The sequence below is a fragment of the Acomys minous genome (genome assembly GCF_964271855.1).
Source record: "Acomys minous genome assembly, chromosome: 4".
Taxonomy (NCBI): Eukaryota; Metazoa; Chordata; class Mammalia; order Rodentia; family Muridae; genus Acomys; species Acomys minous.
In genome coordinates this window covers 68652682-68709991 of record NC_140486.1, presented here as the reverse complement: position 1 = coordinate 68709991, position 57310 = coordinate 68652682, and the positions used below count along the sequence as shown (strand labels likewise).

The following is a 57310-nucleotide window of genomic DNA, read 5'->3' as shown; positions in this document are numbered from 1 at the left end:
AAAATATCAAAACAAAGAGTTGCTATGCTCATGGTATTTCCTCTCAGCAATAAAACACTAAGACAGGCAGTGAATTGGCAGAGGGTTAGGAGTAAAATAGACTATAGTATTTAGCTAAGGAAGAAACCAATAATGAATATAGGAATTCTACCTAAACAAGAGAAACGGAGCCGGGCATGGTGGTGCACACCTTTAATCCCAGCACTCTGGAGGCAGAGGCAGGCGGATCGCTGTGAGTTCAAGGCCAGCCTGGTCTACAAAGTGAGTCCAGGTCAGCCAAGGCTACACAGAGAAACCCTGTCTCGAAAAACCAAAAAAAAAAAAAAAAAAAAAAAACCAAACAAACAACAACAACAACAACAAGAAACCGAGAGAAACGGCTTTGGGGACTTTAAAAAAATGCTCCCAGGTAGTCATCTTCCCAGAGAGACACATCAGCCCCATGATGTCATCTGCTCATGGACTATGTAATCCAAGTCTGTAACCGAGAATGGAAGGTTGGCCATATAATTCTAGCAGACATCGAAAATAGATCAGAATGAGGAAAACTCTCAGCATGAACAATTAATTCCTGACTATTCATACTACAAATGTAGACAGAAACGGAAATCGAAAGGTAGATCTAATACTAACAGGGTACTGAGAGAAAACTGCATGCTTGACTTCCAAATGCTTCACTTTCCGCTTTTTCATCTGAATTTGTTGGTATCCCTTAAATGCATTTCAGTGAAATGACTAAATGATGTATTCCTGTAATGTGCTCAATATTTAGTGAAACTAAGATGATAGAATTTAAAAAGCACTTTTAATCTCCCTAAAATCCTGTACATGCAAGTGTCATCCATACCTATGTGTTTGCATGGGGGGGGGTTCCTTAATACTTAGTTTCGTAATTATTAGAACATCTGTAGTACAGAAGTTGCTGCTCTTTTAAGCCTCTGGCTCCCATAAGTTTTTAGAATGTACTGAGAAGTCAGAGCCCAAGTTTGTTAGTTAGTAACTGGGCTTGGACCAGAACCCCACAGGTAGTGCCTCTCTCACAATATTTCCGCTCAGCCTTCATCCCATTGGAAGAGTCAATGTGAGTGATGTCTTCCACAGATTTCAAGGCTATACAAAGAACAGCATCCATCTTATGCACACTCATTATTCTAGTCAGAACAAACCACTTTCCCCAATTCTCTGTAAAACTTTGTTTTCAATAATCCAGAAATCAAGTCAATTCTAGCAAAGCCTATCTGGGCCATTTTCATCTTTTCTTCTGTTATCAAACATTGAGTGAAGGATGAACTAAATCAGTTAAATGTTGAGATTTAGTGATTCAGAAAAGTGTTTGTTAAGACAGGTATGGTGGGTCATGCTTACAGTATCAGCACTCAGGAAGCTGAGGCAGGAGAATTGCCATAAATTTATGGCCAGCCTCAACTATGTATGTTCCCAGGTAGCCAGGACTGCAGTGTGCATACAAAACCAAGAATTTCTTTCTAAGAAAATATATGTGTGAGTCACTGTCCCCGTCCTTAGTGAATAGCTATTCTTTTTCTAGAGAGGGCTGTTATCTAATGCCTGTTAAATGGTCTCCATGTAAACGGGACAGCAGACGGAATTCTGAACCCAAAGAGGACTACTTCCCCTATGCTGACATGATGTGAACACAGACAGCCAACTGGAGGTCAGGAGCCATGTGGAGTCAATGTGTTTGACCGGTTGAGTTTAAGGCGGAGAGATTACCGTGAGCGTCCTGGTGGGTCCTCATGTAGGGGATGGAAAAAAAGGCTGAAGAATCCGAGATCGGAAAGAGAAAGACTTGAGGGCCGTGTTACTGGTACCTTTGCCTCAGCCTATTTCGGATATCTAACCTCTAATACTTTAAAGCAATGTATCAATATGTGTTGTTTAGACCACAAACATTATGATAGTGGGTGGGATATCACTAGAGATCCAGGCATGATGGCACATCCTTTAAGTCTGGCAATTAGGAACCTGATGCAAGAAGACTGAGTTCAAAACCAACCCGGGCTACAGAGAACGACTGTGTCCCAAAAACACTAACAAAAAGAAGCAACAGAAAACTAATTAAATGTTATTTTCCAATATAACATCTGTGAACAAATTAAAGAATGTTTAGTAAAATATTTATGTTGTTTATATACTGCCCTGATACTAAAGCTACCAGTTATGTTGATATGTTTTCTTTTAAGTGGTATAAAGCAGCTGTAGATGGTTTGCCTTGCTTACATGAAGCTCTGAGTCCAATTCCTACTATGAGCAGCAGAGACAGAAAATGACTACTGAAGGAGAAGATGTTTTTCACAGAGTGAGACAAAAAGTAAGATGGAACCCAAACGTGATAATTACACTAAATATAAGTAGTCCAAACATTTTAATTATAAGATGCAAACTGGGAGGAGCACATCCTATGGTGAAGGTAGAACTCCATCTCAGAAACTCTGGCTCTCCATGAAAAGCTGGGGGCAAGTCAGCCCTTTTTTAGAAGTTCAAAATTAGCCAAAGCCTTGCAAAGACTTGTGCTCAAGACAATAGCTAAATGCAAACTTTGTGGCTTTCAATTTGCTGCATTCTCATCACATATCCAAGGCTCTGTGGCATTCCTGAACATCATAGCTAATGACCATAAAAGCCCTATACGTTGCACAGACCTACTGACTGGAGAGGGCAGAAAAGCTCGGAATTTACACACTGAGCCCAAATCTTCCACCCCAGAGATCTGTGACTATTTGGCCTGAGAGACCATGACCGGGAAAAGCTACATTCACCAGACATCTTTATTTGGCCTAAGAGTATACTCAGTAGAAAATCCTTTTTGGAAATATTTTTGTGAAATATAGTAAGTATCAATTTTATAATAGCACATCTTGGTGAGATGAAGTTAGCATCCAGCTTTAAAAAAAAAAAAGCTGATCAAAAAAGTTAAGGTGAGGAGCTAGAGAGACGGCTCAGCGGTTAAGAGCACTGCCTGCTCTTCCAGAGGTCCTGAGTTCAATTCCCAGCACCCACATGGCAGCTCACAACTGTCTGTGTCTCCAAGATCTGACATCATCACACACACACATACCTGCAGGCAAAACACCAATGCAGATAAACTTAATTAAATAAAAATTAATTAATTATAAATAAACTTACTTTTTAAAAAGTGAAAGTGAACAGTGAGGGAATGAGTTGCACATAAGAGCCTTGCTTCACAAGGCTGTCGGGAGAATATAAGTGACACAGAAACAGAGGGGAGGGGGGAAACCAACAAATGAAGGTGGGAGAAGGTGGTGTGGGTAAGAACAAAGTGTAATAATACATACGTATGAGGGTAGCACAGTGAAAGCCATTACTTTGTATAGTAACTAAAAATGTTTTGTTTTTTTTTAAAGTCAGCTGAGCAAGACGTCTCAGCAGGGGAAGGTTCTCAGCACCAAGCCGGCATCTGAGTGGGGTCGGCAGGGCTCACACTGGGGAAGGAGGGAGCTGACTCGCACTAGGTGTTCTCTGGCCTCCACATTGGTTCTACCACCAAACTGTTAAGGGAATAAACACTTCCTAAAGAGTCATGTTCCTAGAGACCTGGAAACCGAGGTTCATATATATATATATACACACACACACATGCCCAGTAAGACCCGTAAAAACCCTAATCTTTCACTTTTGTTACAACTTGAGAGCTTGCATACAGGAAGTAGTTAAAGCAGACAGAGCTTTAATCTCAGGAACACTGAAATGATGCTGGGGGGGGGGCTGAGTTAAGTGGGAGGCAGGGGGGAGAGAGCGAGAGAGAGAGGGAGAGAGAGGCATTTCAAAAACTATCCCATGGATTAGCTGGTAAGTAAATTAATCAAGCAGAGGGTCAGATAGCTACATATAAATGTACATGCAAAACAATTGCCTCCAAGAAAGTGACAAAAAAATGACAATAAACCACATGGAGGGAAAAACTGGATTCCCACAGCTTCCAAAATATATAATTAAAAATGTACATTATCAACATAATCAACATTTATCAACATAAAATTTCAGACAGAGAAATGGAGAAGCATAGCCCATACCCAGGGATGGAGGTGGCTGACAAACGGTCCCTGACAAACAGCCAGATGATTCACTTATTATACAAAGGCTTCCGATCCCTCATTGTCAGTATCTCCAGTTAACTAAAGGAAACCATGCTTGAGAAGTTAGGGGGAAAGCCAGGCATGGAACACATGCCTGTAAGCCCAGTACTCAGGAGCTGAGTCCAGATCATGAGTTCAACACCAGTCTGAGCTAGAATGGAAGGCCATGTATAAAACAAAGGAAGAATAAAATTGTGTATATAAATGCAAAATAAGTTTAATACTAGATACATTGGTATAGAATTCAAACTTAAGATTATTCTTCACACACATCATATTTATTTCTACTCTTGTACCTATACAACTCAATTATAATATAAAGTTTACTTCAAATACTTTGAAAGTGCCATTGCAGGCTGTTTAGGACAAGTAACTTAAAAAAGTTAATTTTTAGTTGATCAAATCATGGTCATATCAATTACTAGTCTATTTTTATCACAATAATTACATCCTAGGTGTAATAGATAGATATGATTCTATAGAAAGATAAAGTAAAATAGTTAGATAAGGTCTTCAAAAAACCTCAGAGACCCACAGAGTATGGCATTTAAAAATGTTTTTATTATTTTAAAGATTCTTTGACAACAAGACACATTAACTCCTGGCAATATCCAGCCTACCTCAAAGATGATGATGAGCTTCAAAGAACCTCCTTATGGAGATGGCTTCAAATGTGGCAAACTAGCCACTGGGCAAAATGTCCTTGTTTCTACCGCAGAAGAATTCTGCCTAAAAATGGGCAAGCTTGGATGCAGGCAGAGTCGATGGACAAACTCTGCCAAGACAGGGTTAGCAAGTCCTCAATAGTTCCTGCCTCACAATTATGTCTGTCAGATATATTGGTCCAAAAGGTTGAAGATGATGTTCCAACATTATAGAGAGTGTTTAGGCAGCAAACTGTCTCTATCATCTTCTCATTTGAGAAGCTACTAACCTGCACTCCTGGCATACTCAGGTAATCAGGTTTATTCCTTCTCAAGTCTCTGATGGTGTTGAAGACCAGGTAGCTTAGTTTTACAATTAAGCTTAGTTGTTTAGGGTTTACGATGTTTTTAGGTCTAGACAGATGTTTTAAGTTGATAATGATGAGATATGATAGATATTGATTTACATTCAGAATTTTTTTTTTGTTTTTTTGAGGCAGAGTTTCTCTGCATAATTGGCCTGGCTTTCTTGGACTGGCTTTGTAGGCCAGCTTGGTGGTGCACACCACCCAGCATGCAGAGGCAGAGGCAGGCAGATCTCTGTGAGTTCAAGGCCAGTCTGGTCTACAAAGTAAGTCTAGGATAGCCAGGGCTACAAAGAGAAAACCTGTCTCAAAAAAAAAAACAAACAATCAAACAAACAAACAAAAAAACAACAAGCAGTTTTAATTTAATCACCAAGCTACCTCTCCAGCCCCCTGTTATCCGTTTTGTTCTGTTTTGTTTTATTTTGTTTTGTTGGTTTTTTTTTTTTTTGGACAGGATTTCTCTGTGTAGCCTTGACTATCCTGGACTCACTTCTATAGCACCCACATCTGGTGTGTGAAAGCCACCAGATGTGGGTACTGGGAACCAAAATTAAGTCTTCTGCAAAAGCAGTACGCACTCTTAACCACTGAGCTATCTTTTTAGCCCCCTTTATATTGAAAAATAATAGAGTCGGCTGGAGAGATATCTGTAGGAATAAGGTTACTGTGTAGTTTAAATTCTGATTTCTGTCTTGATGTTGTATAAACACTGCTCCACAATTGTTCCCTGATATGTCAATAAAGCAACTTACAGCCAATTGAAGAGCAGGGGAGAGAATAGGGCTGGACTTCCTGTCAGCCAGGGGAGGAGGAGTTAGGAGAAGAAGCAGGGGATTAGGCCATGGGTAGAGGTCCAAGGAAGATCAGGAGGAAAAACTGGAGTCAAGGAAAGCTACAAAGTGCAAGTGTCACAGGAATGTTTGCTGGGAGTAAGACAAAATAGCTTGGAGGGCTAAGAACAGAGTTAAACTGCTCGGATTGTGTTGTGAAGCCTTGTATTATAAAAGAGTCTCAATTATTTGTGTGATAGCCAGGTTAAGAAATAAGCTAAGAGAAATAAACACAATTTTATAAAAATAACTTCAACAGTCCTCTCAGAGGGAAAGAACACTGGATGCTCTTCCAGAGGATGTAGATTTGATTCACAGAACCCACAGACTGGTTCACAATTTTCTGTAATTCTAATTCCAGAAAAATCTGATATCCTCTTCTGGACTCCATGGGCACAAGGCATACACATGATGTAGGCAAAACATCCATAAATATAAAATAAAAAATAGAAATAAAAAACATAAAATAAAATAAATATTAATAAACTTTTAAGAAAGTTGACATACTTTAATCCCAGCACTTGGGGAGGGAGAGGCAGGTGGATTTCTGTGAGTTCGAGGCCAGCCTAGTCTATAAAGGGAGTCCAGGACAACCAAGGCCACACAGAGAGACCCTGTATTGAAAAAGCAAAAGCCAAAAAAGAAAGAAAAAAAGGTGACATATATGCATAGTCTATTAATTTGGAAGAATTACCATTTAGAGTGTGTGTGTGCACTTATGCATATGTACATGTATGTATGCTGTGGTTCACATGTGTAGGCTAGAAGACAGCTCACAGGAGTTGGTTCTTTCCTCTCACCATGTAGATCTAGTGGATCAAACTCAGTTGTGTCAGGTTTGGCAGCCAGCAGCTCCTTTACCCACTGAGCCGCCTAGCTGCCTGAGTCTACCCCATTATAGTTGATTAAAATCTGTATCTCTCAAAATAAGAAATGAAGGGAGAAGAATGTCAAAGAAGAATTCTATATCCAGCAAAAGTATCCTCCAAAAATAAAAATAAAGGAGAAATGTAAAGCTGGGGAGACAGTTCATTTGCTAAAGTGCTTATTACACAAGCCTGAGGACGTTGAGCCTGGGTACCTAACACCCACATAAAAACCAGGGACATGGCAGTGAGTATCTTTAATTCCAGGGCTAGAACGGCAGGAACAGGCAGATCCACAGAGGTCACTGGCCAGCTAAGCTAGTCAAATTTCTGCACCGTAGGTTCAATGAGACACCATCTCCAAAAATAAGTTGGAGAATAATTGAGAATAACACAACCAATGTCAACCTCTGCCCCCTCACACATGTGCACACACACCTACTTACACACACACACACAGATAATGAAGGAAAAATTAAGATATTCCCTACAAACAATTGAAAAATTTTCACTAGAATAACTGACCTACCAAAAAATACTAAAGAAAAACCTTCTCAGCAAGGTCTCAGGTAGCCCCGGTTGGTCTGGAACTCACAAAGACAGCCCTTATCTTCCTGGCTCATCCTCCAAGCACTTGTCTTACAGCTGTGTACCAGCACACCCTGTTCTGAAGGGAAGCCTTGACGCTAATGTGATACTATCCTAGAAAATGAGTTAAGCCCATAAAAGAAAGGTGTTTTTAGTGGTAAAGGTAACCGCATAGTAAACATGACAAAAGCAACATATATACGCTTTTGTTACAAATCTATCATATTAAAACACAACTACAAGTTATGGTTTTGGAGCTAATAATACATGCTGACAGAATCTGGGTGTCAAAAAATAACACCATGAGCGAGAAAGGGGCGCGCACAGAAGTAAAAAAAAAAAACCTGCTTGATTTAAATTAAGGTATTAAACCAAAACAGGTTGCTTCAGGTATTAATTATAATCCCCATAAATTAAACGATAGTTTCTGAGGCACCGTCTCAGTGTAGCCTGTCTGATCTGGGACTTGGTATGTAGGCCAGGCTAAGCTTGAATTGACAGAGCTATACCTGCCTCTGCCTCCTGAGTGCTGGGACTGAAGATGTGCTAAGAAAATTTGTTTTTAATTGGTAAAGAGATAATATGCTAAAAAATTTCTCTGTCCACTTAGACAATTGTAACATAATACCATAGATTACATTGCTTTAAGAATATAAATTTATGGGGGCTGGAGAGTTGGCTCAGTGGTTAAGAGCACCGTCTGTTCTTCCAAAGGTCCCAGGTTCAATTCCCAGCACCCACATAGCAGCTCACAACTGTCTGTAACTCCAAGATCTGACACCCTCACACCAATGCACATAAATTTAAAAATTAAATAAAAATTTAAAAAAAAGAATATAAATTTATTTCTCCATTATAGAGGTTGGTAAGTTAGAATACTTTGCTTTACAGCACTTGCCTGGAAGCTGCTTTATTGGCATATCAGGGGACAACTGGGGAGCAGTGTTTATATAACACTGAGACAGAAGAATCTCAGAACAAGGATTGCAATCAGATTGAGCAGCCTGGGGCCAGGGAGGGGGGCAGTGGTGGTAAATTACTTAATAACTTTTGCCTACAGTATTAATGCAGGTTAGTGGGCAGATGTAGTCCGTTTTTGTAACAGAATACTAGTTAGCAGTAAAAAGGGAGCAGCACATTACTTTAGTCAATAAAATGCATAAATCTCACTAAGAATTCATAACAGAAAGGGGTATATTCTGTTGATTGCATCTGTGTAAAAATTGACATAAGGAAAAATAAGTTAAGCCAGACACATAATAGACCACTGACTAAAGCGAGGATGTGTGAGGACAGCTACACAGAAGCACAAGAGGTCTTCGGGAAACGAAGGGCATTCCCTATTTCCTTCATTGTGGTCATGGCTCCATAGGCGGGTGCATATCAGACTATATTTAAATGTTGGCTGAAGCCCTTCCTGGAAAAATGGAAGTATTGGAATTCTTTGTGTGTGTGTGTGTGTTTTGTTTGATTGGTTTTGGTTTTTTGAGACAGGGTTTCTCTGTGTAGCCTTGGCTGTCCTGGACTCCCTTTGTAAACCAGGCTGGTCTCGTACTCACAAAGATCCACCTGCCTCTGCCTCCCGAGTGCTGGGATTAAAGGCATGCGCCACCACACCCAGTAGTGTTGGAATTCTTGTTGGTAATGCATTGAGTGTCTAAAGGTCTGTGGGAGCCATTCATTCAGGAATCTGGTCTTCCCCTCACCTAGTCTTCTTGAGGTTTCCTCTGTATTACTTTGGGGGGCTCTCCTGGGCCAGCTGGTTTTGCATCAGGATGACAAACTGTATGAGACAATAAGCTTGTAAAGAGAAAGGCGCACTGTGGCCCAGTCTGCAGACTAGGATCCCTGCGCTGGTCCACAGTCACTAAGCCTGCTCCTTTTGGGACTATGGAAAGTTCATGAGATGAATGTATGAGACTTACGATGGGGCATAGGATGAGACTGGGCTGTATCTCAGTGGCACAGCACTTGCCTCGCACGCACAAAGCTATATATGTTTAATCTCCAGCACCATAAAAGTAAATACACTAAGTAAATAAGTCATCTTGGCACTAATGTGTGGGTGATTGGTTTTTATTTTTTCTTCTTCTTTTCAATTCTTATTGTTAACTCTTCTATGACATGCGGTTTTTTCCTAAAAATTTTAAAAGATTGACAATGATAAAAACAAAAGAGTAGATTTTATTATGTATGGTATTAATATATTTTTCCTAAATATTAAGTTTGATTCTTCTGTTAATTTTGAAATATTCCAAACGAAGCACCCTTATGTAACATTCTTATTTATTGTGTAAGTCTTCTGCCTGGCATCCCAAATATATATGTAAGTAGACGTTTTAACACATCTAGTCAAATCTTTCAGTGTCTCTATACTTTATCTGTTTGTACTTTCATAAAGGTTTTTTATTTTTACTATCACCTCCCTATATCTGCCTTCTGGTCAGTGTTGACCACTTTTGCATTATTTTCTTTATCCTTGTGCACCACTTTAACATCCAATCATGGAGCTCTTGCTCCACTTAATGTATTTTTCACTTCTATACCTCTAGTCTGGAAACTTAACCTTGTCTTTAATCCCTTGGTCATGAGCATCTTACATTTAAAAGGTGTGCATCTCATAGCTCCATAACTGAGATCTAGTAAAGAGTATCCTAAAATGCATTGCCAGTTTCTATGACAACTGCTCTTCTTACTGTTTGGGTGCACCATTTCTTTGGCTACTTATTGTCTTGATTTTTGATCAAGCACAAGACATCACCTATGAAAAATCCTGCACATATCCAAGCTGCTCCTTGCTTCTGGCAGGTACCTCGTCACTCGGAGCACTATACTCCCAGGCTTCAAAGCTGCAGTACTTACTTTGCCATCTTAAATCATTTTGAATATCTTAAGAAGTACTTTTAAAATGTGCCATATCTATTAATATTTAAAGATTAGAAAGTTAAGATACTTTAGTTACTAACTCATGAAAAATTATTTTACCTGCTCACATAATTAACATATTTCTATAAACAATTATTTCATTTTTAAGTTGTATTATTTTTTAATGATGATTAGATGTCTCTGTGTGTATGCGCATGTGAACATGGGTGCCTGTGGAGGCCAGAGGTGTTGGGTCCCTTGGATCTGCAGTTGAGACACTTGTAGGTAGCCCTATGTGGGTGCTGGGTCCTTAGCAAGAGCAGTGTGTGTCTTAACCCCTGCGCAATCTCTCCAACCTCAAAACCATCACTTTAGTGAGAAGAGTGGCACGGCCTTTCCTTTTTCCCACCTGCTATCTCTCCCAGTGCCTAGGACTGGACTCAGACCTTACCCACAGGAGGAAATTATTTACCACTGGGTCTCTTTTAATGCCTGGCTTTAAATCTATGTGTAAACCTATTTACATATAGAGTCTCATATCTGCTTCTACATTTAACCTTTCACAATATGAGATTCTGATTGAATATATAACTAAAATATTCTTATAACAATGTTAGTAAGCACAGGAGTACCTGAAGTCTTTTTTGAACACTTCATAACAATAATTCAGTGATTTCATATTAGATATTCGTTGGTAGTAAACTAAAACTCAGGAAATTATTTCCTACAGATTAGCTGACATCCATACTCTAAGATAGTATCAATAAACATTTAGTACTTTGTTATGTTAAAGTCCCTCAGTGTGTCTGTTTGACTGTTACTTTTACTTAATATACTTTTCTATCAAATGTTATTTAATATAAAATACTAGCACATATAAAAAAACATGCCTATCTTGAAAATATACTACATCAAAAATCATACCTATAGCAAGGTATACTAGTGCACACTTGCAAGTCCAGCACTTGAGAGGCAGAGGCCAGCCTAGTCTGTGTAGCATGTTCTAGAGCAGCCAGGGCTACATAGCAAGTCCCCGTCTCGAAAATCAAACAACCAACAACTAATCTCATTATCACTCTCTTTCCCTCTGATGGTTTTTTTGAGACAGGATTTCCCTGTGTAGCCGCCTTTGGCTGACCTGGAACTCACTCTGAGGTGCAGGCTGGCCTTGAACTCACAGCGATCTGCCTGCCTCTGCCTCTGGAGTGCTGGGATTAAAGGCGTGCGCCACCACGCCAACGCGGCTTCTCATTATCACTCTTATCATAAAAGTCTTTGGTTACTGAGAACTTACAAGTTCATAATGGTAAGTAAAAGTCTTAAAAAATCCGAACGTTTGCCTAGAACTCTGAATTTTGTCTTTGGAATAAATTCTGTTACTTACTGTTTTTCATGAAGCGATGGGCTCACTTTGTTCCTGTTCCAACGTCCGCCTAGCACAGTCTGCCAGGCATTCTTTCCGCTACAAAGTGAGTGTTCCAGGAGAACAGAAGCTTGTCCATTCAACTGAGGGGTCTACACGGTGCCTTGCTCATCTCAAACCAATAGGATTCATTTGAAGGTAGCAAGACTGCTTTCTGTGGGCTTCCTGCTGCGTCACTTTGAACAGTAAGATAGTTAATTCAGTAGTCAAAGATACAACGAATAATCTGATTATTGAGTGACATAAATTTAAGCTCTTTTCTCATGAATGCTGGGTGGTAAGGAATACTGCGTGTATTAGTCCAAGTGTTGCTACTGTCTTGATTTACACCAAGGGCTCAGCAGCATCACTATTAATATACATATCCATGCAACCAAATGATAAATATTGAGTTAGTGGGGCTGGAGAGATGAGTCAGCGGTCAAGAGTCCTGGGAATCTTCCTGCAGAGGAGCCAGGTTTGGTCTCCCTCACAGATATGGTGCTCAGTGATCCATAACTTCAGTTTCAGGGAATCTAATGTCCTCTTTTGACCTCTTCATGCATGTGGTGCACAGACATACACACAGAAAGAACACTCATGCATATAAAATAAATATATATAATATATATGAATATCTTTATTAGTCTAGTATATGTTTGTCAATGTAAAAAAAAACCTTGGAAGTTACCTAGGTACCTCCAAGGATCACCAAGTTTCAATTTGATAACCATGGTTTTCTTCCACTTATAGGTTGAAATAATTTAAATCTTGCTCTCTGCAAGAAAATTTCTCTTTGTAGGTCTGAAAACTATTTATTTGGCTATCTAAAAGGCTTGTTAATTACAATTCCTTGGGTTTAAAAAATAAAACAGGGCTGGGTACAGTGGCGCTCACCTGTAATCCCAGCACTCGGGGAGACATAGGCATGCAGATCTCTGATAGTTTGAGGTCAGCCTGGTCTACAAAGCGAGTCCAGGATAGACAAGGCTACACAGAGAAACCCTGTCTCGGAAAACAATAACAGCAACAAAACAAAACATGCAAACAAACAAACAAACAAAACAGGAATTCCAATGACAATGCATTTTACCAACTATAGGACATCTTGGACCATTTGGATAGGTAAAACATTTTAAGATTTACCTGTGCGTCAATGGGGTGTGTGTGTGTGTGTGTGTGTGTGTGTGTGTGTGTGTGTGTGTGTGTGTGTGTGTGTGTGTGTGTGTGTGTGTGTGTGTGTGTACACAGGCAGGAGGGTGCACTAGCTCCCCAGGACATGGAGTAACAGGGAGCTGTGAGATGCTTGGTGATGTGCAGAGCGGTAGCCAGCGCTCTGAACTACAGCACCACCTCTCCAGCTTCTAATTTTTATTCTCGATTTCAATGACCTCTTCCTCCCTATGTCCACATGAGAGTTCTCTGTCTTCCCTACAAGTGAGCCGCACAGGTACAAGAGGCAAGCCAGTCTTACAGTTGACTCTGATTTAAAAAGGAGCAGGGGAGCCTTGTAGACCTTGTAGAGACCAAACCCATGCCATTTTGTGTTCAGGGCTTGAGAACTTGATCCCATCCCCCGGAGTTTCCAAGGAGAGCCACAAACATCCAGCGAGCAACCATTCCTGGGAGCTACCAAATCAGACTGGGGCCAACCAATCAGAGCTACAGGTCACAGTGACCAGAACAAATGGAAAAACTCCCCCTGCGGTCTGCCCCTAGCCGCCAGCCAATCAGCTTACAGGGCAACTTTCCTGTAACCTAACCTATCATGTAACAAGACTTAGAAACGGCTTGGAAGCTCCCCCGACCCCCACCCCAGGTCGTTTCCTTTAAAAACCCGTTCCCCTTGCACTAGGGACTGCCATCTTCCCTCCTCACGAAGGGGGGCTGACAGTCCAGGCTCTGAGCTTGACTAATAAACAAAACCCTGTGTGATTTGCATCTGGCTGATTCCTGGTAGTCTTTGGGGTGTTTCACGACTTGGGCATTACAACCTGACCCAGTCTCCTTGCATCTTTCAAAGTTAAACAACTAAAATAAGCAAAATAAGTTAAGGCTTGTGGAATGTACAGTGCATATCAGTGGCACAGGCTTCGTTATAATTTACCTGCTTGTTTCTCCTGTTCATTTTATTTGGGGGCCAGGGATGTGGCTTAGTGGTAAAGGATAAGGACCTGAGTTTGGGTCCCCAATGCCCATGTAAAGCCAGATGTGGTAGCCCAATCTGTCAGGCCAGGACTTCTATCCTAAGATGGGAGGCAGAGACAGGAGAATCCCAAAAATCTATGACCAGCTATGCTGATGAGGGCAGCAGTAACTAAGACCTTATCCAAAACGGCAGGAAATTCAAGGACTGCCAGCCTACATTGTCTTTTTTCCTCCATATGCATGCAATGCCGTGGCACATACTCACATACAACATGCACATTTACACAACACACACACACACACACACACACACACACACACACACATACTCTTGCACACATGAACTAGCAAGCATGCATGTACATATGCACCAACTATTTTTTATTTTTAAGGCAATGGATCATTGTGTTTTGGTGATTCACATCAGACATGTCAGGCATATTTGTAGAGGAAGGCATGTACCACAGAAGAACACAAAACAGAGGCCAAATGTGTACCATAACACCAAGACAGGTCTAAATTTCTCTACTATCTTTCAAGGTCCACTTTAGTTTTGTTGTTTGTTTGTTTGTTTTTGAGATAGGGTTTCTCTTATAGTCTTGGCTGTCCTGGACTCACTTTGTAGACCTGACTAGTATCCAACTCACAGAGATCCACCTGCCTCTGCCTCCCAAGTGCTGGGATTACAGGCATATACATCCATGCCTGGCTTATTTTTGTTTGCTTGTTTTTCTTGTTGTTGTTGTTGTTTGGTTTGGTTTGGTTTTTCAAGACAGAGCTTCTCTGTAGCCTTGGCTGTCTTGGAACTCACTCTGTAGACCAGGCTGGCCTCGAACTCATAGAGAGCTGGGCCTGCCTCTGCCCCCCAGCTGCTGGGATTAAAGGCGTGTGCCCCACCTCCTAGCAAAGAGGCTTTTGTTAAGTTGACACATCTTTTCACTCTTCTCCATACAATTCCAAACATGAAGTTGCCTTTTCTGACTTTTTTGAGGCAGGATCACTTGAGGCTCAGGTTATATGAAGCCCTTTGTAGGTCATCTTGAGATCCTGATCTTTTGGCCTCCAATTCCTAAGCTTCATGCCTGCTTAAATATACCCTTTAAAGAGGTATAAATTGGTTCTTGTTAGTTTTCCTCTTTCAGATTTCTCTTTTAAAAAGTATCAACTTGCTGGGTCTGGTGGCACAGGACTTTGATATCAGCACTTAGGAGGCAGAGGCAGAGGCAGGTGAATCTCTGTGAGTTCGAGGCCAGCCTGGTCTATAGAGCGATTTCCATCACACACACACACACACACACACACACACACACACCTGTTTCAAAAAACCAAATAAATAAAAAGCTATCAACTTTACTTAACTCAATGATAAATAATAATAGTTAACATTTTAAAGAGCTTCCTCTGTACAGATAGTCATAAGGGATTAATCTACTGATTAATATGTTTATTGCAACAACTTGTGAAGTGGTATTATAAGTAGTTTAATAAGTATTTTAAGAGCTTATTTTATATGTAGGAATATTAAGTGTTAACATATATGTGCATAAATATATTTACATAAAGGTATCAAATTCTTAAGATGGAGTTTGTTGAAGTTGGATGTACTAAAAAAAAATTTTTTTTTTTTTTGAAACAAGGTCTTTCTACACAGCTGCTCACTATCCTGGAACTTAAAATATAAACTAGACTGGCCTCAAACTCACAAAACCCACCTGCCTCTGATTGTAGAGGAATTTTAATTCAGAATATGGCTGCTCTGGCAAGAGGTCATCACACACAAAGACCTACTAGGTCTGTGTGATCTGGCACATGCCTTTAGTCGCAGGAGACAGAGGCAAGCAGATCTCTGAGTTCAAGGCTTTGTATAGAGCAAGTTTCCCATAAAGAAAATCTTGGGTCCAGGTGTGGTGGTACACGCCTTAATCCCAGCACTTAGGAGACAGAGGATGCAGATCTCTGAGCTGTGTCCAGGCAGCTCGGTTGAGAGTGAGCGTTAGAACTGCTGCAGCCAGATTAAGTTTATAGCGGTTCAGTTTGTGGAATTCAGAGGCAGTTTTACAGAGAGGGGTTGAAGAGAGAGCAAGGTAGACACAGGTGATGACAGAATGAGCCAGAGAATGAGAAGGAGCCAGAAGATGAGACTGGTTGCTAGTTAGTTTGAGGCCAAGCAGAGCAATTCATCGAGAAACTGAGAGAGAGAAGCCAATTGGAATCAGACAGCTTGTAGAGGAGTTTGAGGCAGAACAGCTGAGTTGATGAGCCAGCTAGAGCTCAGAAAGAACAAGAAAAGCTGAGCTTATTCAGCAGTAAGCCTCAGAGGCTGAAAGGATTCTAGGCCTAGATTATATTGGTTGGAGCCTAGAAGCTTCCATGACTAGGCCTAGGTTAGAGCTGGAGGCAGTAAACCTCCAAGAGCATGCAAAGAAAATTTGCTTTAATATCTGACTCCTGGAAGCTGGGATTAAAGATGTGCACCACTATTCCTGCTCATTCATTCTTAATATTTCTGAAATGCATCCTCCAAGATGTTCTACTATTTACAAAATGATTTTAAGTCAAAGCTAGAGATCGGGCTAGAGAGACGGCTCAGTGGTTGAAGCAATAGTTGCTCTTATAGAGGACTTGAATTTGGTTCCCAGAACCCATGATCAGGAGCCTCCGTATCCAGTGGCCTGACACCCTATTCTTGCTTTTAGAAGACTGTATTCATGCATATACACACCCCCCCAGTCTGATCTCACAATGCACATAACTAAAAGCAAATTTTTCTTTAATGTATAGACATTCTGTATGCTCATTTTTTTGTTTTTTGTTTTTGTTTTTTGGTTTTTTTTTGAGACAGGGTTTCTCTGGCTCGTCCTGGTTTGGATGTCCTAGATTTGCTTTGTAGACCAGGCTGGCCTGGAATTCACAGATATCTACCTGCCTCTGCCTCCCTGAGTGCTGGGACCACAGGCATGCACCCACCACACCTGGCCTATATAGTGGGGTTTTTTTTATGGTTGGTTTTTGTTTTGTTTTGTTTTTTGGTTGGTTGGTTGGTTTTGTTTTTCTTTTGGTTTTTTTTTGTGTGTGTATGTGTGAAACAGGGTTTTTTTTTGTGTGTAACAGCCCTGGCTGTCCTGGACTCTCTTTGTAGACCAAGCTGGCCTCGAACTCATAGAGATCCACCTGCTTCTGCCTCCTAAGTGCTGGGATTAAAGGCATGAGCCACCATGCCTGACTTAAAAGTTGCCTTTTTTTTTTCTTTTTCTATTTTTCCAAGACAGGGTTTCTCTGTGTAATAGCCATGGCTGTCCTGGAACTCACAGCATCCACCTGCCTCTGGCTCCTAAGTGCTGGACTAAAGGCATGCACCACCAGGCCCGGCCACATGTATACTGATGTTAACCCCTGGCCTTTGCATTGTTCTGTAATTGCCCAGGTTATACCACGTGGCTGATATAAGGGAGCACCTAGATTGTTCTCTAACTTCCTGTGCATCTATATTTATTCTTTAAAATAAAAAGTCACAAAACGGGGCCGGAGAGATGGCTCACAGGTTAAGAGCACTGACTGTTCTTAGGGAGGACCTGAGTTCAATTCCCAGCAACCACATGATAGCTAACAACCATGTATAATAGGATCTGATGCCCTCTTCTGGCCTGCTGGCTCACATGCAGGCAGAATACTATATTAAATAATATAACTATTTTTAAAAATATATTACAAAACATTTACCTTCCTGTATATAAACTTTTTCAGAGAAAATGATAGAGACAGAGCACAGACTCATGTTTGTCAAAGGTGGTAGAAGCAGGGTGGTGGCAGGGGGCCAGTTAGGTGCGTTTTGCAAAGCTCTATGAGCTATAATGATGTCAGATTCTGGTTTTGCTAATGTACTGTAGATATGTAAGCCACTGCCATCAGACTGCACCAGGGAGAAGAGGCCCTCTCTCCCTGATTTTGAGACTTCCTGTGCATGTAAGAGTATAATAAATTTTTAAAAAGGAAAGTGAGTATTTACTAAGAAAAATCAAACACTTATCAAAAACATCGTCTAGCAAATGCTGGCTTGTCATGACCCGGTGAAATAAATGCATAGAGAAAATAATTTTGGTCAAGAATGCCCCTCCCCCAAGTAGATCAAACATTTTTTACCAGTGACTAATATGGAAGAAAAGGGTTGGGGGGGGGCAAGGGATGAATACAATTAGTTTTCAGAAATCAACTAAAATCTAGGCTTTTGGATGGAGAGAAATGAGTCCTGTCTCCCCCCCACCCCACCCCCTTGCCCCTTGTTGAGGTCGATTTCATCAACTTTAAGATTCTTCCCAATGGAAAATGGTATCTAATAAAAAATACATGGCAAGTAATAATAGCTAAATGTACCTGCCTGTTAGTGCCCATCTGGAGCCATTTTAAGTTATTACACCTATAAGCACGTTTTAACCTCAGAACACATTGCTGCAGGTTTTTAAATATTCCCATCTTACTGATGAGGACAAAAGACTTGTACCATAAGCAGTGATGTTGCAACAGGTTATATATAACATTTGTTTCACCTCAATTTCAGACATTTAAATCATATATTTGCGCTCTTATTTTTTTATTTAATTAAAACAGTATTATCTCAATGTTGCCATTAGTATTAATTTGATGGCGTGTTTTCTTGAGTCAAGGTCTTATTTGTCCAACAGTTCTACTTTGTTTACAAAGCTGAGGAAAGGGGGAAGGAACAATAACACTTGGAAAAATGTTTTGGTTTTGTTGTTTTATTTTGTTTTGTTTTGCCAACCTGGGGAACTAAGTAAGATTGTCTCAAATTTTAAAGAGCTAGGAATGTATCTCAAGGATATAGAACACCTGTCCCAGTGTGTGTAAGATGCTAGATTCAAAGTCTACCACCAACACAAAATTTCACTTGTTTTGTTTTGTTCTAAGAACAGGTTTTTCCGTGTAGCTCTGGCTACCCTGGAACTCACTCTGTACTCCAGGATGGCCTCGTTGACGAGCACATAGGTAGGTCCATTTTTCCTATCCCTCAGGCCAGGCAAGCAGGAGACAGCCAAAGGCCCTCAGACCCTCCAGGACTTCCGGAGGCGGTTGGAGTTCATGAGTGATCACTTCCGGCCGTTCGCTCGCGGAGGCCTGGGGTCTCCAGCTTCACCCGAGGCAGCTTCTGAGGCGTGGTAGAACCTCAAAGGCCTTCGTGATGGCTTCTCGGTACGACAGGGCAATCACCGTCTTCTCCCCGGATGGACACCTTTTCCAAGTGGAGTATGCCCAGGAAGCAGTGAAGAAAGGCTCAACTGCGGTAAGCTGCTCCCCAGGCTGCAGCTGCTCCAGCCCAGGCCCCCAAAGCGCTGCCCCTGCTGTGAGAGCTACTTCCTTTACTAGAGACTGGGCTTCAGGGTGGCGGTGGGTGGAGGTTACAGAGTATGGCTGGTAAAGAGTTCAGCCTTTTCTCTTCAGCACCTGCCGTTGTTTAACAACCGTTACAGACATTGTAAAAGTATGTCGCGTGTTTGAGGTAACTGATGAAACACCTAAGGTCTTTCTACCACAGTGCTCGTGGCCCTCGGGAATCCACTGACCCATGGTAAGGTTAATAGTTTAATAGTTCTTTCATTCTCGAAGCTATTGTTTAATAATGATAAGAATTGAAGCCCGGGCAGTCCCCACCCCACAGTTAGAAATGCTAATCCAAATGGCTTCATTAAAAGTAATTGTCTCAAATTTCATCCTCAGAAGTTGGCACCGTTTCACAGGTCCCGATCCCCAAGAATTCTCACTTTTGTACTGCAGTGTGGTGTGTGTGTGTGTGTGTGTGTGTGTGTGTGTGTGTGTGTGTGTGTGTGTGTGTTTAAGTAATACTGGAAATTTCATGAGACTTACGAATCCACATTTCCTTAAAACTTTTAAATACTCAGGGCAGCTATTATACTGTTGCTAAATTTTAACTGCATTCAATAATCATAGTAATTTATGAAATATTTAAAGGACAAAAGTGCCACACTGAAAGATCTAACGCCCCCAGGCTTCTGCGCCCTAGTCTATGAATACAGGATATGATTTTTTTTAAAAAAACCTCTCAAATTTCATGAGTATGTTTATGTGTTTTGGAAATTGAGACTAGCTATGAAAATACACTGAACATCTCAGTCTACAAGTGTCTACTTGCATTTCTATGCCAACTTGCTATAGAAAGAAGTCAATTCACTGTTACTATAAATCTAATAAATCTATCAAATGTGGAATGATGAAAATAATTACAGAGAAGATAATTTAAAAGTATTTTTCACTTAACTGAGCCCACTAGTTAAGCTATGTTAGAATTGTAAGTTTAAGCAAAGTGTGGTGTTGTTTAAACCAAAAGGGTACCATTTTGATAAAAACAAAACGTTATATAGTCCCCAGCATAGTGTGTAGCATATGGTTAGAAAATAATGCCCAAGTTTTAGAGCCTAAAATAAAGGGAGTAATGGGAGAAGATGGGGGTGTAATAAGAAGCCACGTCGGCTCATTTAAAATGTTTTAAGAATGCTGTAGAACTGATTGATGGTTCCTTTGTAATGAGCTGTAAAAGGGTAAGGATATAAAACACCTATAGTGGGCATTGTTAAAGATACATTGGAAGGATGAGGCTCTTACCTCAGGGTTCAGAAATTATAATTTGCATCTTTTTATGAAGTTATTCATTGTGTTTCCTTGAGGGTGCTATGAGCTTTTACACAGAATAAAGTTATGCTGCATTTGTTTATTAAAATAGGCTGTTAAATATTATGTCTATAAACTCTAGCTATGATAAGTTACAAGCAAGCCTGGCTGACCAGCTTTGACCACTGTGCAGACATTATATCTCTTAGTAATATAAAAATCATATGGGCCATAATTGGAGAGCACAGGTGCTGCTCCTGCTTGGTAATTACCTGACAGCGCAAAATGGAGTCAGAAGGCTGGCTTCTTGTTGGTTCAGTTTCCTTTTCTATAAAGGCAAAATATGTTTGAACAGCATTTTGGAAAAGTGCCACAGTCTTAGGAGAATGGGTGAATCACAGCATTATCGTAAAAAGTTAAGATTTATTTCCACTCCTCGTCTTAACCTTTCCCTGACCCCAGACTCTTCCTGGGGCTGGGGCTGTGTATTTTAGCTTATCAAATCTCAGCTCTGCAGTCAGACTTGCAGTCTTTCTTAGTCACCATCTACTTTTTCAGTTAAGGGGTAGATTCTTGATATCACTAATAAATGCTTCTGCCTCTGTACAGGGAATAAGGAAAAACATTTTCTTTTTGCTTTTTTCTTTCTCCTGTTTTCAAGACAAGGTTTCTCTGTGTAACCCTGGCTTCCCTGGAACTCCCTCCATAGACCAAGAGATTCCCCTGCCTCTGCCCCCTAGTGCTGGGATTAAAGGCGTACGTCACAGCCGCCTGCATTTGATTTTTCTTCACTGTTGGTTTGTGTCTTCTGTTGGAAATCACCCCAGGGCCATACCTGTGCTATGCATGTCTCTCCTCCTGAGCAGTATTCCCAGTCCCTCCTTGTGCTTTAAGAATTTCCATCTGAGGCTGAGAAATGGCTCAATGGTAAAATGATTGCTGGGCAAGCATGGGGACTGAAGGTCAGCCTTCAGAACCTGTGTTCAGATAAAAGGCAGAGTGGTGCCACATGGGGTTTTTTGTTGTTTTTGTTGTTTTTTTGAGACAGGGTTTCTCTGTAGCCTTAGCTGCCCTGGACTCACTTTGTAGACCAGGCTGGCCTCACACTCACAGCGATTGGCCTGTCTCTGCCTCCCGAGGGCTGGGATTACAGGCACACTCACTATTACAGTGAGAATATGCTTACTCTTGAAGGACCCTGAAAGGCTTTTGGTGTGCCTGTTGTCACCTTTTTAGGTTATTGCCATTTTCTTCTCAAAACAGACCATACGTATCCACTCTGCTCTTGGCTGTGGGACTCAGGCCTGCAAATCCACCTAGAGACAGTGGGAACTTTTCTTCTCTTGGGAAGCTGATGGGATATGCGGCCCAAGATGCTGGTGAAGGTTTGTTTCCATGGAGATGATGCCTGTCTGCTTCAGAACAAAGGGCAGATGTTATGCGCAGGGCAAATGTTACAGTTCTTGGATCCTGATGTCCTGGGTTTCTGCTGCCCTAGTTCGCTTAGTGAGAAACTGCTCCTATCTATACAAATTAGGAAGTAAGAGAAGGGTGATGAGACACATCCCTTCCTCCGTTCTTCCTCTCTCCCTCCCTCCCTCCCTCCCGCTCCTCCTTCCCTTCTTCCCTTCCTCTTTCCTTCCTGCATCCTTTCCAGAGTTCTCTGGCTACATGAGCATCGGGATTGCATGAAATCATAACTAGCATCTTAAAAACCAGTTGCACATCTGCGATAATAGTATCAATAAAAGCTGTCGCTGGAAAAAAATGCTGCTGCTAGTGTTTGCTAGGGTTGGAACAAAAATGGAAACAAAAGCAGATTCCAGAGAAATGGTTCATGATTGTCTCTTTCGTGATGGCCAGGGAAATGCAAGGTGGTGCCTCCGTTTCTGAGTTCAGCTGCAGTTTTCTTGAAGAGGGTGAACATGGATTTTGAGTGAGACTATAGCCAACTTGGTGAGATTGAGGTCATTCTGAAATTGCCTCTGTTTCTCACCTTCTAGTGCTCATGCTGTGCTTGATGGCGTCTTGGATGAAGGATGTAATGGTTTACTTTAACGAGTGAAATAGAAGGGATGGGATGCCATGCTGGATATTAACTAACGTAGAGATGAGTCCTCTTGCTCATCTTTGCTTGCCCTCTCTTGCTTTCTGCAGCTCATCTAGTGGAGCCCGTTTGCCATGCTGTGCTTGGCCCCACACAGAGGCCTGTGTTGCAGAACTCGGAGGAGGAGCTGTTCAAAATACAGTACAAAGGATGGTGGCAGTGAGTGGGAGGATTGTGAGTTCGAGGCCAGCCTAGGCTCCATAGCCAGGCCTGTATCAAGAAACAAAATCTAGTATACAACCAGTATACATATTTATTTTTTTATTTATTACCTATACAGTGCTCTGCCTGCTTGTACATCTACAGGCCAGAAGAGGGCATCAGATCACATTATAAATGGTTGTGAGCCACCATGTGGTTGCTGGGAATTGAACTCAGGACCTTTGGAAGAACATACAGTGCTCTTAACCTCTGAGCCATCTCTCCAGCCCCCAACCAGTATACATATTTAAAGCTGGCAAGATTGCTCTTGGCTGGAGATCATAGCAATTTTGAAGTATATTCTTTCTTTCCTATTCTTAAATCCTCTGTTGAAAGTTGGGTTAAACAAATACTTCTGTTTGAAAGGAGTCTGTGGCCTAGTCTGGTCTGAAGCTTGTAGCATCCTTCTGCCTCAGCTTCCTGATGTTGGTTCTGCAGGTGGGAGCCAGATAGAATACCTGGAGCTGAGCCTTGAATTCTGCGGAACCTACCTTGCTGAGACTCCAGTGGACAGGGAGCAAGAATAGTAACTAGGGTTCTGGGGATAACACTGGGCTTTTAGAAGTATGAAAAGCAAAAATTTGGGATTAGTAAGTGGAGTCATCTTTTAAGATTTTACTTAAGAGAACTTTAATATATTGGCAAGGAAAAGCCTGTAGATAAATTTGAGGTTTATGTAAGTGTATTTTCAAATTTTTCTTTTGTAATATTTTCAATGTACAAAATATAAAAGGTCATACAATATTCTGTATGCTCATTGCCCATTTTCAACAGTTATAAACATTTTATCATTTTTTTCTTTTTTCCTTCAGTCGAGGGCATGCTCTACCAGTGAAGCACATCCCACACCCTTTTCATCTTTACATCAACTTCCCCCTCTGTACAGTGGAGCGGCTGGGTTTGTTGGTGGTGGTGATGGTGGGGCATGTGTGTATGTGTGTCTGCGCATGCGCATGTCGTGTGTTAACTGTGGGTCAAACTGAGAGAGTATACCTGTTCCCAGTCACTAAGCTGTGTCCTCTAGCAAAAGAGCTCTTCATCATCATCATCATCATTGTCCTGCTCCGCTCCACCCATCCCCATCTCCAGGCACAGACTCAGGATCCCAAACTGCCCTTGAACTTTCTATGTAGCTGAAGATGACCTTGAAATTACGATTATCTTGCCTTTACCTTCCTAGTGCTGGGATCATAGATTGGTGCCACTATGTATATAAGTTTATATGAAATTTTATTGCTCCTGTATATTCACACTTGCACAGTTATGGAACTGAACACTTCCAGTTTCACAAAGATGCCTCATGTAACCACTGTCTTAGTCCCTGCCCCTCCCCTAACGCACAGTCTAGTCTTGTCTTTCTTACTTACTAGGTAGTGGCCCAGCTGTGCCCACGCTCTAACGCTATGTACCCAGGGACATAGTGCTGTGTCACTGCTCGAGGGGCCGGCACAGGAGGAACAGGAGGCTACACAGGAAGATGTTCCAAAACAGGAAAGGGTTACATAAACGATGTCATACAGTGTGCAGCTTGCGAGCCATCCTGGCTTTCCATGTGTTGCTGTTTTACCACTAGTGTCCCTGGTTGAGAGCCACTGCCCAGCTCTCCTGCTGATGAGCACTTGTCCCGTGTGGGCTCTGCAGGTGCTGTGAGGGAGGGCATTCTGGGTATTCTTACTCATCTTTGTGTGAGTGTCGATTTTTGTTTTTCTGATATAAATCCCCAAGTATGTAATTTCTGGTTTATAAGGTAATCACATGGGTGAGTCTAAGAAGATTCCAGATGGTTTCACAGAGTACCTATGTCATTTTACATTCGGACTAGCAATGTATATATAGGCAATCCAATTTCTCTGTATTCTAGCCAGCATTTGGTGGTTTTACTGTTTTGCTGCTAAGTGTGTAGCAGTACTTCACTGTTGGAAGAACCCTGCTGTTTGAGGGTGCGGTCCTCTCGGTCTGTGTAGCCACTCTGAGCTCAGTGCTAGGTGCAGGACTCCCTCTCCCCAGCAGGGCCTCCGGCTCTCTGTCTGGAGAGTGTCTTTAGACAATGATACTCCTAGCCACATTTGAAATATGGCCCTTGACACAGCTCCCCGCTGGCTGCCCCTCCCTGCGCCTATAGGATAATGAAGTACTGTGTTCCCGTTCATATGATAGAGCATGCTGCCAACTGCAAAATGAGCATCCTAAAAGTGCCTGGTTCCAGCCAATTATGAACACCTGTCCTGGAACCCAACCACCCACCCACTCCCCAAGGACGTACAGCCTTTGTTCTGCCTGAGTAAAGTTGAACTGGCTCCTGAAGTGGCTCCTGGAGTGTTTGATCTCCGAGGAACTTCCAGCCTTCCAGGCCCTGCAGCTTGTCTTCTGCTCCTCTTGCCTCAGAGGGCTGGTGGCCATCATCCCCCGGGGAAGAGGAGATCCGCAGCAGTCTTAACTGACCAATTACATTAAGCATTAATATCAACGCATTTGCTTTATTTGCCATTGGTGTGTCATCTTTGGTGAGATGTATCTTTTTTTAACTGTTAAATTTGAACATTCTTTATATGTCTTAGGTACTAGTCCATTTCCAGATGTGGTTTGCAAACACTTCCTCCCACTCTGACGCTTGTATCTTCATCAGCTTTTTATATGTTTTATAGCATAAATTATACTATGCCATGTTTATTGTGAGGATGAGTGTTTTTGTCTTTCCTTGTGTCAGCATAAGCAATTAAAATCTTTATCTTGTTTGTTTGTTTGTTTTTCAAGACAGGGTTTCTGTCCCTGAGTGCTGGGATTATAGGCATGTGTCACCACACCCACAATATTCTTATTTATAAAATGTATTAGTTTATAGTTACATTTGTTTTGTTTTGCTTTTTGTTTTTCAAGACAGAATGTCTCTGTGCAGTCCTGACTTGACTGTCTTTGTAACTCACTCTGTAGACCAGGCTGGCCTCAGCAGAGATCTGCCTGACTCTGCTTCCAGAGTGCTGGGATGCCCAGTTGATGAGAGTTAAAATTTTTAAATGCTTTTTTTTTTTTTTTTACATTTCTATAAATTTCTTTTGATTTTTTCTTAGATTTCTCTTCTTTTTTAAACTCTTGATATTGCTATCAATTTTATTGTTTTCTTCTTAACTATTAGGTCTACTTATTGCTTTTTTTAGATTTTCAGCTACCTTAAATATTTGTCTTTCTTTCTTCTTCTTTTTTTTAAAAATTTTTTTGGTCCTTTTTAGTTTTTTGAGACAATATCATGTAACCCAAACAGACTTCTAGTTCATTATGTAGCCAAGGATGACCTTGAACATCTGACCTTGTTTCTTCCACCTCTCAAGTGCTGAGGTTCTATGAATGTGTCACCACATCCAGTTTTATTTATTTTTATTTTTTGTTATTTGTTTTTTAGCCAAATAAAGTTACAAATTTTTTCCTTTTTTTTTTTTTTTTTTTTTTTTTTTGGTTTTTTTGAGACAGGGTTTTCTTTGTATAGCCTTGCCTGTCGTGGACTTGCTCTGAGTTCTGGGATTAAAGGCATGTGTACCACGCTCTAAATATATATTTTGTTTGTTTGTTCATTTTGTTTTGTTGAGACAAGGTTTCTCTGTCTAGCAGAGCCCTGGCTGACCTGGACTCTGTAGACCAGCCTGGCCTTGAATTCACAGAGATCTGCTTGCCTCTCTGCCTCCCAAGTGCTGGGATTAAAGGCATGTGCCACCACGACCTGGCTTCTAAACATATTTTTGACCACTTGAAAAGTACTTTAATGTTAATACATTCATTTTTTAATATTGTTTAGATAGTTTGTATTGGGGCTTAAGATTTTTTTACATTTTAAAATATTTTATTTTTTATTATGTGTTTATTTGTGTATCTAAGTGTGTGTTTGTACATGTGAGTACAGTTATTTATTTGTTTACTTGGTGTGTGTGCACTCACATGTGCATGTGTACTGTGGCACTTGTGTGATGTGATCAGAGTACAACTTGACTCTTCTTGCAGAGAATCTGGGTTTAGTTCGTAGCACCCACCATATTTTTAAATACTTTATTTTTAAGTGTATGGGTACTTTGCTTATGTATGTCTGTGTTCAGTGCTCTTAGAAGCTAATAGATGGCATTGGAACCCAGAGGACAGCCAGGGCTATTACACAGAGAAACTCTGTCTCAGAACAAAACAAAACTAACAAACAAACAACATGTCCAATCACTTTTCTATTCCAAAGTCCCAAAATGTTCCATATTTCTCCAGGCAAAAACATGCTCAGGCCTATCAGAGCAATACCCCGTCCCTCGTAGCAGCGTCTGTCGTAGGGTTTCTGTGAAGGGACGCTGTGAGCACAGCAACTCTTAACTTAGAAGTTCAGAGGTTTAGTCCATCATTGTCATGGTGGGAAGCATGGCAGTGCACAAGCAGACATGGTGCTGGAGAGGGAGCTGAGAATTCTGTGTCTTGATCAGCAGGAAGAGAGGGGGCGGGGTGGAAGAGTGCATGCCGCTGGGCCTGGCTTGAGCTTCTGAAACCTCAGAACCCACCCTCAGGAACACACTTCCTCCAACAAAGCCACACCAATCCAACAGCATGGCCTAATCCTTTCAAATAATGCCACTCCCTGTGTGCCTATGAGGGCCATTTTCATTCAAACGACAACACTATGGGACACTAAAAACATGAGACAACCTCCCCACTTCATATTATAATCAAATTAATATATAAAAGAAAAAAGAATATTTGGAAACTGCAAGAGGGAAATACCAAGTCACATACAAAAGCAAACCTATCACAATACCAAATTTTTTAACAGAAACTTTAAAGACCATGAGTTCTTAGAATGATATATTTCAAGTTCTGAAAGACAAGTTACCAACCCAGACTACAATACTACAATATGCAGCAAAGCTATTGGTCATGAATAAAGGAGAAAGAAAAAAAAAGGCTAAAGGAATTTATGACTGTTATACTAGCTCCAAATGGGGTTCTTGATGGAATCCTTTTTACTTAAAAATGAAATATATCTATGAGGCTAAAGGAAAGACTAAACCACACAAGAATACAACAAAAGCAAGTAATAAGGAAACACCCAAAACATTGAGAAAATATGACTCTGGAATTAGCACATTTCAATAATAAGTCAATATTAGTGGTCTAAATACCGCAGCGGAAAGACACAAACAAGAAGATTAAAGCTAAGATTGTCCTCAGCCACGACCCAGCATGGACACCATGAGACTTTGCCTCAGTTTTGTTTTGTTTTTTAGTGAAGAAACAGAGTGTATTATTTACTTTTCTGTTGATTTATAAAATACTATGTCCAAGGCAAGTTATGGAGGAAAGTGTTTATTTTAGCTTACAGTTCCAGAAAAGTAAGAGTCCATCAAGGTAGGGGGAAACCAGCAAACGGCAGGCATGGGAGCAGGATCTGAGAGTACAGATCTTTAAACCATAAGCATGAAGCAGGGAGGCTGGACTAGATGTGGAGCCAGGCTACAAACTCTCAAAGCTGACCTCCAGTGTCGAGCTTCCCCAGCAAGGGTGCGCCTTCTAAACCTCCCCAGAGAGCGCTACCCACTGGAGACTTGGTGTTCAAATACCCAAGCCATTGGGGAGCCTTCCTCACTCAATTCATAGAATGGGATGAGGTATGGAGAATATGTTCAAAATACAGTAAATATTTGTGTGCAAATGTCCAAATTAAAAAAGACATGCCAGTGGAATTCAGTGACTTAATTATTAGTGACTTAATATTCTATTAAATTAGGAAATCCTAAATGTAGTTGTATATGACTTACCAAAATTAAGTCATGATGGTGTGGTGCGTGCGTGTGTGTGTGTGTGTGTGTGTGTGTGTGTGTGTGTGTGTGTGTGTGTATGTGTGTGTTAGTTAACCAGATCTATAATGAAACCAGATTGAATTAGTAATGAAAATTCTCTTAACTAAGAAATAGTTGAGGCCTAGATCTCTATTCATTGCTGAATTCTAAACCATTAAAGACAAATTAACGTCATTGTTTCTCAGACTGTTCCATAAATTATAAAAGAAAGGAATGCTTCCAAACTCTATTTACAAAGCCAATATTATTCTGATACTAAATAAGATAAAGAGATCTCACAAAGGAAAATTAGAGATCAATCTCTCTGATAAAGATAGGTACAAAATATCTTTATAAAATACTTGCAGACTATTCAAGAATATGTCAGAAGTTTAGTCATCATAATCACATTGACTTACTCAGGAGGTTCTGGGATGGTTCACATGAACAAAGCAATAAATGTACTCCTATCCAAGTACTAACCGGGAATGACTCTGCTTAGCTTCTGAGTCAGATGATTTGGGGCACATTCACTGTGAACTGTGAGCTAACCAGCCTGTTAAGACATGCTTACTAATGCAATAGTGGCACAAGTGTCATGGGAGTAACCAGCTGTATTCTGATTGAATTTACTGCCTGCTCCACAAGATGAAGCCTATAGATGGCACTGTTATCTGGGCCAAGAATCTGTAACTAGTTAGGTCAGAGATCCTATGGGAGAACCTGCTGCTGTTAGTTTGTTAAATGAACATATTATTAAAAACAAACTCCTAGTGGCTTTTATTGTTTTATCCAGAGATTAATGCATCTTTCAGCACCAAAAGGCAAAGCTTTTTTTGGTAGTTCATAGTGATTAACAAAGAAACCCACAACTGGCCAAGGGGTAGAGAATTAGATACTGGAGTGCTCAGCCCCAAATAGGACTTCTATATCACCTTCCCAAGGCTTAGCAACCATTGTAGAAGAGGTGGGGGGAAGATTGTAAGAGCCAGAGGTGTTTGACGACTTCAAATAAACAATGTTTCATGGAAGTAAGGAAGTTATACATATGAACTCAACAGTGGTTATGGCAGCATGCACAAAACCTATGTAAGCTCAAGCCATACAAAATCCTAGCATGGAGAGGGGAGGCGAGCACAAAATCCCATGCCTAGCTAAGTGGTGATTGGCCATTGGTAGCTTCTGGGAAAGGTAGAGTGGGCTTTCTTTAAGGATGTGGGCCCTGATAGGTCAACACTGCTTTGCGGTGGGGGTGATTAGACACCCAAGAGCATATGAGCAAACTGGACTCAACTGGATTAAAAACAGAAGACACAAAACTGGGTGGGTAGGGAAGCTGGGTCTTGGAGGAGTTGTAGGAGAGGTGATGATCAAAATACTTTATTTGAAGTCCTCAAAGAATAAGTACAAATTGAGCAAAAAAAAAAAAAAAAAAAAAAAAAAGACTCAAGCACAAAAATCACATGATTGTTTTTTGGCAGATACAGAAAAAGCTTTTGACAAAAATCTATCTTTTTGCAATAAAAGCCCTAAAGAGACTAGCAATAGAGGGCACATATTTGTGGCAAATCTGGAGCCAGAAGCATATTAAGTGGGGATGATTCAAATCAGGAGCAAGACTAACTTATCTAGTATAAGTCAGTACCCTACTTCAAGACTTAGTGTGGTAAGATAAGAGGATGAAATAGAGGAAGCAAACAGGAAAAGAAGTCAGAGTATCCTTATTTGCTCCCGATTCAAAGGTATAGTCCATCCGGGTGGGAAGGTCACAGTGGCAGGAGCTTGAGGCAGTTGGGCTCATTGTATCTACGTTCAAGAGGCAGCGAGCAGGCCTGCAGGATGATTCCGCAGGTAAAGGTTCTTGCTGCCAAGCCTGACACCCTGAGTCCAAACCCCAGCAACCAAGTGGTCCTGGGAGAAATCTGAATTGCAAATGGTGTCCTCTGAATTAGACACCCACCACTTCACCTAGGCTGGCCGGCAAGGCAGCAGTCCGCCGGGGGCGTTAGACACTCATGGACAACGCCAGGCATTTTATGTGGTGGTGTCTTCGTTCTCACGTAGCGACATGCTCACCCAAAGAGCATCTCCCGGCCCCTGCCTTCTAGCCTACCTTATCCACACTGCTTCTTCCGCAAAAAGGAATATGCTTGGATTACCAGCATCTTCTTTCATGCTCCCCAAAGTTGTGATGTATTTAAGTATCATTTTCATGCACCACTGATTGTATTTTCTTTGTAATTTCTACCTATTTGTCCTACTGGCCTTGAAACTGGGGACTAGGCATCCAGTCAGCCAGTACCTGCACATCCCATTTCCTAGATGACCCCTTTTTTGTTTTATTAATTGTTTAAGAGAAATCTTTTACTATTTGTCATGTGTTAGAATAATTAGCCAGTTTTAACTATAAATTTACTTTTTAAAAATGTCTTTGCAGGTTGGAATTCGAGGAACTAATATAGTTGTGCTTGGAGTAGAAAAAAAGTCAGTGGCCAAGCTTCAAGACGAAAGAACTGTAAGGAAAATTTGTGCCCTTGATGACCATGTCTGCATGGCTTTTGCAGGTATGGACAGATTCCCAGTGGTATATATGGTATTTTACTGTGGTAGAGCGGGGTAACACAATTGTCCCATTGCCATAGTTTTATTTCATTTACACATCATATGTAGTTATGCCCTATTTCTTCTTAAATATAAATTGTCACCTATATATTTAAAAGGCCACAGCTCTATGAACTGATTTTTTAAAAAACAATGACCTTTGATGATAAAGCATAAATGTTAAAGATGGATTTCTCCTTACTTATAGTTTATAGAACTTATCATTTATAGAATTTAAAAGATTCTATTTATTTATATGTATAGTGTATGTGTACGTGTGTGGGCATTGCAGGTGCCTGCAGAGGCCAGAAGAGGGTGTCAGGTACCCTGCAGCTGGAGTTGTGAGCTGCCTGACCATGGATGCAGGTAACTGACCTTGGAGCTGTGCAGGAGGAGGCTGCCCTCTTAATTAATGAGTCATCTCTGCAACCCCAGTTTGAGAGGCGTGAAGGGAGGGATAGACCTGTGTGTGCTACGCTACAGCCATGCTGCCTCAACTTCTTAAACTGTGGGTTGTAACCCAACTAAAAGTGAGGTTGGGAAAAAGTGACAATACTAAAAGGTTTCAGAATGCACAACCAAAAATTCAAAATTTAACATATAAATCAGCTAGCTGCCTTTGGAAGTGCTCACCTTTGATGCATGGAGCAACTCTGCAGACTTGGCTGTGAATGCACCACATGTGAACATGTGCATTTTGCACTGTGCATGCCACCATTTATCCTTGAAGCACCTGAGCTCACACACACACACAAGTGCACACACACACACATACATGTACATGCATGTATATAAAGTATATAAAGAGTTGCAGTGTTTTTTACCTATTTGCAAAGCATCTTCCTCTGTGGTAGCATTATGGCTTCTTTATGGGAAACAAAGGCAATATTGTTTACTACCATTCCTCAAAATATATCAAATCAGTGTACCATTGAATTATATTAAAATATATATATTTATTACATATAAATATATATAAGATATAAAATAAAAATTATATTAAAAGTTGTTTGAAATGTTGACTTGAGTTCCTTAAAAACAAAAAACAAAAAACCATTCAATGAATTTGGTTTATACATTTGGTGGTTTAGGTAAGAATAGCCCCAATTGGCTCATATAGTTGAATACTTGGTCATCAGGGAGTGGTACTACCTGAGGATTAGGAGGTATGGCTTTGTTGGAAGAAATGTGTCACTGGGGGTGGCCTCAGGGGCCTCTCTCTTCCTGCTGCCTGGGATCTAAACGCTCAGCTACTGCTCCAGCACCTGTCTGCCTGCATGCTGCTAGACTTCATGATAACAAGTGACCAGACCTCTGAACCTGTAAGTAAGCCCCCAGTGTAAATACTCTTTTACAAGAGTTGCCATGGTCATGGTGTCTCTTTCTAGCAATAGAATACTAAGATACTACAGAATTTCCAGTTATTTCTGAAATTTAAATATATGTCTGTCGAACCAGGCATGGTAATGCACGCCTTTAATCCCAGCACTCAGGAGGCAGAGGCAGGTGGATCTTTGTGAGTTCGAGGCCAGCCTGGTCTACAAAGTGAGTCCAGGACAGCCAAGGCTACACAGAGAAACCCTGTCTCAAATATATATATCTATCTGTCTGTCATTTTGTTCTATTATTTATGTGAAGTTGCATTCTCAGCATTGAGGGTTATAAAATCAAAGTATTCATCAACTAGGAAAAAGGCTGAAGTCCCTCAGTGGCTGACTGTATCAATTATTTAGCCAAAATTTAATTGTGTGAAAATAAACAAAAAAGCTGTTTCAGTAGTATGCAAATTTGCTTTCTTTTAATGATACACATATTTATACCAAGAACTTATTGTCAGAAAATGTTTGGTTTATGTACTTGTTTTATATATCTGTACATCTGGGTCATGTAAAAGTTTCCCTGGTAAAAAGGGGAAAAGTTTCAAGAAGCCCTAGGCCAGGCCCACACCTGACCATTGAGCTATCCTCATCCCAGAAACTGGGTGTGGGTGTGGGTGAGGGCGGGGTGTACATAGAGCTGTGTGGGGGCGTGCCTGGGTTGTACATGTACATGTCTTTGCATGCATGTGGAAGCTACATGTTGATGTTAAATATCTTCCTTTGTTGCTTTTCTACCATATGTTTTACCAGCACCAGGAAGCAGGGACATCTCTGTGCTCCAGGACAGCCTGGTCTACCTAGTGAGTTCCAGAACAACCAGGCTCTGGGGCTCAGCTGGGTTCTGCTTCCTCCAGCGCTGGGTACAGAGATGACAGCCTGTGCCTGGCTTCTTTATGGGTGCAGGGGAGCTAACTCAGATCCTGGTGCTTAGGCTGCAGGTACTTTGCAGCTGAACCATTTCCTGTCCTGGAGTATTTTATAAGTCTTCTAAATAAAGAGTCACAAAAAGGTTTGAAGAAACACAGAGAAGTCTTTTGCATTTTCCCAGTTTCCCTCACTGATGCCATCTTTAAGACCATTTGCATACGTCAATACAAAACTGCTGAGATTTCAGCAGCCTTACATACATTGCTTTACATGTGCCTGTGATGTCCAGTAGGGGTGTAGTGTATGAACGCACCACCCTTGTTAACAGCTTGCTTAGTTTTTAAAAACGATTTATTTAACTTTATTTTATGTGCATTGGTTGGTTGGAACTGAAATTACACACAGTTCCCAGCTGCCATGTGGTTGCTGGGAATTGAACCTGGGTCCTTTGGAAGAGCAGATAGTTCTCTTAACCACTGAGCTATCTCTCCAGCTCCCTTTGCTTAGTTTTTAATTGTGTTTTTTAAATGGGGATTTTATATTGACACTTAAAATGCTCATTTGACAAAGAAGAACCTTTATCCTACTATGCCTTGTAATTGTCACAAAGCGATTCTTGACAAATCTAAAAGATTGAAATTGTATTTAGCACCGTTTCTGCTTAAAAAGGAATGAAATAAATCAATAGCTGAAGGCAAACGTAAAATGTACAAATGTATATCAACTAAACAATGTATTTCTAAATTGCCATGAATAAAAGTAAATAAATAGCCACCTTAGGTGAAATTAGTAAACATCTTGAGAGAAATAAAAATGAGCACCAATGGCATCAAAATTTATGGGATGTAGTTAAAAAGAGTGCTAAGAGGAAAGTGAAGTAAACACTTAAGGTATCTTTTCTTTTTCTTTCTTTTTTTTTGGTTTTGGTTTTTTAAGATAGGATTTCTCTGTTTAGCTTTGCCTGTCCTAGACTCAATTTATAGGCCAGGCTGGCCTCAAACAGCAATCCGCCTGACTCTGCCTCCCTGAGTGCTGGGATTAAAGGTGTGTGCAACCACACCCGGCTCTTAAGGAATCTTTTTGTCAGCAGCAACTCTGCCCTGAAAGCATGGAACAGAAGAACTTCAAAGCCACCATCACACCTGAGATAAACAGAACAGAAAGATAATAGACAACTAAGACAAAAAGTGATTTTGAAAAGGTGAAGAAAATTTAAAAACTAGGTATATCAACCAAGTAAAACTATTGCTTTCCTGATTAAAATGAGAAATGGAGGCAGGAGTTCCACCTGCACAGAAATACAAAGGATTTAAGAGACTATGCGTGCGCTTATGTGCCGACAACAGTCCTTGAAGCACACCGATTACCTGGTCGCTCATAAGACACAGAGCTTCCAGGTGTCTGACAATGTGACCCCTCCCACACTCCCAGGAGTGAGCAGTGACGGGAGAACTGATGACATCAATCACACACAGAATGCGTTTGTGTCATTCGGTACTCTTCCTAGGTTAAAAAGAAACACCACAAATTAAGCTATATGTGAAAAAACTCACAGCTGATGCATTTTGCACAGGTGATGCAAACCTCACCTTTGCAGTCAGGAACAGACAAGGACACCTGCTTTGTCACTGCTGTTCAATATAGTAATGTGTGTTCAATCCAGAGTAATTAGTCAAGGAAAAGAAAGAAACCACATCCCAACTGTAAAGGGAGAAATGGAAGTAATCCCTGATCACAGGTACCATAATCACAAATGCCCTACAGACTCTACGAAGACTTGTTAGACACGCTGAGTTGCAATGGTATCTGGAGTGAGATGGCAGATTAGAAGCTGTCTCTGTGTGACCCCAGGAGTGAAAAGAGTAGTTTAAATGACTTCCTCCACAAAAGAGAAAGGAAGACCACTAGGAATCAGGGGTGCTAGAGAGCCAGGAGCAGCAAAGGGCGCCGGGGAGTAGGAAGGAGTCTGCCTTGGCCCAGCTGCTGGAGCTCCAGGAGGCAGACACCACAACCGTGAGAAGTCACACAGTGTTAAATCTAGTGCAAGGATTTGGTGTGACCCTAACACTGAAGTCAAAGCTGATTTGGCCATCTCCCCAGACCCCACTCTTAAGTATTGGGATGCTCGTGTTTCCCTAGTTGTGGGTCATGGTCACAGTGGGGAGAGGACGTATTCTCAAGGAGCTTATCCGAACTTTTCTAGCTCCATAGAACTCGAACCCAGGGGTAAGCTCGTCCATCTCTTGCTCATCCTTGCTTTGAGGACACTTCTGTACAGAGACTTAGTTTTTTTTCCTTTAATCACACTCTACCTGTGTCAGGGTGATTTGAACCAGGGGCATATTCAGACAGCTCTGCTTTCTGCCTGGGCTCCTATTTTGAAGGCATGAAGCTGATCCAAGTGTATATAGCAACGGAAAAAATCCAGCTTACTAATAGTGTCTAAACCAAACCATTTGCTATTTCCTTTACAAATGAAACAGGAACATGTGAAATTAAGTCTTGGAGAGGAAACAAATCACTATTAAGACACATGGACTTTTCTAGTTTCTTCATGAAGGATGGCTACAGGAGAAAGGATGCTATAAGAAAAGTAAAGTAAAACCTTTTGACAGGGAAAACATATTTTGAAAAACTGTATAGACTTTTAAGTTCTGACTGTTCTTACAGGCCTCACAGCCGACGCTAGAGTGGTGATCAACAGGGCCCGGGTGGAGTGCCAGAGCCACAGGCTCACGGTGGAGGACCCGGTCACTGTGGAGTACATCACCCGCTTCATAGCAACGTTAAAGCAGGTGAGCGACTCTCAACACCGCTCTTCAGCGTTCTCTCCTCCGCTGTCGTTGGTCCCATCTGGAAGCACTGCAGGAGCACCATGCATTTAGTCTACTGAATGTGCTAAGTTCCTTATTTGTTCTCAGAATTACTCAGGCACTTATTCAGTGAAGTGGGGTGCATTAATCACCAGAAATAAAAATCAGCTATAGAGAAAGTCAGATTTCAAGGGAAATTTTCACACTTGTGGAGACACAATAAAAATGTCATTCGTTAAAGTTTTCCAAAATAATATCCATTGTTTCACCTGCAAACCAAAATACATCTGATCATAGATGTATCATTGAATGCCGAGAGTAGCAGTGGCCTACGGGCTGGTTTTCACTTGCCATGTGTGCACCGTGTATGTGGCACAGACTCTCCCCCTCGGGCAACTGTAATGTTAGAAACTGTAACCATCTCTGATGGTAATTTGAAAATGGGTATCACTTGAGTCTCTTTCTTATTCTCCTTCTCTCTGCTACCCCAACAACATTAGTCTTCTTTGCTCATGGCTTATTTTTCTTTTTAAAATTGTATTATTAAGTTAGGTTTGAAATAATGGGTTACTAGATTGGAGGTTATGATTGATGTTAAGGCTTTTATTATATGTGCCAAACTGCTGTCTAGAAAGAGTGAACCCACTTTTATTTTGCAGCCAGCTATCCCAGAGGACTCAGCAATGCTGAGTTTTTCATTTTTCTTTTTTCTTTTTGTAAATGAGTGTTGTGTAATAATGTAGTAGTTACTTAATTTGTGTTTTACAGTTACTGAGGTTGAATTTTCTCACATTGGTTTACCATTTTATTTCTACTTGTACAAACTGTCCTTCAACAGAAACATTGGGGTTTGTTGTTGTTGTTGTTTTTATCACCTAACCTCCTTAAACAGGGTGCCTGCTGTACAGATTTGTGTCAATTATTGTTTACCTTAAAAAATTTTTTTAAAGTTTTTAAAAAGATTTATTAAGTATGCAGTGCTCTGTCTGCATTACATCTAAATGCCAGAAGAGGGCACCAGATCTGATTATAGATGGTTGTGAGCCACCTTGTGGTTGCTGGGAATTGAACTCAGGACCTTTGGAAGAGCAGGCAGGCCTCTTAACTTTTGAGCCATCTCTCCAGTGCCCTAAAAATATATATTTTTAATAACACTTTTCTGGGTGTAGTGACATGTCACAGTACACATGGAGGACAGTCTGTAGGAGTTGGTCCTGGTGACAAAACACAGGTCAGACTTGGCAGCAAGCACCTTTACCCACTGAGCCGTCTCACCAGGCCTACTTCCTCTTAGATTTGTTTCTGAATTTAAAGATATCCATGTAAGTATACTTGTATGTTGAGCAAATTCTCCCATGTCTGTGGTATCCCCTGTCCTTCCTCTTCCCACCTTTCCTCCTGCTAATCCCTTCTGTTCCTCTGTACTTTCATGTCATTTGTACACATATGATTTTATGTGTCTATATAAAATACAGGAACAAGAGGGGGAGAGAGAGAGAGGAGAGAATGAATATATAATTTTGTCTCTGGCATAATTCACTTAATATAATTGTTTCTAGTTCCATTTGCTATTCTACAAAAGGCATAATTTGGTTTTCTTTGTGGTCAGCACACTGTGGTGCTGTGTGCTTTCCTGTTTGCTTCAGCTATCCCTCGGTTAACAAGCAGTTTGTTAAGAGTAATATGCAAAAGCTATAATTTTAAGATTGAACCCTGGCTTTTCTCCCTCTTATGCCTTTAAGAAACTATTCAGTTTGTTTTCCTTGCATTTCCGTACATGAGCACGAGTGCTTGGATGCCGCCCACTTTGTCGGCTTGCACCTTTAGCTGCCCTGGCAGGAGAGATACCCTGGTGCTACATGGGGATTTTTTATAGACCTTTTTGTAAATCCAAACACAAAAGTTTTGAGATGAATAACATATTAAATCACTCTGTTTGGGATTTTAAAAACTTGTTACTTCATTTTAGAAGAAATTCCAAAAATTTTGTATTGTTACTTCTGTATTTTGTTTCAATTTTCCTGGTTTTAAAAAGGAATCTATCAAGTAGCAAGACACAGACCAGTATGTGTACAAGGTTCTTAAGAGTGCTTCTTAAGGTCACTGCTGGAGAAACCAACGCCTTGTGACTAGACTGTAGGAAGACAGTTCTAAGTCTGTGACAATAAGATTGTCACTGGAGAGACCTGAGCCTCTGGGCCAGAGAACATGCACCTTACATATTTAACTTGTTTATATTGCCTTTTAACTAAAATGAAAAGATTGAATGAATGAAAGTAAAAGATCTTTCTTCTAAGATGATATGCAGCCGCGTCTACTTCATACCTTGGTGCCATTGGAACATGAGACAGTATAGAGGGATTAAGCATAACCACCATTTTAAGAGAAGTATTTATGTTTATAGATTAGTTGTTTGTACTCAAAGTCAAACTTTACTTATAAAACATGAAATATAATAAGCTTGAAAAAATAAGAAAATAAGTCCCATATGTAGATAAGACTGAAAGCCAGTAAAAAGCGGTCTCAAACCACTGAATTGTACAGAGCTACACCCAGCCAGCGTTAAGTAAAGTTACCTACGCATTCCATCCTCAGGTCTGTCAGCGCTGCCTCTTCATATGACCCGTCTCAGTGAGAATGCCACTCCTTGGAGCACAAATCCAGGAAGTTCCCAGTCACAACAGTAATAAGAAATATAATTGGTTTCAGTGTTACACTGTCTGTAGGGAAAACCTGTGCTTTTCTTCAAGAGAAACAAAAGATCCCTTTTCTGGGCACTGAAGGAGATGACAGAGCACAGTGAAGAGAGAACATTGGGCAGCAGTGTTATCAAGGGGGAGTAGCCTCCGACAGTAACACAGTGTCCCCCGGGTAAACAAGGGTGTGCTTCCAAAGAGCAGCTTATGACCTCAGCTTTTCTGACAGGCAAAACAAATGCCCCATCCTCTGCTGGCTCAGAGAGACTGCATGCTGCCTTGGCCTGCTTGTATTGCTATGAAGAGAGTCCATGACCATCTCAACTCTGATAAAATAAAAACATCTACCTGGGCCTGCCTTACAGTTTCCGAGGCATAGTCCGTTGTCATCATCGTGGGAAGCATGGCAGCACGCAGGCAGACATGGTGCTGGAGAGGGAGCTGAGAGTTCTGCATCCAGATGAGCAGGCAGCAGGGAGAGAGAGACACAGAACACGGATTAAGCATTTGAATTCCCCAGGGCCCACCCCAGTGACACATTTCCTTTAACAAGGTGACACCTTCTAAATGTTCTCAACTAGTGCCATTCCTTGATAACTAAGCATTCAAATATGAGACTAAGGAGGCCATTTTTATTCAAACTACCACACATACATACTGAGTGGGCTGAAAAATGAAATGTACTTGATATGGCTCAGTGTTAAGAGCACTTACTGTTCTTCCAGAGAACGGTAGTGTAGGTACTAACAGCTCCTAACAACTTGTGACCCTGTGCTCACATGTACAACATACCCATATGAAGAGATACACACATTTATAATTAAAAGTACTGAGAAAAATTTTTGGCTTTTTGAGACAGGGTTTCTCTGTGTAGCCTTGGCTGTCCTGAACTCACTTTGTAGACCAGGCTGGCCTTGAACTCACAGTGATCTTGCCTGCGTCTGCCTCCTGAGTGCTGGGATTTTGGGTGTGTGCCACCACACCCCTCTCTGAAAATTATCTTTAAAAAATCAGAAGAGTAGATAATTTTGATGCCAATGCTTTAGTTACTAAAATTGTATTTGATATGATAGTGTTTGTGGTGCTTTGAGTAAGGCTGGCACCATAGGCTCATATATTGGAATGCTTAGTCACCAAGGATTGGCACTATTTGAAAGGATTATAACAATTAAGAGGTGTGGCCTTGTTGGAGTAGGTGTGTCACCAGGGGGTGGGATTTGAAGTTTCAAAAGCCCACACTAGCGTCTGTCTCTCTGTCACTCTGTTTGTCTGTCCCCCACTCCCCACCTTGGATCAGGATGTAGCTTTTATCTACGTCTGGAGCAGCACTCCTGTCTGCTGCCCTGCTCCCTGCCACGGTGCTAATGGACTAACCTCTGAAACTGCAAGCAAGCCTGCAATTAACTGCCTTCTTGTATAGTACTTGCCTTGGCATGGTATTGCTAGGTCTGAGGGACATGCAAATAAGGAGAGAACCATCAAAGTCTAGGTACACCAAAAAGTGACTTTATTCAACATAGAGGAACTGACTAATAGCAAGCCAAGACTGCAACAAGCTCAAGAGCTGCTGTGGCCCTGAAGGCAGGGTTAATTATTTCTTCTTCTTCTTCTTCTTCTTCTTCTTCTTCTTCTTCTTCTTCTTCTTCTTCTTCTTCTTCTTCTTCTTTTTTCATTTTTTAAATTTAATTAATTTATTCAGATTACATCTCAATTGTTATCCCATCACTTGTATCCTCCCGTTCTTCTCTCCCTCCCGTTTTCACCCTAGTCCACTCCCCTAGTTCTAAGACTAGTGGGGGATGAGGTCCCCCACTTTTCTTTTCAAGTAAAAAGCCACAACCAAGTATTCAGGGGAGGAATAGGTAACTGTTCAACTGTTCTTCGAAGTAAACGTTCAGCCATTCCTTGAAATGACAGGCCCCTTCCTGAGGAAAGGGCCTATTCTGGGAATGATCATTTTGTGACGGCGGCATGTTTACATAGCTCAAGGTGAAGCAGCAGGTCTGTCTCTTTCTCTTGCCTGATGAAGGCCACTTGGCCTTTCCCGCAATTAGGGGGACTCTAAAGAGATGGGGTGGCAGGAAGCTAGAGCAAAGGCCTCGGCAGATGTCCCATCCCATGAAGGCACTGGAGGTGGGTCCTTTAGTATCTCTTGACAGCAATCAAGTAGTAATTAAGACAGTGTTACAGTAAAAATAAATTTTATTTTTTAGAAATATACCCAGAGCAATGGACGAAGACCTTTTGGTATTTCAGCCTTAATTGTAGGCTTTGATGATGATGGTATCCCAAGACTGTATCAGACAGATCCCTCTGGTACTTACCATGCGTGGAAAGTGAGTAATGAGTTTATTTATTTTTCATAGAAGTTGACAGTTAAATGCATTAATGTATTACAAGAATTGTAATACATGCAAATGCTTTATTGCTTTCAGGTACATGACAGAATTATGTTGCATTAAAGTATTGATGGTGACGCAGACTTTAGGTCGCAGTCATTTAGCTCTTCGAAATGATGGCTTGGGATAGCCAAAGGCCTTGGCTTAAGCCAGCCACGGTGGTGCACGCCTGTGATCCCAGCCACGGTGGTGCACTCCCGTGATCCCAGCCACGGTGGTGCACGCCCGTGATCCCAGCCACGGTGGTGCACGCCCGTGATCCCAGCCACGGTGGTGTTCTCCTGTGATCCCAGCCACGGTGGTGCACGCCCGTGATCCCAGCCACGGTGGTGCACTCCTGTGATCCCAGCCATGGTGGTGTACTCCTGTGATCCCAGCCACGGTGGTGCACGCCTGTGATCCCAGCCACGGTGGTGCACGCCTGTGATCCCAGCCACGGTGGTGCACGCCTGTGATCCCAGCCACGGTGGTGCACGCCTGTGATCCCAGCCACGGTGGTGCACGCCTGTGATCCCAGCCACGGTGGTGCACGCCTGTGACCCCAGCCACGGTGGGGCACGCCTGTGATCCCAGCCACGGTGGTGCACGCCTGTGATCCCAGCTTTTAGGAAGCTGGGGCCAGAGAATTGGTAGGAGTTCAAGGGCAGCCAGGGCTACATAGTGAGTTTCAGGTTAACCTGAGTGATATCTTGTCTCAGAAAAGAAATAAAACAAACCCCAAACAGATGAATGAAAACCACATTGAAACTTGAGTTCAGTTAACATTTTTATTCATGCTTGTCATTAGACTCCATTGATGTTTGCTCTTCTTTACCCTCCTTGTTTCTTACCTCTTCTACGTAGCAATCCCACTTTCATGTCTTTGTGGGCAGACAGTGGAATATTTGTCTTTTTGAGTCTGGTTTCCATAGTGAAATATTTAATTTGTTAATTATTCTTTTAAAAATACACATTTATTTTTATGTGTATGAGTGTTTTATCTGCATGTGTGTCTGTACATGCCCTACATGCATGCTCAGTGCTCTCAGAAGCCAGAAAAAGGAGGGAGATCCTCTGGAACGGTTGTGGGTCACCATGTGAGTGTGCTCTTAACTACTGAGCCCTCTCTCCAATTCCATGTCCTTGAGCAGCATAGCCATAAACTCAGATACATACTGTGTGTTGATATATAGCAATAATCTTTATGTAATAAGTGGAATTGCTCTTCTGCATACATTATACTTGTTTCAGAATACTGCCACCTTCCTTAGTGGCTTGCTCAAGTGAAATGCAGGCCAAGTTTCCGCAGTGTGTTTTCATAAACTACCCTGTGAAAGAGTAAGGCTACACTGCAGAATATAGCATAAGTGATTTTAACTCAATTATTAAAGTTAAGTATTCAGGCTCTAAGTAATTTCACACTGAGCTTATTTTACATGTACTAAAAGCCAAAGAAAGTAATGGGGTAAACAATACTTTATTATCTGGATTAAGCAAAGAGTTTGACTGATAGCTGAGGATGCGATTCACATGGCAGAGTATTTGCCTCGTGTGCAAGGAGCCCTGGGTGTGGTTCCCCACAGCACTTACCCTGGCCTCAGAAGAGATCGCAGGAAGATGGGAAGTACTGGCCCCTTCTCAGCTATGTAGTAAGCTCGAGGCCAGCGCGGGATGCTCATGCAAGCAAGCAGCAGAGCAAGAGCTTCCTTCTTCCATGTCCTTTGCACAGACTGCCACCAAAAGGTGTGTCCCAGATAAAAGTGGCTCTTCCTACTTCACGTAATTTAATTAAGAAAAATCCCTTGCTGGGTGATGGTCGCACACACCTTTAGAGGTTTACAAAGTGAGTTCCAGGACAGCTAAGACTATGCAGAGAAACTCTTCCTCAAAAAACAAAAGAGAAACAAAAAACACATGAACAAATGAACAAACAAAGACAAAAATCCCTTACAGGTGTACTCGGCCACTTGGGATTTAGTTCATTCTGGATGTAGTCAAGTTGACAAAAATAGCCATCACAGTGGCTAACGTGACAGATGTGCCTCCTGACTGATGCAGTAGGAAGGGCTGTTTTTGAGGTATCCATACCACTGAGTTTAACCTGAATCTCATAAGGAACAATCAAATACATTCAGAATGTGAGTGTGTTCATGCTATTGAAGGACGGAATGGACGCAAGGAGACATTTCTAATTGCAAGGAATCAAAAAGGGCAAACATGAACCATAACTGTTGACAATAATCTGGATGGGAAAATAGACTCAAAGGACATTTTGGACAGAGATACTTATATGTGGACTTATGTTAGATAATACTGTGATGTTTTTCTGGGTGTGGTAAGTATTAATATAGTCAAATAAGACTTCCTAGGGCTGTTAAAATGGCTCAGAAGGTAAAGATGCTTGCTGCCAAGTCTCATAACCTGAGTCAAATGCCCAAGACCCACCTGACAGAAGAAAACCAACTCCTTCAAGTTGGCCTCTGACATCCACCCCACCCCACATACTCATGCCTACACAATATATAAATGAATGTTAAAAAATTAGAAATATTCTTAATGTGTTAGATGTTCAGTTACATAGAAGTAAAACGTGGTATTTATAACACTGAAAGTGTGTGTGGGGTGTGTGTGAGTAGAGGAAAGCACAATACATATCTCATTGTTATAGTTCTGTATAAGGATAAAGAATATACTGTTAATTGTTTGTTATATGTTCGTAAGTTTTGAAATCCCTCCCCCACCCTCATCCAAAAAATAGGTGATAAGGAAGGAAGTAGCAATAGTTTTCATAAAAATGCCTATAAAGAGGTTCATATAAATACCACAGTATCTACATGGGAATATAGGTGCAAGGGGACTCTTCACACACCCAGGTTTGCAATACTATGCGCTTTCTTCCTTCAACAACAAGAACAAAAAAAAGTTCTATTTGCCAAGACTCATTCTAGACACTGGAGGTAGAAGGGCCTAGAACAAAGCTGTTACACTCTAGATGCTAGAGAAAGGCAAGCCCGTGTGGTGCGATGTTAGATGGATTATGGAAGACTCTATCTGGATGACATAATATGATAAAAGTAGATGTGTATCAAATATTTCCTATTTAGTAGTTGCTCGGTGTAGAAGTCTTAAGTTATTAGCCAAATCATATGTAAAGAATAAATTTATACTTTATCCCAAAATATGATCTGCATACCCCTGGTCCAGGAGGTAACTGATGTTCATAGATGTCCCTGGCTTAATGCTGTCATGGGTACAGTATTTTTTTTTTTTTTTACATCTTCCTTAGCCGATGAGCTCTGGTATCCAGACAGTGACCATGTCTGATCTCAGGCCTGACCCAGTGAGACCTTGGGCTCTCCCTGGAATCCTGTGTTGAGGTAGATTTCTTTACCTCAGAAGGTCTCTTCAGATCTATTGTACCTAGCAGTGCCTTAGCTGGTATCTATGACGCTCCAGAAATACAGGATGATAAAAGACCCATTGTGAGTGAAAAGGCATCGCAAAAGCTTGAGCTACGATATCATATCTGAAGTAATAGGGTACAAAACCTACCACACCTTCCATGGGTAGCAAGCAAACCCTAGAGGCTTGAGACAAAAGCTTGATAATCTAAATAGAGGACCAGGATGTGTACAGTGGGTACGAAATCTACATTTGCTATGAGTCCTTCTGGGTGTGTCCCTTGCTGCCGGAAAGTCTGTGCTCTGTCTGCCTGTACATCACCAATTTGCCTGGCCAGTTCCATGTCCCCTGCCAGTTCTTGCTCTCAGTGTCCACTGGGAATTTTCACCTGGCAACAGCTGGCCATGCAGGGGTCTGTGGCCTCCATGAGTGCCACCTGTTGCAGAGTATTTGATCTTATTGTGAACTCCCATATTGTGAGCTGCAAAACCTGTTTCTAATTGTGATACAGCTCAATCTTTGATCCTAGAGCTTTCTGTTTATTATAAACAAGTAGTTGTGGTGTTTCTCAACCCTAGCACACACCTTTAATCCAAGAGCTTCCCCCCCCCCCCCAGAAGAGCTTTTTGTAAATAAGATTAAATAAAGTTAACCCTAGGTCAAGAGGCAGAGCAAGCAACCAGCTGACAGGGACTAAACAGATAGGAAAGACCTGAGTAAAGGGTATTTAAGACCGCATGAAGAAGAAGGCGCTTTTCCCTTCTGAAATGTGAGCTGAGTAAGAAGGTCAACTGGGTTCTTTCTCTGTCTCTCTGAGCTAGTAGGTTTCACCCCTGCATCTGGCTCTTGAGTCTCCATTGGTAAAACTGAATGGGATTTTCTTTTTTTGGGGGGGGGGATTTTCTTTATTAATAACAACCACAGTTCTCATTGTAAAATTTATAGTATGTTTTTTCCTACTCCAGTTCTAACTCCTGAATAATAACAGGGAGACCTATTCCATTTATTAATAAGCTTCAAAGCACTATAGCTTGGCAGATACTCATCTATTCTAATCTGTCTCTGCTGGTCTGAACTATTTTCCAGCCTGTGCCCTTTTATCTGCCGTCTAGTCTCGCCCTGGCCATGCCTGCTCCATCTTTGTACTCACAGTGCATCTCATGGCTACCTTCACCTCTTCATAGCAACCTTCTCTTCCACCCCTCCACGTGGGACCCCCTAACTGGAATCAGAAGTCCCATCTTAACTTTCCTCTCCTGCTCAGCTATTGGCTGTTCAGCTCTTTATTAACCAATCAAAGATGTTGGAGAAAAATTTTTATACAATATTGAGACAGGAGATTCTTCTGTAGTAATGACAATGCTCAAATCTGGGCTACAACCAGATCTCTGGGCACAGAAATCAGCATCTGAATACACAGCACACAAAACCACCTCCAGCACCTTATACAGAAGTGCCACGGACCAGCTCAGTCGGGGATAGGTCCTTGGAAACAGGAGTTCTTGAAGCGTCAGTGAATAGAAGATAAGGTGGTTGACAAGTTACTGGCTTGGTGTCAATAAGCCTGTGCTCCCTTTGTCCAGGGTCAATGTTCTCTCCCTAACGAAACTTGTGCCCAGCAGCTGTGTGCCAGGACAGTTTTTTCCTTTTCTTTAGTTCCCTCTTCTGATATCTGAATGCCACTGCCTGGAGTCTTTTGAAATACTCCATTTCTTTGTAGACCATAGCATAACTTATTAACTAATGATTAATTTCTAGTCATGTTTCTTTTAATAAGTGGAAGTGAAGCAGAGCTACTCCGGACCTGGACAGTCCCTGGCTGCAGTCCCGAGTCAGGGTCGTCTCCTAGTGACAGTGCTTATGCCTGAGAAGTCCTGATTTGGGAGTGAAGTAGAGTTAGAAAGAATAACCTTCAGCACAACGAGAGAAAAGAACTGCAGATTTTCTCCTGGCATAAACATCAGCCCCAGTCCAGGAGACTCAGGCCCGTGTAGTGTTTGTCACACGGGCTCCACTGGAGGGGTTGTGACACAGAAGCGATGCACAGGGTAGCAGAGGAATCAGGAAGCCCTGGAGCTGCTAAGAGTTCAGTCATGGTGTCTGGAGCAGTGGCAAGTCATGGCTGCATGGCTGGGGCTGCCTCTGGGTGTAGGATGTGTGGCCTGCACTTTGTGGTTTCACGACACCAGCAGGTGTGTTACATGTAAGGAGCTGGCTGACCTATACAAGGGAGACCTTTAGATTGGGCTGACGAAGGAGCTGGCCAATTTACAACTAATTTTGTAGGTCAGGTGGGAGGAGACAGTATCACAGCCACCAACCCAAAGTGAGTTGGTAAGTAATTGTGCGACTGCATCCTGCTCTAAGAACAGATGGGTTCCAGAGTTGAGTGTCTTCAAGCCTGCAAGCTGGCTCAGCCTAATAGCTGGGCATTGCTGTATCATATCAGTCGAGAAGTATTAATGATGCCTTGTCTATCAGCGTGTGAATTAAACTGGGGAGTGGGGTTTCATTCTGTGCAGTGAAGACTGTGGCATCTTTGCAAATGTGAGCAAGTGAACAGAGATGTAAAGAACAATTGGCTAAGATTGCAACGGGAATCTCGTTGTCCCTCTGGCTTGTTGTTTTAAAAACAGGAAAATCTCAAGCACTTGATTTTTACCAATTAAGACTTAGGAGCCAGATGCAGAGGTGAAAAGTTACTAGCTCAGAGAAACAGAGAAAGCACCCAGCTCATCTTCCTACCCAGCCAGCATCCTGTAAGGAAAAAGCCAATATTACTCAATTCACATTCCAGAAGGAAAAAAGCCAAAAGCTAAAAATCAGATGCTCAGAGATAAAAGCCTCAAAAGCTAAAAGCTTGCTAGTTCACCTCGGGGCCCAGAAGGAAAAAGCCCAAAACCCAAAAGCTAAAAGCCAAAAAGCTCCTTCTTCTCAGTGCTGTTTTAAATATTCCTCTCAAAGTCCCTCTTTTAAGTTAACTTTATTAAACCCTGTGTACAGAAAGCTCCTGGATTAAAGGTGTGTGCTAGGGCTGAGCCACGCCATTAAAGAAACAGCTTTTTACAGTTGGCACTCTGGGGTTCAAGTGGGATCAAATGTCCTGCAGCACTGGCTGATTGAGAGGTGGGCAGGTGAGCCAGTGAGCCCTGGAACCACTAGCTGGCTAACTAGACTGCCCAATTGCAGCTTGCGGCCCTACCAATACTTGGAGAAATCTCTGACGGTTAATTTCCCATTCCTACCCCTTTGATGTTCTCAGTACTTCCTCAGAATTTCTATAAAAGGGCAAGATTGAACATATGGAACCCAATAAAAAAATGCTAGGTCAGTACTCCTGTGACTGACCCAGATCACTGTGTGTCCTCTTCTTTCCTTCCCAGGGTAGATCTGAGGCTAGTTGTACCTCTATGACCCATGAGGAAAAATTCATAACACCAAGATAACTGTTCCGTTTTTGTATGTGGACAGGTATCCTGATTGCCTGTGGTAAAGCTGCTGATGCCTTAGCATTAAGCCGTAATAATACTCAGTACTCCGCACCATCATGAATTTGCAGTGAGTAAATGAGCAAATTCAACTTGCACTAAGTCATCTTTGATGCTGGTAATTACATGCATAACACTTTAGCATGTTGCGTAATGTGCGCACAGCACATCTGCAAGTGTAGTGGGGTTTGCTCTCAGAAAAACAACTAGGCTATTCTGTCACTTGCAAGTCAAAATAGCTCATACTTAATGGAACTTCATTTGTGTTTGATAGAACAACAGACAACAATGGTGTTTATTCAGATGTGGAACTTGGCAGGATGGGGTCAGGATTGAACAGACTGAGTCTGCTTTATGCAGAAAACATCAGATAGTATTTGTTGCTAATGATACAGCTCAAGGTTTAAATCAAAATTTGGAAAATGTTTTTATCACAATGTTCTTGACACTTTCTCAGTGTTTTTTTTTTTTGAGGGGGGGTTAATGAAACTATTGATAAAATGAAGAAGCATAAATATTTTGGTATTTTAGAAATGAGATAAGTCAACATTTAGAATATCTGTCTAATTCAGTGAGCTCGTATTTTCCAGGTGACCAAGGCACAGTATGAAAGAGTCATTTAAAACTACCAATGACTGTTGACTATTCAACGTTAAAACTGATCATGGCAGTCTGGGAGCTGAGTCAAGAGAATGGAAGATTTGAGCCTGACCTGAGATGCATAGAGAGTCCAGGCCAGCTCGGGAATCTGTGGCAACGATTATTACTGATTTCGCTTGTGCAGAAAGAAGTTCAAAATATAGAGTTTGGATAAAAAAAAAAGGAGCATTAGGAAGCTTAGTGTTGTATGAGGCATGTGGTGACGCAGAGGTTGTGATTGTTGTGGATGGACATTAACATGCTTAGTGAGGGTCGCCCTCAGCTAAGCTTCCGACTTGAGGCAGGAAAAGGCCTCAGTACACAAAAGCTGCTGCACGTTAGATTTGGGGGTGAGGGTCCATCTCAAGTTGGCAGCCACAATTGGTAGTGTGGCCCACATGTAGCATCAACGTGTATCTTTTGATCCATGAAAAAAAAAAAGAGTGAGGAGTGTTATGGAGTCTTACTTCATTTCAGAGGCCAGTGTGTGGCATAGTGAGTCTCTGTGAGATGAGCTTGTGAGACTTTCAGGGCCCGGGGGATCTTTCCGATAAACTACTCTATACTTCTCCTCTGGGAAGCAACCAATTAACACAAAAGTCAGAAGCAAATTAGTCTCCGTAATCATGCCAGGCAGAAGTTTTCACTTTCGATGGTAAGAGTGCCTCCTGCCTCACAGAGGATCTGAGTTCAGTCCCCGCACTCAGATCAGGTGACAGGTCTTTTGGCTTCTGTGGGCAACAATAAGCTCTCTAGTGCATATTTGGTCTAGACTTAAAGAAATGCTATCCCAGCTGTGTGCGATGGCGCACGCCTGTAAAAGAAATGCTACCTATGTGCTACCTGTAGCCACGCATTCAGGGAAACTAATTTGCCTCTTTCCTTCATTTGGTGAAGACTTATAAAGAAGAACTAAAATAGTGGGTGAACTAAAACCCCCTTTTGTTTATAGAGTCATAGAAGATAATGTGATAAGAGACTGTGAAACCTAAGGTCTAAGAAAACAATGCTCAATTCTAGTCATATAATTTGGGTTTTTTGTTTTTTTTTTTTACATTTTCACTGATGATTTTGTTTGTATTTTCTGAGGCAGGGCCTCACTGTGTAACTGAGACCACCTTGTGCAGGTAGCCTAGGATAGCCTCAAACTCAAACCATCTTGCCTCAGCTTTCTAATGATGAGCATCAGTGGTTAATATCTCGTCTCCATCCCTCTTCCCCTCTCCTTCTCTCCTCTCCTCTCTCCCTTTTACTCCCTATTGTAAACTTACACCAGCTTTCCTGCCCTTGTCTTTGGAGTTTGAACTTATTCAATCTTCTCTAGTTAGAAAAAACTTGGGAATTTACCATTAAGGTAAAAGAAAACAAGCTGGGCTTGGTGGCCCCTGAGCCCAACCACAACCACAACCCTAACCCCAACCCCACCCTAACCCTAGCCCTAAGCCTAACCCTGGCACACATCTTTAATCCCAGTCCTTGGGAGGCAGAGGCAAGTGATCTCTGTTCAAGGCTATCCTGATCTACAAAGTGAGTTCCAGGACAACCAGGAAAACACGGGTTTTTGAGAAACCCTGTCTTGATAAGCAAAATAAAACAACCCCCCAAAAGCAATAGAAAACACCATCTAGGGCAAAGCATTGGTAAACTTGAAGTGCTGTCACCATTATGGATTAATCACATAATAACCAATGAGCCCCTGAAATGGTGGTCAAGTCTTCACTTTGTAATTCTATTATTCAACACTGGAGTAAACCCAAAAGGCCTGAACATATATGGTAACAAACCCACTTGTATTGACAATCCTATTTTAATTTTCCTAGGCAAATGCAATAGGCCGGAGTGCTAAAACTGTCCGGGAATTTCTCGAAAAGAATTATACAGAAGATGCTATTTCGAATGACAATGAAGCTATCAAACTAGCAATAAAAGCTTTGCTCGAAGTGAGTGACCTTATAAGATGTGTTCTGAGAATCTGCTTTTGGTTTCTTTATCGTTTGTCCATTAAACACACAATTTTCACAAGTAGGTTGTTTGTTTGTAGTGTTGAAGAATCAAACCCAGGGCCACACACACATACCAGGCACACACTCTACCACTGAGCCGTACCCGAGCCAGGGGAAGAAGTCCTTATGTGTCCTTGCTCTACACTAGGTTGTCCAGTCTGGTGGAAAGAACATTGAACTGGCTGTAATCCGAAGAGATGAACCATTGAAGGTAAGTCACTGACCACAGTAGCGTCCCGAGCACAGTTTGATAGGCATTAAAATGCTGTTGGTCCCTGGGAGTTGCCACCCCAAGCATGATGCCTCCATCGCACCCCAGCGACTGCTGCCAACGCTGAGAGTTGCTAATCTTACAGCTTCTCGCAAGCAGGTGCTCAGCCCTGCTTTGTGATGACTTGTAGGTATGAGAGTGTCTTACAGACTGCCCATGGCATTCGTGCCTGTAAGTAGGAACTTGTAGTCTGCCCACCCGGAGAACAGTAACTCTGGCTACCTCCACTACATGGAAGAATGCCGACTCCTTCTGATCAGGGCACTTTCCCCTTCTCCTGAGGATCTAACCCAAGGCCTTGTGCACTACGAGTGCTGTGCCGCTGAGCTGCACACCTCCAGCCTGTGTGCTGGTTTTTTCCTCTGTTGTCCCTACATTTCACTTGAAGATGCCTTGAGCCTCTTTCACATTTGAATGTTAATCTAGTATCATAACCTTTTCATGTTTCTTGGTAACAGTCCTAACATTGCTTGTATGACTCTCTTCAACCACTGAGTTAAACTCAGAACAGCTTGTCGGGTCATTATGCCAGACGACTCAGTGGCTAAAGAGCCATTGTTAGGTGGTTTCCTGTTGTCCCTGAGGTAGACTTGTCAGCAGTCTAGTTTACCAATAGTTCTCTATATAGAATGTACAGAACCTCTCAAAACATGGGGAGCTGTACTAAAATATGCTTAGAAGATTGATTTTATATATGTTTTCCTTTGGGGTAAGGAAAGTATTTTCAGAAAAAAAAATTGTGCCGTAGTCAGTACAGTGTAGAACAATGGAGGTTTGTTTTACTACTTTTCCAACAGATCGGACAAAAGGATAGGGCAGCAGCAAAGTTTCAATAAATAAGAGGAATTGGGGGGTGTGGGGCTCGAGAGATGGCTCAGTGGTTAAGGGCATTGGCTACTCTTCTAGAGGACCAGGGTTCAAATTCCAGCACCCACATGGCAACTGTAACTTAGTTACATACGCTGTGACTTAGCCTCCAGCCAATGTGCCCTTCTACCACTCATCAAGAATACACGCACAACTTGTGTGTGTGTATGTGTCTACCCCAGCAGGTACGCAGGGGACCTGGCTAAAGAAGTAGGTTGTTTGACAAGACCTGACACTCTCACATACACATACATGCAGGCAAATCTCCAGTGCATATCAAATAATTTTTTAATTAAAAAAAAGAATGGGGACAGACCTTGGAGTAGCCTCCTGCATAACCCCACAGAAACAACACGTGTGAACTCAGGCTGTGCAGATGGGTAGTGGGCTCAGTGTTCACCTGTCTGACAAGACTTTAGGGGCAGATACACCAACAACGGCAGGCTCTGAAGCCACAAAAATTAGGATGGTTTCTTTAGCTATGTCACCTGCGTACCTGCTGGGGTAGACACACACACACAAGTTGGGCGTATATTCCTAATGAATGGTAGAAGGGCACATTGGCTGGAGGCTAAGTTACAGCACAGTTTCATATAACATTTCAGCATAGGCTGCATAGTAAGTAGAGAACTTCGGACTTAGTAGACCTACTTTAAAATTTTTGATGCGTACTGACCTAAGTCTACAGTAGCAGACTAATTTGTTTCATAGGATGACCTGGAACAAATAGTCCCCACCATTAGTTTCCAGTTTTCTTGTATACAAATGAGGCTAGTAATTATTCCATCCAAGCATGGCTGGATAGCCTTCCGTGATGATACATGCCTGGCATACTAGCTAGGGAGACCAAAGCAATGGGTCACAAGTTCTAGGCAAGCCCTGGGTAGCTACAAAGCAAGACATTATCCTTCAAAGCAGTGTGCGTAGGCATGGTTTTAATGCCAGCACTCAGAAGACAGAGAGGCAGGCAGAGCTCTGTGAGTTCAAGGCCAGCTTAATTTACATAGTAAGTTCTAGGCCAGGTAAGTCTACATAGTTGATGCTGACTCAAAACAAAAACACACACCACCACCCAAAACTGCTACTAGTAAATGAAATAGCATGAAATGTTAGTGTGCTACTCAGTAGATTGTCAGTAAGTGGCACTCATTTCGGTGAGTATCATTAAACAAAAAGAAAAGATAAACTATGTCTGTGTGTGTTCTTATACTTAGGTAGAAAATACCAGGGTTTGGTTCTAGGTCCGTGTAAGCAGGTTTCTATAATGTCTAGGTAAAGCAGCAAGACCCACCCAAAAATGTAAATCAAAAAGACAGTGGGGGGGGGGAGGAGAATAGTAAACAGAAGGAAAAAATGTATTACCAAGACAGAAAAGAAGCACAGAATGTTTCTTATGAGTGATGCCAACAGTTTTTAAAGGTGGAATTCAGAAAATAAGGTTTAGTAAAGCAAAACTGAAAGAAACCTTGGAGCTGCATGACGGTTAAGGATGACAGGCATGTTCTAGAAGTCTTGGCCACGCTAGAAGGAGGGAGTAACTGCCAACATGGGGCGTGAGGCGAGAGAGTGGTTAGTCAGGAGCTGGAACAGTGAGCTGAGCAGCTCTAGGGGACCATGTCTCAGGCTCTCCTCTCATCACAGCGAGCCCAGCTCATTATCCCCTTGACTCCATTATGAAGGACCAGGCATGTCATGCTCAGGTCTCCTTGCCTGGAGCCTGCTGTGTTCCACAACATACTGCTTACCCCTGAATCGGAGACTATAACGTCACTCTAAGTGTGTCTTAGTTACGGAGGCCTTAACAGAATTATCACAGACTGGCTGGCTTAAACCATAAATATTTCTCTCAGCCCTGAAACTCCAAGATTGAGTGCCAGTATAGTCAGCTTCCTGTAAGGACTGTCTTCTCACAGTATCCTCACAGGTGTGTACACACATGTGCATGTGCTCGTGCTGTCTGTCTGTCCTGATAATCTAGGCTAGCCCTCCTCCATCATCTCCTCACAAATACCCTTAGAACAGGAAGTAGAGACAGGACAGGAAGTGGCACCAGTCTATAAAACTTAAGGCTGGTTTCCAAAAGAGCAACACCAGCTTGTCACCAAATGCCCAAAATACCTGAGCCTGTGGAGAAATCCGTACTCTAATCATCTCAGTAGCTGAACTATGTAAGAGAAGCACGTGGTGGAATGAAAAGGTGCTAAGGTTATTTTTATAAAACTGTTTCTCAATTTCTCTCTTAACTCAGATATCACACAAATAACTTAGACTCTTTTATATCGGTTTAATAATAAGCTTCACAACACAATAACTGAGCTGTTATTACTGTATTATTAAGCCTCTAAGCTAATTTGGTTTCCTTCCAGCATACATCTCAGAGATATTTGGACTTTGCAGCTTTCCTGCTCCAGGTCCTTCTCCTGATGGCTCCTGGGCCTCTCCCATGGCTCAGTCCCCTACTTCCTCCTCTAACTCCTCCTCCACTGGCTGGCAGGAAGTCCAGCCCTACTTTCTCCCTTGCTCAGCAGTTGGCTCTAAGCTGCTTTATTGGTATACCAGGAGACAGTTGGGGAGCAGAATTTGTACAACATTGACACAGGAGATTCTTAGAACTAAGGATTGCAACCAGATATGGGGGAAGGGGTACAGAAACTAGCATTTGAATTTACACAATAACCTTATGCTTACAAAGAGGGGGGGTCAACGAACAGTTATTTACTCACAAACAAGCCTTGCACTTAGGTGTTGCAGAGTAACAGTGCATGTGCAGGGTGGCTAAGGAAGTGTCACCCCCCACCCTGCAATGATACCAGATGCCACAGACCTGAAATTAACCACATTGGTACGCGTGCATCATTTTGTATTTCCTGAAGTTATACAATACAGATAGAAAATATTCAAGTATTTGTATAAATGAAAAACTTTTTGATGCTTTCTTTTTTCAGATGTTTAGTGCCAAAGAAATTGAATTGCAGGTAACTGAAATAGAAAAAGAAAAGGAGGAAGCAGAGAAGAAAAAGTCAAAGAAGTCATCAACCTAACTCTTAAGATGAGCACTGGAAGCTCAAGTTTTGTGCTGATTAGAATTCCTTCCTGGGAAGAAATAAGTGAATTGGAACCAACCATTGAGGTTATCTGTGTTCATCTTCAAGAATGTCAGGTTTTCAGTTGTACCCAAATGTAGGTTAATGGGAAGATATTGTTTTAATTCCTCAATTCCAACAACTCTGAAGACTGTACTGTGGAACTTGCCCAGTACGATGCTTTTCTTCATACAAGCAAATTCTAGGGGGAAAAAAGATGATAAAAGTTAGTGGCTTTTTGAAGTCTTTGTCTTCTTTACTGTTAGTTGAGGACCCAGATGTCTCAGAATAAACTGCACAATACCGAGCTGCACTCCTTGATGACAGTAAGAACATCAATATGTTGGGAAAGTGGCAACAATCTGACACAATCCATATGTGCTGACTTGGGAGGCTGAGGCAGGAGGATGGCAAGTTAAACAGTGTGATAGGTGCTAAGAATGTAGGGACAAGATAAGCTCAGTTTGTTAGTTTTTCATTTTTAAGACAGGGTCTTATGTGGCCCATGCTGGCCTCAAATACCCTTTGTAGCCAGAGGATGGCCTTGAACTCCTGATCTCCTGTCTCCACTTGCAGGTGTGGTACCCCCATGCCTTAGGTTTTGTCCCTATTACTATATAGTGGAAGACAAGCATCAGAGCCACAACAATTTTCATTTGAGATCAGTGTTGTGAAACTCTTTGTGTCTGTCTTCTAATTCAGAGGCTCTATAGGAGCTTTAAGGCTAGGCGCCAGATCATACTCTCTTTCTGACAGCTTGCCTGTGGTATGACTTAATAAATATAAAGTTATTAACTTACAGACTGATTCCTTTAAAGGGCTGAACACTGGGGGGAATGGTAGATGAATCGCCCTATGTAATTACTTGTCACAAACTCAGTTTGTGGATTGGAAAGTTGGCTCAGAGGTAAAGGGCACTGGTTCTTCTTCAGAGGTCCTGAGTTCAATTCCCAGCAACCACATGGTGTCTCGTAACTATCTACAATGAGATACGGTGCTGTCTTCCGGTGTGCAGTCACACATGCAGGCAAAAACACCAAATAAATAAATAAAACCCAATTTGTTCATTTCTATGGCACATAATGAAAGATCCCACAGTTAGTGAAAAAATACATACATACATACATACATACATACATAGATATATATACATACACACATATGTATATGCACATGCACATACAACATGGATTCCTAAGTCAAAACAGGCAAACTTCCAGGAGTGGGATACAACATTTTTATGCAAAACTATGTGGCTCTAGGAAAGCTGAAAGCACAGTAATTGAAAATGACCTTCAAATTCTGCTCATCTCAGTGGGCATGTGCAAATATGGAAATGGACACCATCTTATCCTTGCCCAGAAGAGAACATAATGCCAAATAGTTGAACTCATTTTTATAAATTTATGAGTGCTAAAAGTATATTCCATTTACATCTGTAAATTTAACAAAGACTGTTGCTAATGGCTTTGAAAAAAACTATAATAAATGTAGCATACAATACCAGGTCTTTTAAAAGGGAAATGAAACATTTTATGTCTTAATGAACAAAAGGAGGAGATAAAAACAACAAAGTTCTAAGTGAGAAATTACCACTTATTCATAAGTTTGCAATTGTTGACATGAGGAAGGGAGGACGCACTACAGCTCTGTGTCAACATGGAGGGCTCCCAGCACCCCGTGTGAACACTTAGTTCCCCTGGAAGGTTGTGGAGTTGTAGGGAGTGGAGCCTTGTTGGAACAAGCCGTTGTAGGAGCTACTTGGTTTTTATTGTACAGGGTGTCACAGTTAAGAGATCATGAATCTTACAAGGGAATCTGCACTTACACCTTAGAGCAGCTTTGGAACTGTGCCTTAGGTGGGGTTTCCATTGCTGCAGCAAACACCATGATCAAAAAGCAAGCTGGTGAGGAAAGGGTTTATTTAGATTACACTCTGTATCACTGCTCACCGTTTTCTTACTTGTGGGTCCTTCCTCTCAGAAGACTTTAGATTGTATCAAGTTGACATAAAACTAGCCAGCACAAACTGACAAAGGACATGGAGACTGTGGAAGTTGGAGTAAATGCATTTTGCAGAATGAGATGGCTACGAGCCTGTGGGTGCAAAGGTAACAGGTTACGTGTTAAAAGCATTAAGTTTGGGTGCGCATTGGCAAGAGCTGGACTTGTAATGGTTCGGATTGTCAACTTCACAGGATGTAGACTCATCAAAGCAGCAACTGTCTGGGCAGTCCTGTAGGAGATTATCC

At 41.7% G+C, this 57310-nt stretch overlaps 1 protein-coding gene across 2 annotated transcripts; it reads left to right on the top strand.

Annotated features, from left to right (window-relative positions):
* The first annotated feature begins 18990 nt into the window (after positions 1-18990).
* Positions 18991-55853, top strand: PSMA8 (proteasome 20S subunit alpha 8). 2 transcript variants are annotated; one of them, XM_084780444.1, is made up of 7 exons: positions 18991-19122; positions 31009-31135; positions 36089-36213; positions 41141-41263; positions 50655-50774; positions 50986-51048; positions 54921-55853. In XM_084780444.1, the coding sequence occupies exons 1-7, from the start codon at positions 19021-19023 to the stop codon at positions 55014-55016; spliced, it is 756 nt and encodes a 251-aa protein (XP_084636570.1). In that variant the 5' UTR covers positions 18991-19020; the 3' UTR covers positions 55017-55853. The 2 variants fall into 2 exon arrangements, with proteins under 2 accessions (XP_084636570.1, XP_084636571.1); XM_084780445.1 differs by lacking the exon at positions 18991-19122 and adding an exon at positions 19198-19407.
* The last annotated feature ends 1457 nt before the right edge of the window (positions 55854-57310 follow it).

Coding starts and splice junctions, on each gene's coding strand:
- PSMA8 (XM_084780444.1), top strand. CDS start 19,021: ATGGCTTCTCGGTACGACAGGGCAATCACCGTCTTCTCCCCGGATGGA. Junction 36,214..41,140: donor TCATAGCAACGTTAAAGCAG/GTGAGCGACTCT, acceptor TTTATTTTTTAG/AAATATACCCAGAGCAATGG. Junction 41,264..50,654: donor GTACTTACCATGCGTGGAAA/GTGAGTAATGAG, acceptor TAATTTTCCTAG/GCAAATGCAATAGGCCGGAG.